This window comes from Polypterus senegalus, chromosome 13 (assembly GCF_016835505.1).
Source record: "Polypterus senegalus isolate Bchr_013 chromosome 13, ASM1683550v1, whole genome shotgun sequence".
Classification (NCBI taxonomy): Eukaryota; Metazoa; Chordata; class Cladistia; order Polypteriformes; family Polypteridae; genus Polypterus; species Polypterus senegalus.
The window spans coordinates 4,855,058-4,912,055 of NC_053166.1; the positions used below are offsets into that span (position 1 = coordinate 4,855,058).

A 56,998-nucleotide genomic window follows, 5' to 3' on the forward strand; every position below is an offset into this window, starting at 1 on the left:
TCCTTAATTAAACCCGTCATTCCCTGGCAGCACAGACTTCACTTCTGTCTCTTCAGATGTTGATGGACCCCCCCACTGTGTCCTGGGGTCACTAGCCACTGACAGGTAAGCTTGTCCACTGAAGGTAGGGGGCACCTGCCACCCTACTGGCACCCTGTCTTTCAAGCTGGAGTGACTCTGGTGATGGGTACACACTGGCAGTTGATAAAATGACAAATGAAGACCCCACAGACTTCAGTGATGAGGATTTTTATTACACTCTCAAACAGCGGCTGTGCCACCGAGCTCTGCTGGCAAAGTCAGCGTTGGCAGACCGGGGTCGACGAGGTCCCAGCTATCGCCGTCAGGCCCTCTGCGTGTCCCCCATAAAATGTGACATTCAGGCCAAGCTGCCACACGGCTGTGCTCGTCTAATCGGTGCAGAAGGAGACAAACAAATCGAGAGCCCACCTTGGTGTCTCGGCGCTGCTTGGCAAGGACTGGCACCAACTAGCACAACAACAAAGTGCCCACCCATGGGTTCTGAAAAGGAAATGTGACGACCTGGCGCTCCTCAGGGCGTAACGGAAGACAAGTTGAGGGGGGACATCCTGCGCACGGGCGTGTTGGTGGCCGACAAGGGTCCGTAGAGGAAGGGCAGCGACAGGTCAGTGGACGCCGGGTCGGCCTCGCCACGCACCTGAGAGATTTGGCGCAGCAGCGCCTTCCCCTCCTCGCGGGCCTAAGGAAGACAAAAAGAGACTCGGTCAGCTGGGAACGGCCCACCCAAGTGTCACCCCGGGCAGCCACAAAGAAAGAGAAACTGCCCAGCAGTGGCGGCCTTTAAAAATGTGGCACAGAATATTCTGGAACGGCACAGATGAACACTGCATGTGTGGGGACCTTTAGCTCCAGGTGGGCTTACTTTAGTCAGACTGGACAGAGACCCTATGGTGAGTGCCACGTCACCTGAAGGAGCCGGCCATCGAGTGACACACATGGCTGGTAACAGGGGGCACTCGGCCAGACGTCTTGATCAGGAGATGCCCTGGCACACTGAATCTTGAAGACCTCGAGCAAACATCAGCCAAACGTTGAAGGGTCACGTCTTGTAGACCACCCGTGACGGTCACACCTCCCTGCTCGTCGACTCCTCGATGGACAAACGTCAGTCCATTCAGACCCCCTAAAGTGAGGCATTATGGGGTACCTTGAGAACACGTTACTGGGCATGACTGCACCCGTGCAGTGCCACCCTGTTTAATGTACGTGTGACGTTCAGGACGGTGGCACCGGACCACTCACAAAGCGTGCTCTGGGGGTCCATGTGACCAGTGGGCTGCCCAAGAGATGCTGGCACAGTACGTTTCACCAAGGGGGTCATTACTGGATTCAAAAGGGGAAGAAATGACGTGGAGCTTCAAGGACAATAAGAAACCTTAAAGTGCCCACCAAGAGTTGGGCAACATGCAGGATTAATTACAATAACCAGGAAGGAGCTGGTTACGCTGGTGGTCACCCTGTTGTGTCTCTCCGTCACGGCCACCCGCCTGCTACTTTGACTTTTGTCACACCCACCATTACAGCTCAATGCCCTTCTCACAAGTCCACGTGAGGCGAGGACGACGGGCACAGCTCGGCCTCCAGTGTGACTGACTGTTGATGACGTGTGCTGTGCCATCTAGTGGATGAAATAAAATCACACCGTGAAAAGACAATGGCTTTCTGTCCCTTTGTGGTAACTCATCAATATTCACGAGGGGGCGGAGCCTCCACCAGAAAGCAGTAAAGGCAGCCGAAGAACAAACTGAAGTGGAATGGCGGGCGGCTCGACTGGAGTGACACGGACTGTGAATTCTGTCACGTGAAGGTCCCTGAGGTGCCACAGCGGCCACAGATGTTGTGTTCAGACTGGGGTGTCGGAGGAATTGTGCAAGTTGGCGAGCCTGGCGCGGAGCTGCGGTAAAACCTCGATTAGGGGTCAGCAGTGAGGCTGTGGCGGACCACAGAAGAGTGAATGAATGACGGCATGTGATGTGATATCAAGCAACGCGGAGGGGCCACCTAACCCCACCCGCCCCTTGCAGAACGTTAAGACGACAAGGAGACCGCCGGTGAACGTGATGAACGTGAACAGACTGGCGCCGCTTTCCATTTCGCCGCCATCAGCCTTTCTGGCGCTCGCCCCATTGAAGCAACACTCGAAGCGCTTTGGCCGTTTTGTAAACGTTTTAACGATTTTCGTTTTTTGTGCCGATTCCAATACCACACGAATGCCCACACGTTTATCGGCCCTAATTAGAACAAAAGAGAAAAGCGCCTTTAAAGCTGAAGGTGCGTGGACGACACTGTGGTGGGCTGCGCTGGCACCAGAGAGAGTTGTGCCAATGTGCGGGGCTCGCACTGCTAGCAGGAAGGCACCGGAGGGCAAACTGGTTTGGCTCATCGAGGCGTCACTGCGGTCCACAAGGCACAGGTTGATCGTGACAGTCACGTCCACCGTCCTGCTGGTGACATCGGGCTGCGTGTCGGTGACAGTCTCCTCTCCTGCCGTAGCCATGGCGACGTTTGTGACACAGGTTGACATCTGTTCATTTCTGACTAAGGCCTGTCGTGGAGGTGAAAGGTCGCACTCTGCCCCCTGTGCTGTTTGCCCATTCTTTGTTGTTGATATTTCTTGAACTGTATAGTGGGTGGCACGGTGGGGCAGTGGGTAGCTGCTGCCCCTCCCGGGTCCTCCCTGCGTGGAGTCTGCATGTTCTCTCCCCGGGGCTTTCCTCCCAAAGACATGCAGGTTGGGTGCCTTGGTGATCTTAAATTGTCCCCAGTGTGTGTGTGTGTCCTGTGGGGGGTTGTCACCAGCAGACCCCAAGTGACCCTGTAGTTCGAATATAGCGGGCTGGACGATGACCGACTGAACTGTAAAATGGCGGTGGTTCCTGGGACCCCCGGTGGGACTCATTCAGTGGGCCGTGAGCTCCTGTGACAGGATTTGGCTAAAAAGAGAAGAAGAAATCCACACCCATTCTCGCCATCTTAGGACGCACCACGGCGCTCTACGGGAATAACACAATAAGGTCACACTCGGTTTTAACGAGCGCGCGTCACGGGTCCACATCCTGGACGATACCTGCATTGTTAGCAGAGTTTGTCTTGATTGATTATTGATTGGCATTAATAAATCATCGTATCGACCCGTTATATAGCGCCTTTCACATTATCAGTCGATCGATCAATCAATGTGACTGTTAGCGTACAGGACACCAACCTCGGATGAGCTGCCGTTTTCTAGACGAGTTCACCAAAATCAAACTGAATAAAGTAAACGGAAATTCTGCTAGCAGACGACTCGTGTTGATCGTCGAGATCCGAAAACGCGTCGCTTTAAAAAGACGCTGCTGGCATATTGTACCCACATCGTTTGATGCCAACTGTGCCCGCAGTAGATTGGTGACACTTTCACAAGAGGCGAAGCGCGTGACGGTCGGTGGATTCCAAACGTATTTTGGTACGACAGCGCATCGTACTTCATGTGCTCATTATGGGCTACGGGGCTCGAGTCCAGTTTTTGTCAAATTCCCATTTCCTGGTCGGTGAGAACTTTCAGATCACGTCGGCCCGTCAAGCTCACCATAGCCGAGTTTCCCTGGATTTCTATCTGTTTATTAAAACGGACCAATCACTTACATGGGAATGATTTGATCCTACAGTAATTGTTTGACGAGTCCTTTGTTTTCTGATCAGCGGCTCGGACTCTCGCACGGCCTTTGAATTGTCGTTAATAAAACGAAATCAACAAAAGAGAGCGAAGCGTCGAAGTCAAACGACAAGAGCCGAGCTGTCCCGTCAAGGTGTGCGAGTGTGTGTGTGTGTGTGTGAAATGAGTGTGTGAGTGTGAGTGTGTGTGTAGTCAGGCGGACGACGAGGTGCCTCACCGATCAGGAGGGTCCGAGTTTGGGAAGCGCCGCTCCAGAAGGTTCCCCAAGAGTCGTCTTGCACTCTGACCTCGCCACTTCACGGCTTTCAACACCAAACGAACTCGAGTGAAGTCGGACCCCCAGTATGCCCCCGCCGTACTCACGTCGTTGTAGTCGCAGCACCTCTGCGCACAAATGAAGGCCTCGTTGTAGCGCTTGCTCTTGAAGTAGTACTGGCCCAGGTAGCGGAAAGCAGTGCTCAGCTCCAGGTGCTCCAGGATCTCCTACGAGAGAGACATGGCCACGTGAGTCAGGACGAGGGTGGGCGCGGCGCGGTGACAGTGCAGTCGCTCGCTCGCTCGCTCACCCCGCAGGAGAACACGTCCTGGATGTAGATGATGTAGCACTGAGTGGCCTGGTCAGACTCGTTCAGCTGCTCGTGGAGCCTTGAAAACAAACAGGAGGTGAGGTGAGGTGAGGCGTCTCAAACGCGGCTTCACACGTCACCTGAGCGTCGTCACAGGACTCACTTGGCCAGCTTCACCAGGGCCATCCTCTCCACGTCGCCCACAGAGTACGCCCTCCAGTAGCACTGCAATGGAAACAAACACACAAAAAGAGAGTGGGCATCACATGGCAAGACCAGGCATATGGGGGGCGAGGTGAAAGTAGGGAGACGCCCAGGTGCAAAGGCTTATGGGAAAGGAGTCCGGGGTCAGTTTAATACAAACACAAATGAGCGGACTAAGAGCATCAGCAGCACCAAGCCAGGCAGGGGGGCACCAGCCCACCGATAAACGTACAAAGGCAAAGCGTTGGACCAGAACACACAATGGAAGGTGTGCCACGGTGGACAGGTCAGTGTCTACCATCCATTGAGCGGGCAAACGCTGTTAAAGCGTTGGGGAATATAGCGCCTTGATGGACAAGTCAAGGGGGTTACGCTCAACCTTTAACACACACTGGTGCAGTTTTGCCCACTCTAGCACAGTAAAGACAAGATGGTGCCATCACAGGAGGGTGAGCAGGCCGGGCCAGGACTCCAAGACCCTGAAGGAGCCGAGCTTTTCGATTTAATCAAACGGGCATTAAGTGGTAACATGGCAGAGGTGGTCAAAGTAAATCAGGCAGTGCAACGGATCCCAGCTGCCCCTCTAAAATGACCCCTTCGACCAGAGCACAGGGACACGGGTGACAGCTTGGACTAAATGAACAATAAGCGTGGCAGACAGTGGTAGTCTGGGCCGCTTGGCGACGAGATTTTAGAGAATGGGACCAAACAGACCCCCAGAACGCTGCCGACTCGAGGTGGGATGGCAGCACCTTCAGTCAGGGGGCTGGCTGCACACCTCAGAGACTCCACGTGCTAAACAAGGACGTGTGTGACGCTCACTCGACTGAGCCCCGCCACTTTACAATCGGGTACGTCGTCAAGCCCAACCAGAGGTGCCGGAGACCCCACCCACACTACAACGGGTACAGAACACGGACCTTCAGACAACGTGTGACACTAGAGACAGGGGACCAGAGGGGCTCCCAAATCCGGACTCTGCACTTACTCAGAGTTATCCACATCACCTGCTCGATCGTCATGGCAGAACGGCGTGAATTCAGACATGTTGGTAGGCTGGCGAGCGTCGGCTTCTCCTTCAGGTCCACACTCACCATGTCAGGACTTTGGCCAGGCCACTCCAGAACTTCTCAGCGACCCCACTGTAGACGTGCTTTCGTAGTTGGGCTCGTCGTCCTGCTGCATCACGTCACGGACAGACGGCCGACGCTTCTCTGCAAGAACGTTGTGGTCAAGTGGACGATTCGTGGTCTTCACGGCCCCTCCATGTTTCATTGCAGGTCTGACATTCTTCTTGTCTAACGCAGAGCCCACTGGGTTTGAATTTTGACTCGTCTGTCTTTATTTCAAAAGGCTGGGAGTCACCCAGGTGTTTCTTGGCACTGGTGGTCCTCTTGGATGGCACACTTGCTCCTTTCCCATGAATCCCATTTTCCCTCAGACTGGAACACAGACCTCAGTGGAGGATCGAGACTGCTGAGGTCCTTCAGATGCTGTTCTGCGATCTTCTGCACTTTCACGAGTGTGCCCTGGGGGTCACTTCAGCAGGCCGGCCAGTTCCAAATGCCCCCCAAGTGTAGTATTTCCTTTGAGCGGGGCCTGCTGGTCTTGTAGAAACACTGTGGTGAGGACTTCACGCTCAACATGTGGGAGGACGAAGGGTCAAGGAGGGTTGGTCAGCCGTTTGAGGAAGGAACTAAAGGGGCAATTACCTCTTCACAAGGATACTAGAGGAGTTTCTAATTTAAAAACAGAATTGGTGTTGCCAGATGAACCACTCTGTATCAAGACCTGAAGCCGTTCACTGCCAACAGACGGGCACTGGGCACACTGGGAGTCAAACAACAACAACAACATTCAAAAAGTGGACCTCAAACGCACCTTTTTGGCCTCCGCCAGCTGGTTCAGCTTCTCATAGCATTCGCCCAGGGCCACCAGCATGCGAGAGTCATTGGGCCTGCAGACAAAGAGGGAAGGAAACACAACAGTTCTGAGAACGGAGAGCGAGGGGTCTACCTGAGGGGGGCCGCGATTGGCGTTTCTTTAATCGTGAAGTAAGGTCTCACTCTGTCCGGCAGCCCCCATTCACTACTGCTCCTGTTCTTGGGTCCCCATTCCCTTCAAGCAGTTGCTGAGCCCCTCAATCGGGCCTTTGACTGCTGCCCACATATCTGTACCCAGGGGGCTCTCTGAATGTCCCACCGTCCTCGCCTTTACAGTCACAGCTGTCACAGAGCACAGCCACTCTATGTGAAAGTCCAGGTGTCTGTCGGATGGTCCGGCGTTAACGTAACGTGCACAGGATGACCAAATCATCTCAAGAGCGGTGTACCGTATGTTGAAAACGGACAAGGGGGACGGAGGAGGAGGAGGAGGAGGAGGACCGCGGACCGTCAAGCCAGCTGGCCACTCAGTTAGCTCTCCTTTAATCTGTAAGCAGTGAGCTGTGAAGGTTAAGGCTTTGGACTTTAAATGCCGCTACTGTGTGACCATGAGCAAGTCATGTGACCTGCCTGCGCTCCAATTGGCTAGCCAAAAGAAATGGCGCCAACTGTATCATAAATGTTGCGTGTCACCTTGGATAACAGCGCCAACCAAACAAGTCTTCCATTCAGCCCAACATCCCTAACCAGTAAGCCTTTAGATGTGCACATCGCTGACCGACACTGACTGGGATCTGTGATGGCCGGTGGGATGTCTGCCCACGTGAACTGCTACTCGTACCTGAAAGACTTCGGGGCTCTGGCCCAGTTACGTCTCCTGCCGCTACAACTGCCAGGCATGCAAAACCAGCACAGCTCCAGTTATGTGCATCAGCCGACATGAAGCACGCCGATCAGGTACGCTCTACGTAATATTATGAAACGCGGCTCTTCAGACGTCACAACGTCCCATTACGTCGACGGTTTTAACAAACAAACCGATTCAACTTATGAAGCAGGAGGAGAGCGGCCTGGCGGCGTGGCGCTTAGCACTGCTGGCTGCCCAGTCACTCTCTGCACGCGGCCTGCACACCCTAAAGGTTGGCTAACTGACGCCATTTAAATCGTCTCAGTGCGGCAGAGTGCTGGAGTGTGCCATGCGTTGGCTCAGCAGAAGATGGCAGAATGGATGTCCAGTATAAACAGGTAAGCTCTGAAATGTCCACAACTCAGCAGACAACTACACGCTGCAGGTCTCTTCAAAAAAGGTTTGTTAAGTGGCAAAATTCAAAGTTTGATAAAAATATGAATAAATGAAAACACAGCCAGCGTGAAGGACATGCAAGAGGTACTTAAAATATCTACAACAACGGAGGCGACAAGAGAAAGGGTCCGTGCTGAATGCACCTCATAGACGAGCAAAGACAGAAGCCCACCTGAGCTGATGAGCCCTCCTGTAATAGTAAAGGCAGTAGAAGGGCATCTTCAGGATCTCGTACGTCTGACCCAGTCCGTACCACGCTCGGTAGTCGCGCTTGTTGACTTCAATCGCATGTCTGAAAAGGAAACGACACAAAGCGTCTTTGGGGCCGAGCGGTCAGTCATGCAGCAGCAGCAGCAGCAGCACAGCACTCGGCTGGACGTGGCCTACCTGTACGCCTGAATTGCAGCAGACGTGTTCTTCATCTCCATGTACTCGTGGCCCATTAGTGTCCAGGCACCTAAGCAACGTGGATTGAGCTTCAGCGCCCTCTGGAAATACAAAGCCGCCTTCTCGTGCTGAGACCGTAGACTGTAGTAGTTTCCTGAAAAAGCAGACAACAAAGTTGGAGAAAACGCCGACTTGAACTTCAGCCAGGAAGGGTCTCTACTGGTCAATCAGCACATTTTTCCAAAAGAAAGACGCAGAGGGCCGAGTGAGCAGACCTGGCCCCATAAAGAGAAGCACAGACCCGCTGGAAACAAGCTTGGCAGACCAGTCGTCCCATCACAGAAACAGCCCTGGTGAAACCAGTAAGACTAGAAGGAGGACAGCGACGACATGTGGTGAAAATGTAGAGGAAGTCACCCGTGTGACATGGAGTAACGACAACCAAGCCCACCTGAAAAGTGCAATGTCTGTACTGTGAGGGTAGCTGACAACTCAAGAGACGGAAAGTGAACGAGAAAAAGAAAGAAAAAAAAAAAAAGACCACCTCTCGTCCACCATTAGTAAGAGGAAGACACTGGAAAGGAGATGAGGAAGACTGAAGACAGCTTGGAGGAGCACCAGAGAAGGAAATGCCACTACAAAGAACGGATGGATGGATGACAGAGGATGTGAGGGACGAGTGAAACAGGAGAAGTGAGCACCGAGGCCTCAGCAGACCAAAAGCAACAACCATTCAACATGAAGACAATGTGAGGTACGACATGAGAAAGCAAAAGGACATGGCAAGAGGGTCTGATGTGACACAAAGGTGACAACACACCTGCTCCCTGTTAACACGGCCACCGACGCACGAAATGCATCAAGTCAAACCTCAAAGCTATGGGGCTCGATCCACTCCACCCTAGTAAGTACGTCGAACGAGACGAGAAATCATCGACATTAAAACAGTCGTCTACCACCTTCATTCTGCAGGGAGGGTTAAAGCGGACTTGGACAGGAGGGATGGTGTGACGCGCTCAAAGTGACCCTTTTATTAACCACTAGCAGAATACAAAGTCGTGTGTTAAAGAAGTCAGGAAAAAGAAAAATTAGAAAAAATAACGTAACCTGATTGTCAATGTCATTGTTCTGTGACCATTATGAGTGTCACTGTCATCGAGGATTTGATTCTCATGATGTCTTTCAATCAATCAAGTTCGTATTTGGAGGACGTGTTGCGTTCAAGTTACCTTCCGTGTTTGTCTGTTCTATCCCTGACCATCTCATCTTCGTTGTCGACCATTGTAAAGATAACAAGTTTCATTCATCGAAGTGTTCACTACGCAAATCGCTACTCGTGAATCTAAGATGTTTAACAGACATTCCCGGTAGTAAGTTGTGGATTTGCCTGAGAATATTTAGCGGCAGCGTGTCTATGAACGTAATTTAAAGTTAAGCTTTACACCTCGCTCTCCTACTGATATGTCTACAAAGGCTTGTTCAGATTCAGAGGGTTCTTCCTCTCTTACTGCATCAATAAGCAGCTCGTCTTCCTCTTTATGTGAGACGTCACACACTGCATGCACAGGTTTACCTTCCCCAGTCCTGGAGACTTTAGTGAAGTGCGTCAATTGACCACATCTTACAATGTCTCCCTTTAGCTGGACGTTGACTTTCTCCACCGTGTGCTTTGTTTCCGCAGTAGCTGCACTTCTGAATATGCGTGTATGCGTCACTCGCTTCAGATTCTATTGCTGCCGTCTCAATTGTGTAATGTGTGTTTTGTTCAGCGCTCTTTGGAGGTCTCGCTTGCTCTCTGCGTACGGCGTTCACAGTCTGTTCACGTGAGCCGCTCTGAGTACATGCATCGAAGGTTCTCAGCTGTGCTTGTGCTGTCTCGTGTGATGTCCACGGCTTTATTTAATGTTAGCTCAGACCCGACACTTAAGTTTCTCTTGCAGTTTCGCGGAGTTTGTGCCAAACACCACCCTGACCATCTCATCTTCATTTGCATGAGCACAGACCTTAACTCCGTTACAAAGTGATCAAAAGTCTCGTTTATACCCTGCGTCTTCTCACTAAACTTGTATCTCGCGAATATCGTATTCGTCTTAGGCACGGCAAGCGCCTCGTAGCGGCAGCGTGTCTACTGGATTACCGCTGATGGACGGCCTTATACGGGTAGGCGTGACGATGAGACGCACAACTCCACCTCACACGGCGACCGAGCTGCAGGCTATGGCCGTATATGTGTACATAAGAAGGTTCCAGTTATGACCGTCACATGTAGAATGAAACCTGCTTAACATTTGTAAGTAAGCTGTAAGGAATGAGCTGCCAAATTTCAGCCTTCTACCTACACGGGACGTTGGAGAATTAGTGACAAGTCAGTCAGTGAGTCGGTCAGTGAGGGCTTTGCCTTTTATTAGTATAGAAAAACAAGCAAGATGGAGGGAGGCATTGTTAAGAGAACATCAAATCCAAATCGACAGCTCTGAGGACTACGAGGGTCTGCCTTCATACCTGCCCGTCAGCCCACCTAAAAGTAATCCTCTTTTCTAGACCCTCTGCTCTCAAGCCAAAGCTCAAATTAACTTCCCAGCTCAGGAGTGGCCAACTTTTGCACCACGAACAGCAAACTAAACCTGCCTTTACTGGCCCTGTTAGACCAAACAACTGAATATAAATACTTAGGACCTTGACAATCTTAACTGGGAGACAAATACAAACAAATGACTCTCTAAAAACACAACCAGCGCTTATTCCTCCTCCATCAACTCAAACTATTTAAAGTAAAGTAGACAAGGAGCTCAAGTTGTCCTTTTATCGCAGTCTGTGGTCTTCACTTTCAGTTTCATGGCCTGGTCTAACAGTCTGACAAACCAAAACTCAAAAAAGCTCCAGCCGATTACGAAGTTAAAGTTATTGGGGCTGATGGAGATGATGTGACAAGTGTGTGTGTGTGAAGAAACTGGAAATCATCTCAACGGAGGACAGACATCCACTACACGGAGAACTAAAGTAAACCAGGAGAGTCGCGTCGCTTTGAAGACGCACACAAATCGCTCCTCAAACTCCTTTCTTCCTCCTGGTGCCCTACGACTTTTTAAGAAGAAATATCGGAGATAATGATGAACGTTTTGTAACCTTTTTTTTTTTTTGGTGTAAATGTGTATTATCTAACCGCCTTCCCTTAACCTTTCTTGTTTCTATTTGTCGGTTTTATTTCTTTCTGTCCGTTACTTGATGAGAACACAAATTGCATGTTTTCTTGTGTAAACCTGACTAAATAAAGAAACCCGAAAGCTCACAAGCCTGTGCGGCACTCCGTCTTCTCACTCCCTTGGAGAGTCGCTTATGTTTCCATATGGCCCTCTCGTGATGGATGGAGGGCTCCAGGCCACCTAAAAGACTTCACCCACCCCAGAATGGGCAGGTGGTTGGCAACAGCATCTGACCACCTCCATCCAGCCTGCAGCCTGCCTTTCATCAGCCCTCCGTGACGTCAAAGTCGCTCTTCTCAGCAGACCTGTCACCACCTGTTATGTTCAGACACTGCGTCACACTTTCACCTGTCTGAAGGGTACACAAACACAGAGGGTGGACCAATCCACTGTTGCCCCCGTATGCCCCTTCTCAAGTTATGAAAAGGGGCAAAACCAGAAAACGCAGGCCATGTGGCAACATACCAACGTAAAATAAACCTTCACTTGCAACCCACTGGGGACAGAAAGCATGGAGGTCTAAGAGAGCTTGACAAGAAAATACAATAAAGGGACCTCATGGGACACGAGGAGCAGGAAGATCAGAAAAATGTGTAAAAAATGGGAGCAAAAAAACACCAAAAATCACATTCTCAGAAACGATCAGGCTGATGGATCCTGGATATCAGAAGGATTTTTCCTTTAATGTGGACATTTTAGCATTTAGCTGACCGTGAGCATAATGGACAATGGGTTATTTATTTGCCTCCTCTTGTGCGTCAGAAAGTCCTAATGGGCTCTAAAGTTACGCCACGTGGCTCAGCACGCAGACAGATGCCAATAAACCAAGACCTTCCCGTCATTACACAGACACCCGACGGTCCTCGTGCCGGTTAAGCCATCATTACACCAAGGCCATCACTGAGTGGCACATTTCTCAAAGGCGTCAGGATGAGAGCAGCTTACCGATCACGCAGCAGGTCTCCACTCGGTATTTGTCAATGTCACACAGGTTATGGGCGAGGTAGCTCAGCTCCGGCTTCATGCTCTGCAGCAGAAATAGTAAAGACACATTCAGACACGCAGACTGGCAGGACAGCACAGTAAAGAAGTGACTGGACATGTGGCTCAGCGGCTGCCGCTCCCAGAATGCTATCCCTACATTCGACCACACCACCGCACACCACACCACACACTGGGCAGTGACCTGCTGTAAAGGAAGGCCTCCTCCATTGTGCCATAAATGGCCTCAGTGTCCCCAAGGTGGCCGTCCTTCACTTCTGTCAATAGCAGCTAAACCGTCGCTCATGGTGGGGTCACAGTTTACACTTTGTGATGCTTCAGATCGGGCGTTCTCAAGTAAAGCCCCTGTGCCCGCAGGCGCTCTTCCTAAACCAGTGGGTAGGTCTGACTTGCGACTCGTCAAGTCGTTTCATTAGCAGGACTTTCTTCTTTATTTTATTGTGCATTCAGAAACATTTGATAGCAGGATATTTACATTGAAAACTAAATTTACAAATGTGGCGATCCTAAATTGTCCCACGTGTGTGCCCTGCCCGGGGTTTGTTTCCTGCCTTGCACCCTGTGCTGGCTGGGATTGACTCCAGCAGACCCCCGTGAGCCTGTAGTTAGGATACAGCGGGCTGGATGCATATATAATAAGTGGCTTATTTTGACAGTTTCAAATACTTCACTTCCTTTTTCATTAATCTTTGTAATTCACCTCCTGAAGTGGAATTTGCTCCACAAGCAGTGCAGACATGGGTGCAACGGGCACCGACTGCTACAGGGCAGCAGCTGGCGAGGCTCTTTATACTCCTTTGTAATTGTAACGCTGCTGCTCTCATCAAGTCTGCCCTTTCTGTGTTTGGCATTGCTGCCACTTTAATTACGCCAGGCCTCCTGAGAGCCCTCCTGACCTTGGCACAGGACCTCGGAGTGGAATGGCGAGATTGGTGGCACCACTCGGTCACACTGCATCCCAATCACACTTCCTTACATTGTCATAAGTGGGGCTCAAGTGGATTTAAAATAAATAAATCCGTCTACATGCATAGTGCTTGGCGTTTTTATTTTGGACACGATTCCTCCGAGCTGCAAATCGAGTGCACAACATACACAGGAAATGGACTCAAATCTTTAACTCGCACGTTAGAAGTGTCTTCTATTACTCCACTGATCAATGGCACTGATCACTCACGTTCATTTACTTGGCTGACACCTTCATCCAAAGTGACGTCCAGCAGCTGAGGTACAGCCGGTTACGTTTCTTCTGCTTTTCCAATTGGAGAACAGGCAGGTCAAGTGAACTGCTCGGGGTCACACAGTGTCACTGGTGGGATCTGAACCCACAAGCTCAGGGTCGGACACTGCCTGGTGTTAACGAAATGTGAAGCGTGGCCTCTCCAGCTGTCCTAGCCAGGAAACACACTCCAAGTGTCCACTACCAAAGGCCACCAAAGTCACATTTGAAACCAATGTGCCAAACGCAGCATGCCGGCAGTGCCCAGGTATGCCCTGGTCGAATTTCGTTCTGCCCACGGCTACTAATGTCACTACATGAGACTTACAACTGCTTGGCTCAGAGTATCCCGCTACCGAATGTGACACAGCGTGCTGCGTTAGCCTCACCATCAGCACCCCATAAAGATTTAAGACATCCATTGTTTAAACAGCTTAATCCGGTTTGGGGATCGGAGGGGCCAGGCATCAAAGGGAGGTTCATAACGGGTGGCCCAGGACAGTGCGCCACTCCATATCACCCACGCCAAGTGAGCTTTAAAACTGCCCAAAAATCCAACATGCCTTTGTGGTGTGTGTGTGAAAAGCTGGACTGTCAGGAAGAAACCCATGTAGGAGGACAGGTGGGATTTAAAACCTAGAGACCCCAGGAATTGTAAGGCCACAGTGTGCCACCCTGCTCTAAAACCTCCAATGCAAAGCACCCACCTCACTCTGACAATCCAAAAAAAAAAGGAAATGTCCCATCTTACCCGCACATACAGGAGGTTGGAGAAAGTATCCATGTTTTCAATTCGGTAGGGATCCTGCTTTCGGAGCTCATTAAACATGGACAAGGCCTTATCGATATCTAGGAGTGAGAGATTAAGAAACCTTTAAAGCTTACCATGAAGACGTCATGGCACTAGAAGAGCACCGATTTAGACACCCTAAACATTGAACCTGCACTTGGCATTTTCCATGGGCACAGTTCTGGGTTTTGCCCTTCGCACGTCGCGGGTGGGCAGTTTATGGCCTGTGCTGCATTTCCCTCAGGATTCATTAAAGTAGTAAACGCTGCAGAATTGGAAGCACATGTCTTAACTCCTGAACTGGCTGCTGCCCCTCTAATACAGGCCACTTGTCAAGTTATCCTGATGGAAACACCGCAGCTCGGACATCACCCAACGCAGCACCTCGCTGGCCCACACATTAGCACGAGGCGTTTAGTGATTTCACCCCCGGACTAACCAAATCGTTCAACTCCTCATGCCCATCTGTACTCCAATCAAAGTTAAACTTTACATTTCACATCGACATGCATCAGCGAGTTTAGAATCGGGCACACCTCGGATGTTGTGGTAGGCGACAGCGATCTGAGAGATGATGTAGGTGCTTTTGGAGAAGCCGGCCTCAATCAGGCTCTGGTACTTCTGCAGGGCCTCTTCGATCATCTGCAGCTCCGTGTACATGTGAGCCAGAAAGAACTCCTTCACCCACGTGTCGGGCAGCGTCAGGGACTTGAGCTGTAAACAACCAATGGACGTGTAAAGCAGGCGGGTACGGTCAGCTCATTTAAAGTGCCCAGGGCAACAGGACTGCCAGTAGTACCATGTCTTTGTTGGTGATGAGGTTGCACAGTTCCAGCCAGGCCCCCCAGTGTAAAGGCAAGCAGTGAGTTGCTTCCACAAAGACATCAAGAGCTTCTTTGAAAAGATCCAGCTTCCTCAAAACGACGCCATATCTGAAACACAATGAAGCGTAAGAGAAACAAGAAGTGCAACATGCCATCGACTGAAGTGTACCTGCTTTTATGAAGTGGAGAGCAAGTATGTCACCAATAATACAGATGGCATCGGCTGCTAATGGCGCCAATTGGGCTCTCTGTAAAGAAGGTTTAGGTGACACAGATTCACTCGGGTCAACTGTAATCTGAGAATGTACCACCACTGCCACTTGACCCGTTAAATCCCAGGTCTAGGATCTTGGATTGTGGCTGCCAGACTCGTGTCAAGTCGAGACACAGTGAACGTTTTGTTTCCTGCTGATCTGAGAGTTAAATAACGCCACCTAAGGTTAGCGTAGTAAACAGCCAATGCTACTCTGGCCGCTGAACAGTCCACAAAAAAAAAAAAAAAAGAGAGGATCACTGTCAACATACAGGTAGAGGCCAAATCCATCCAGGTCCTTGGCTTTGTGCTTCTTGCTCAGCTCCACTCTGAGCTCCCGCAGAGACTCATTCTTCACTTGTCCTTTCTCCAGCGGCCCTGCACCACAAACAGACACAAGGAAACATCAGGGCAACCATCAGCAAGTGCTGCTCTACACGGCGTTCACCCCAACTACATCAGTCACATGACCAGGTTACCCTACAGCCTCGACTCCTCCTGTCCTTACCCTGCAAGGCCTTTAGCCTGCCTGCCTGCCAGCTACACAAGTGCAGCCATGACGTTAACGTCTCCCAGCAGCAGCCCTAAAAGCTGGAGGAGTGAGGGGGCAAACGTCTGGGTGTTTTTATTTTGTATTAACTACTTAGGACTGAAGGGACTCTTTATGGACTTCTCTACGAGGAGACCCCCATGGAAAACAAGTTAAAGGGGAAAAAGAGACAAGAGTCGTACCCAAGCTGTCCACAGTTTCATCGTCTTTCTTCTTTTCTCCAGACTGTAAGATGCAGAGCAGAGTAAAGATGAACACGAGAGTTTCTTTCAACACAACAGAAAGACAAAGAGCACTAAAAAGTTATAAAACACAACGGTGACGCATCTTTTATCTGCAGGAAAAAAAAGAAGAAAATACAATACAATAAAATAAAGGCTCTTCAAATGAGAACAGACAAAGCAACAACAACCTGAGCGCCTGAACTCAGCAGATACTCTTCAAGTACAGGCAATTAACACCCGAGGCTCATCTGAGAGACACCGAGGTTTGTTTGGATTGGAAGAGCTTACCTCGCAGCTCCGGCTGTGCAAATCTGTTTCACTTCAACAAAGTAACAGAATATATAATCAAGAGTTGGCAGAGCTTACACAAAGACACCAAACTTCAAAGTCAATCTAGACAAAGAAACACACACACACACACACCGGAGGGAACAAAACAAAGAAAACAAAAGAGGGTGGAACCAATAAAACCAAAACTAAAACACGACTTCTCCTTTGTAATGAAGTCTTGCCAGGTTTAAAAAGAAGCTTTCGACAGACCCTCAAATTGGACACAATGTGGACTGGGCTTCGTCCCCGTCAGTCTACGTACTCGTCACGCGATGTCGGCCGTTACAATCAATCAGGCCGTCCACCAAACTCGGAGCCACTGGAACACCAAGGCTGCCCGAGAAACATTTTTGTCCAAAATGACGTAAATTTGGTGTATTTGCAAAACACGAAGCCCAGTGATGCTGGAGCTTTCTGGATCTTTCCCTGGACCGTTTTAAGTGACAGATGTTGACACCGAGTGTCTGTCACATGTGGAGTCAGAGTGTCTGCAGTATGCGGCTGACCTCCACTCCTCATCGGAGGTGTTAACTGAAAGGTCCTTTTCCCACCATGCCTTAGGACCACGGAAGGGAAGATTCTTTGAGATGGTTTTAAATGTTATTGAGACTTTAAGACTGATCAGCGTTCCCTCCGGAATAGAAATGGCTGGGAGTGGAGGCAAATAGTGGAAACAATGATGATGTTGTCGACAAGTTCAATTTCAAGTTTAATCGTTCATAAGATGTGAATGTTTAGATCTCTCTATTAGAATAAAAACATCTTGGGACGACAAGCGGCTTTTTGGAAGGAAGTCCCGCAAGACGGTGACTTTTGCCAATGGGATTCTTTCAAGTCACGCTCTACTTACAACTATTTTCACACAAGACCACGGTCATCTCACCTCTCAGTCGTGTCACACTTCCTGCACTCTCAGCTCTTATACATTTTATCAGGCCAATAATTTCATACGTTCAAGATGACACGCCAACGACTAAGAGAAGAAGAAAGAGCACAGGGTCGAAAAAAGGCCCAAAAGCGCTGGAGAGACAAGAATTCAAAAAAGAACAACAATAATCGAAGTGAAAATCCGGAAAATAACTAAAGTATTAATCAGCCTGGACCGAGTGGAACTGAAAAACCTCACAGATCCAAGTGGGGATGGAAAAAAAAGACAAAGAGTAGAAGATAAAGTAGAACGTCGTAAAGAATTAAAAAACGTTGGAGCGAAACACATGCAGAGCAGGCTAGAGATTATGAAATTACGAAAACTGAAAAGTCTGAAAAAAATGACAGTAAAGATCACATCAGCATAAACAAACGGAAATTAATAGTCAGTGAAATAACAGCACAGCGAAAATAAAATCAAATATATGGACATATGACAGAAGTATGTAGATACTGTAAGGCTTTAAAGTTTACGTCGGAGACTTGTAGATCGGCGAATTCCTGTTGCCATCAGGGAAAAGTAGAGTTAAGAGCCAAGTCAGTTTATTTATTAGAGAGAAAGAAACGAAATCCACTCACAGGCAGTTATACACTGCGTTGTCACGAGGAGAGTCCAAACACGGAATCAAAATTCAATGCGATCTTGAAGAAAAGTTAATTCAAATATTGTTTTTACTGAAGTTTTAAAGTACAAGTGAAAAGAATGAATTTGTAACAACTCCCATGAAAATAACCACCTTTTAAAATTGTTAATCAGACCTGGGGGTTGGTGAGCAGAGCCCGCTAGTATACACACATACATATAAATATAAAAGTATAGATCTCTCTTTACTAGGCTGACCCGCCTTTTAAGTTGACCACTTCTTAAGGCAATTCAATGTGTCGATCAATTTGATATTTTATACAAACTCATTAATTTGGTTATATTGCATTTGAGCGGGATTACTTTAATACTCGTAGTTTCTGTTATTTTTGTGATGAAATTTAAACTTTTTTTCTCTATTGAGGTCGCCCTTTTGAACCCCCCTGATATTTACTACGCGGTGAGGCATTTGTACTCCATCAACATTAATTATTTCCAGAGACATCATTTTGTCTATTTTTCCAGCGCATCGCGCACAAAAGCAAGGGAACGATGGGAGCACCAGAACTCACATCATGTCGCTTCGTACCGCAAGCTGCAAGTAGTAAGTCTTTGATAAGCAGAATACCACTACGCTTTGCACTCACGGGACAGAAGGACAATCCCGACCGCTTTCATATAGTAAGACAGAAGAAGAAGATGTCGCACAGTCTGGAGTAGAAAATCATCTTTTACCTGGAAAAACAAAACTACAAATCCCATCAAGCATTGCAAAATGGTAGCACTCATCGCTTTATATATATATATCTATCTATATATCTATACATACACACACACACACACACAGATATACAGACAGACAGAGACCGCTCGCCCAAGTGTATTAATCCCAGACATTTTCCAGAGATTAAACACTGTGCAGGTCCGAGACGTCTAAAACAGGGGACAGCACAAATCTGAAGGAGAGTCCTTGAAGCCAAACTCACACCCTGGGGAGGCACAATGGCAGCCGATTTTCATTCCAGCTACTTTCTTAATTAGAAGCCAATTACCGATGCCCTATTAAGTTGAATGGACTTGCTTTTTAAGATTCAGAATCTTGAATGAATGCTCTTCTCCTTAACCAGCAGTCAGAACAAAGCAAGCCAAGAGATCACCAGCTAACTCAGGGGTCTCACATACACTTCCTGGAGGGCATCTGTTTTTGCTTCAAACAGTTTTCTACCGAGAAGCCAATTCTTGCGGCTAATTAAACACATTTCTCACTTCTATGGCCTCTTAGTTCTGCTACACCAGACATTGCTAAAGCTGTTGGCTTGCATTGCACCTCTTTATTGTTTAGCTGCTGGTTAAGAAAAAGATGAAACAGAATTCTGCTCCATTAGCAGCAATGATCTGGTTACTAATGAAGAAAGTGGCAGCACCAAGAACATGTAGCCGCTGTGACCCCCCAGAGATCAGTGTGACACCCCTGCTTTAGTTGTGTGGAAGAAGCCGCCATTCCAGTTCAATTGTTAAAAGCCAGCTGACTAATTATTAGAACGAGGCGTGTGGCACAAGTTAAACGGGCTCTTGGACAGCAACACTGGATTTCATGAATTACAATCGGGCCTAAACCTTCCTGAATGAGTGACGTGACTTGTTCACCATCCAATGCAGAAGCCCGGCGCACATCAAAGAGGTTTATGAGAGGCTCACTTACCAGATATCTGGAGTACATGTAAAGAAAATAAGCTTTCTGGCTTTTGCAGCCTCGCAAGAAATAGGCAGCACGATCGTACTCCTTGAGATCAAAGAAGGACTTGGCTAAGGTGTAGGCATCCAAGTCTTGGGCATCTTCCTAGCAGGAGAAAACACAACAGTTAGCTCCTTATCAGCACAACAGACAGGAAAGCTAAAATTGTAGCAAGGCAAGAACTGCACAAGAGAAGGAGAATCAATGCCATTGAAATTGATATTTATTTTTTTTTTTTTTTAAAGTTATTTCAATTTATTCTTGTTTTTTAGCTCAACCCTTTTAAATCCTGCAAATTGAGTGATATTCTCAATTCTATGGAATAATAAAGAGCTTGATGAGAGGCAGCAGTGCTCCACCGATAAAAGGCAGAGTGAGGACGGGTGTGAATTCAGCCACCCGTATGCCCACCGATTACTGTTTAGACTGGCACGCCTTCTCTTCTGTGCCATTATCCATAAACGGTCTTAGCTATGGCTACGCCCATTGAGACTCTGGTGCCAGGGGAAGGTCGAGTCTGGCATTTTGACTAAATTGTATTCATACAAGTACACCATCCTTCTACCTTCTAAGAAAAAGTCAAAGGACATTTGCTCTGCTAGTGACTTCACCTCACAAACACCTGCCACCATAAAGGTCACTTCCGGCTCCACTAGCACCCCATGTCACTACAGCAGAATTCACGGCCCGCTCTTCGGTGTCACAGAAGGCCGAGGCCTGCTGTCCGTCTCTGCAGTACGCAGTGCAAGATGGGAACTGAGCCTCCACAGCACGCCACCCATACAGGGGTCTGGCCAGTTAACCCAACACACAATCTGATTAAATGCCTACCAACTTGACTTTCTAACACTTGTTAGGGGCTGATTTTACACAAATGTTGGGCCATCACACCAAGTACCAGACACTCATGGAATACGTGACCAGGTAGCGTGGTGGAGAGTGGGGCCTCAGGGACCCTCAAATCCCGACATCATGTTGTTTTAGACCATCTAGGTGGATTGGATCGGCAAGCTTTGTTAGGCTCAATGGTGTGTTCTTAATAATAATACGTTTTATTTATGTAGCGCCTTCCATACACTCAAGGACACTTTACAATTCAATACACACATTAACAAGACAGTAGAAATGACAACACGACAATGAACAACACTCACTGAAGAGATGCGTTTTTAACAGGAGTTTGAAATGAAGAAGGCTGAAAGGACGAGCATTCCACATTTTAGGGCCATCACACTGAAGGCTCTGCCACCCAAAGTTACTCGGCTGTGTTCAGGTACAGCGAGTCACGTGGCATCCGATGGTCTTACTGATGTGTTATTCTAAAACGTCAGGCCTGTTATTTAACTGACTTTAACTTTTTATTTGTTTTATTATTACTGCTACTATAGGATTTTACTCAACTTGCCCTCTCTGTTATTTACCACACTGATTTCCTTCAAACTCTGCATGAGCGTCGATCTCTGGTGACAGTGCACGGTTTCATCAGTTCTGACCCGGGCCCTATATATATATATTGGGGCTTTTAGCCAACACACATGGATCTGAAAAATGTGCAGTGCTGGTCAAGTGGTTAGCATGTTGGACTTTCAATCAAATGGCAGGCCATTGTAGACAAATGGATTCATTGGTATTGAGGTTTTGGCCAATGATTTCAATAAGACATTTAAGCAGCACTGGTCAAGGGGTTAGCGTGTTGGAAGTTCAATTGAATGGCTGAAGGTTCGAGCCCAATGAACACAAACGTTTTTTTAATTTTACCAATTTTTCATCCGTTATATACAAATTGTGCGAAACACTCTTTTCAGTGATCTGCTGATATTGGCTCAGTGGACACGCGTCTCTAAGAAAGTTTGACTCTCCAGCAGACAAAGACACGCGTTACGTTTCACGGTGCTTAGGGTCTTCTGGAATGAGCCTGAATGAATGTCACAGTCAACTTTAAAATGGCAGGTTGGATTCCACTCTGTCACTACGTCATTTCTGCCAAATCACCGTCTCACCCAAGTGAAGGGCTGTGTGGCATTAGGGTGGCTAAAAACATAAAAAAAAAAAAGACGTAAGTGACAATTAAAAAATGCACTAAAAAAAAAAAAAAGCTTTTTTTCCTAGTACTAAGATTTTGACTGAACATAAAATGGTGGGGTGTTCATAAAAGAATGAATTGAATCCAATTAAAATGCAAAGATTCCTTAAATGATTAAAAAAATAAACGTATAATTTGAACATGTCGCCAGCTCTAGCCATGATCCTACGTTCTTCAGTGCACTTTTCCATGACGTGTCATTTTCTTTCCGTAGTTCAGCTGGTTAGAAATGTCCCTTTAACCAATCTAACCAGGTCCCCGTCTGTCATGAGGCCCACCCACACAGCTACTGTCACTCATGTCTGCCAGATTTAAAGACCACCACAGAAAAACCAAAGTCCTGACAAACACTCAAAGGACTGTGACGATGCGGGTTCTCTGTTTTGGGAGCTCTTGAACCCGACACTGTCAGTAATGTCACCGGATGAGCGAGGACACAATGAAGCAAGGAGAAGGTGCAAAAAGGTGCTTTCAGTAAAAGAATCCAAAAAAACAAACAGTGTCCACATACCGTGAATGGTGCAGCGCTCTCGACAGAATGTTATTAACTCAGTAACCTGATAAGACGATGAAGGTGAAGCAGTGGAGGTTACAACAGCTGGAAGCAGTCCTTTAAAACATCTGCTGGAAACTCCAATCCAGGCTTTGCACCAGGGAGTCACCCTACCTGCAGCGGACCTTCTCCTACTTCTGCTGGTCAGGTGGCTTCCTGATCCCTGGCCTGGCTTTGTTCTGCTCTCCCCAAACCGAGACTTGGCTTCCCCAGTGACCAGGGCGTCCACCTCCTGAGGCGACCCATCCTCCTTCCAGTCACTCTTGCTCCTCACTACCGACTGGCCAGGGTGGCGGCCAAACACCCCGCTAGGGCTCACTTCTCAGCCGCCTTCTGCTCTCGACAGCGAGCCTGTCTTCTCTTTCTCCCGCACCGGCTTTCTTCTCCCTTAACCTCCGTTCACCTTCCTTTTGTTCCACTGATCCGCACTTGCGCTCCTACTCTATATAATGGGGTCGGGCTCAGGTGTGGCGAATAGCCTTTCCCAGCTTCAATTATGGATGTGGACGATTCCTCACCTGTGCAGCTAAGCGGGGAAACGCCCGCCTCACATAGCGTTAAAGAGAACCGCGCCAGCCAGACTACCATGCTCGCTCTATTTAAAAACTGGGCTACTTCACCTGAGCCGTGGACCTGCTATACCACAAGAAGGTGCAAACTCCACACAGCTGGTGCGAAGGCTGGCTTTTGAACCGAGTGTCCTGGCGATGTGAGGGAGCTGGAGCACCAAGCCACCAGTCAGTTGCTGATGTTTGAAGGTCTTAATGCACACCGCTGGGATGGTTTAGCTCATGTGTTGCTGAGGCGCCCAGAAGTGTCACTTACATGTGAATCAAGTGAAAGTCAATGGATCAGTTGGACAGAAAATGTTGGGAATCTCCTGCATGTCCATGTAGTCTCACAGACTGGAGCTACAACCGGGGCTATGGACACAATCACATGGAATGGGCACTGCACTGCACTGCACTGCACATGGAGATGCATTTGCAAAACTTCAACACCATCTGGTAGATGGCAGCTGGAATAAGTAAGTAAGCACGTAAAGGAACACGAGGTGTGAATTCTCAGAAGACAAGGGTCCTCAGTTAAGGTGCCGTCAGTTAAATGAGCGCAGCGGAAGTGAAACGTACCAAAGTGCTTTTCCTTTTTTTTTTTTTAAACCAAGGTGTAGTATTATGGGCAGGCAGTGCAGAGTACAGTAGTGTAGTGTAGTGTAGTGTAGTAGTTAAGGCTTTGGCCTTCAAATTTTAAGGTCGAGGGCTCAGTCCCATTACGGACACCGTGTGCCACCGAGCAGGTCACTTCACTTGCCTGCACTCCAACTGGGAAAACACAAGAAATGGAACCAATGCGATCTCCAAAGTTTTAAAGACAGCTTGGGTAAGGGCACCCGTCGTATACCAATAAGAACTGTATTATTATTATTAGATCCTGGAGCCAGTTGCTCTTGAACTCCTGCCTTAGTTCAGTTCCTGCTCACTCTACTGACTTGGCATTTGTTGACGGCCATTTCAAAGCACAACCTTACAGGAAAGCGTACTCTAAACCTGGTAATTAGCTACGCCCCTCCTGAAGTGCCATACAGCTGTTATCACGCCGCCACAGGTCAACCAAGGGGTCATCGTCGATGTGGCGCTCAATACTTCCTGGCACTTCCAGCACACCCCTCGTTATTTGTGTGTAGTGCTTCACAGCACCAAACACTGCCCAGGGGTCCGGCACCCACCCACCTGCTTCTCCCCAGCTCATCGTTTATGTAAAAGTGCTTCACGCCAAGAGGCCAATGGAGCAGAATGGGTATCCAGGACAAAAGCCAATCTGCATCTAATAGTGCCAGCAGTCAGCAGCAGGTGGGGGGTTAGCTTACCCTTAAACATCGATGAAATGTCCGTCCTTAGCAGATACCTGGTGCCCTCAACGTACCATCCTGCCAAATTTCACCTTTTTAACTAAATGGGAAATCGTGCAGACAGTAGATCTGAAATTGACAGACAAGCAGCTCTGTGTGTTTCGCTCGTAGCTCAGTTGTCTTAATATCTCACTCATCCAGATGCTCTTTAAAGATGTTGAGGTTTCGGCTTTCAAGACATGACATTGTACCAACTTTATCGGGGACCCAATTCTACATAAACTGCTCAAAAAAACAAAAGCAACACTTTGAAAACACCTCAGATCTCCTGCTGGCTATCTCTATGGATATGGTGATGTGTGAGGAACTGAAAATGATCAACTGACAGAGGGACCCCCGAAAACCAAAGTGAAAAAAATGAAGCAGCGGCAGGCAGGCTCGTTCATTTTGCCCAAATTTCATTGCAGCAACACCAAATCATACCCTGTAGTTTGTATGCCCAAGCCATGCCTAACAATGTCCTAATGAGATGCCGAATGGTGCCCTGGGGGGTCTCCTCCCAGATCTGGACCAGGACATTACTGAGCATGTGTGGGTGGGGGTGGACCAATTAATGGGATCAACTCCTTCATCATCTCACCACAAGAGGCCGGGCATTGTTGTGCACCAGGAGGAACCAGCGTAGCGTCTGAAAATGGGTCCAAGGATTTCAACCCAATGGCAGTCAAGGTGCCCACTGGTGTCTAGCCTGTAGAGGTCTGTGCATCGCCTAATGGATGTGCCTCCCCAGACTGACCCTCACTGACCCACCACCACACCACTCATGCTGAACGACGTCACAGACAGCACAACGTTCTCCACGGCTTCTCCAGACCCTTTCACGACTGCCACATGTGCTCAGGGTAAACCTGCTCTCATCTGTGATAAGTACAGGGCGCCAATTCTGATATTCTATGGCAAATGCCAATCGAGCTCCACGGTGCCCACTAGAGGATATTGTCAGGCCTCCCTCATGAAGCCCGTTTCTGATCGTTTGGTCAGAGACATTCACACCAGTGGCCTGCCTGCCTACCTACCTGCTGGAGCTCATTTTGTAGGCTCTGCCAGTGCTCATCCTGTTCTTCCTTGCCCAAAGGAGTAGATACCTGCTGATGGGTTAAGGACCTTCTATGAGGGGCTCTGTCCAGCTCTCCTAGAGGAACTGCCTTTCCGTCTTCTGGAATCTCCTCCATGCCCTCGTGGCTGTGCTGGGAGACACAGCAAACCTTTCTGGCAAACCACGTATTGATGTGCCTGCCATCCTGGAGAAGTTGGACTTCCTGTGCCAGCTCTGTAGAGTCCAGGTATGGCCTCATGCTATCAGACTGGTACCAGATCAGGAGGGGAAAAATGTCAGTGGCGTCCCTCCAGCTCTTAAACCACTCACTCCCGTTTTGGGGGTCGTCTCCACCTCTAGTGCACCAAAGCAACTGAAACTGATCAACAAGCCCCTCTGCCACTTCACTGAGAGGATCGAGAGCCCAGAAGAGTCACGGACTTGATGCTACACTCTCATTGAAAAGGGTTCTTTTCATTTTTATGAGCAGTTTATTACAAAATACACAAATAACCGGCCCTGTAGAATCACCAAAGAAAGAAAGGATGACATTCACAGCCCATCATCTGGGATTTGATCTTAAAAGAGAGTAGAGCAGCGCACACACACACACACACACACACACACACACACTTCACTGGCGTCATAAAGGGAAAGAAAAACGTCCGAGAAGTCAATGCAGAAGGCACGGAGCTCACGCCAAAGTGGGCACAACCGGGTAAGGAAGATGAAACAGTGTGGAAGAATAATTTTAGGGTAACACAGCATTCGTCCATCCATCATCCAACCTGCTATATCCTAACCACAGGGTCATGGGGGTCTGCTGGAGCCAATCCCAGCCAACACAGGGCACAAGGCAGGAAACAAACCTCGGGCAGGGCGTCAGCCCACCGCAGGGCACACAAACACACAATTTAGGATCGCCAGTGCACCTGACCTGCATGTCTTTGGACTGTGGGAGGAAACCCATGCAGACATGAGGAGAACAAGCAAACTCCACGCAGGGAGGACCCGGGAAGTGAACCCTTAAGGGTCTCCTAACTGTGAGGCAGCAGCGCTACCCACTGCGCCACCGACACAGCATTCATCTTTAAGAAATAGCATAAAGGGCCGATAAATGTGGGAAATGAGATAAAGATAAGTGACACACAATAAGTACACTGAAATATAAGAATTGGTTTTGGAAAAATACTGAGATGGTCAAGTAAAGAAGAATGAATGAAGAAGAAGAAGAAGAAAGTACCAGAAGAAAGGCTGAAGTAATCTACAAAATGAACTGAAGGATGACTGAGAAATCAGCAAATGTCCGATAAACAACGAGAATGGACAGTCGTTATATGCACAGAAACTTCAAGGGTGGCGGCTCCTCTCAAACGGTATAAGAGCCACCAGAGTAGAATATAACAGACCTGAATTTTATATAAACCATTTGGGCGTAAGCCAACCCGATTGGCACTGTATGTAAAGTCACTTTATAAGATGAGCCTCCACCCTTCGTTTCTCTGACCATTGTGGCCAGGCTGCTCCTCCCTCATTAAAGCCATTCAAAGACCCAGCGAGCGGCTTTTCTCCTGCCCGACTACCGTTTGTCTCTTGCTTTAATAAGATGTCACATCTCGACCACAACAGACAGACAGACAGACAGACAGGCAGACATACATACCTCTGTGAACTGAGCCGGAGGAGGCAGCTTGCTCAAAGGTAGTGGCTCAAGACAGAAGGCCAGCTCGGATGCCCTAAAAGAGATAACATCAGACTTGAATTTACTGACCACCTTTCATTCAAAAGGGAGCACAAAACAGAATAAAAGATAAGTGAGAAGGATCTTTAGAAGACAAACACCCAGAGAGACTTAACTCTTTGAGGGCTGAATATTTTTTCCAAAAAACAGTTTCTGAAAAGCAATAGTGTCACACAGAAATCAACATAAAACGTCTGTTGCGGCATGCTGTGGCGGCCAGTTTACCAAGAATATGTGTCAGGCTTGCTGCCAGGCTGTCTTTGTGTGGCTGGGTCAAAGTCACAGTGCATCGCAATCTTGTTTCTACCTCTTATCACTAAGTGGCAGTCCTCCGTGATGAACATTGTCAGTACAACGATTAGCTGGGGACCAATCAGCTGAAGCTGGAACCTCACATTCATTTTTGATCACTTGTATCAAAATCTGAGTTCGACAAGTCATAGTCCAGTTCAGAGAGAATAGGCAAAATGGTGTCCACGGAGTGTTTTGCTTTACGCATTCACTTTGATCTCTTGCCAAATGTCAGTGCCATTTTTGCCGTTGTTTTTCGCCTTGCTACTCACACGAGTGCAGGAAATCTTGGTCATACCAATGAATCTAACTTTCCTTCTAGCAACTAGAGTCCAACTAAAACATAATGGTTGGTTTTGTCACAGTTTACAGTCGTTAACTTACCGAGTGACCGGCCAAACTCTCAAACACCGCCTAGAAATTGCAGTCACCCTAAAACAGCAGGACTGCATTTGTGTGCAACACACGATAGAAAATGTCTTTGGGGTTACTTGTGCTCAAATGAAATAGGACTTACAAAGTCCTCACTGTGCTTAACATCTTTAATTTGAAAGAACAATCAGGCTTACTGGGCCTGCCGAACAGAAACGACTTCATACACTGACATACTAAATAAATAATGACAAAGACAGAGCAGAGAGGGGACAAAAACCAGCAGGTCAAGTGGGCCAGCACCTCTTCACTCGCGTTTTCTTGCTTTCATTTCTGGTCCGAGTGGGACTGCACGGGTGTGACAATGTTACACGTCTCAAACAGAGTGACCTGCGGTGGGCACTCGCCAGGCACGGGGCCCCCCCCCGAGTTATAAACTGGGCACTCGAGCGGCCTAAAGCCGACCCCCTTAGGCCACCTACTACATGCAGAGTGGAGTGGCACACCACAGAAAGTGACAACAAGGACACTTTAATGATGGCAGGATTCACTTCCAAAGCTTTGCTGCCTGGCAACAAGACGACCAGGGGGTTCATGTGCTGGGTGCTCCCCGTGCCCGCGTCCAGAGATGTGTGGATTATGTGGACTGGCATGTGTGTTAACCCCAACAGGTCCGTGCTCTGCCCAGATGTTACTCCTGCTTCACACCCGATGTTTGCTAGGTTTGGCTCCAGCCTGCCTGTGGCTCTGCTCTGGACAAAGCAGGTTTAGAAAATGGATGGACAGAATTTCTTCTTCATTTTTAATAAAGACTTACATTACTAAGATGAGTTTTAAATGCTGTACTTTTGCAGACTAGGGTGTTGTCACTACATTCATAATGGCTAACACGGTACAAGTCAAGTAAAACGAGGCCTTTTATTGGCTAACTAAACAAGATTACAATATGCAGGCCTTTACATCTCACCTTGTTTAGTTAGCCAATAAAAGGCCTCGTTTTACTTGACATGTCAAGGATTTACTCTTTAAATTGTCCTCATCAAGTAAGGTGTAAAATCACAATGCGTAAATAATCAGTTATTGTGTTGCCTGAGAAACGAGGTTGATGGAAGACCATGAAAACGCCACATGCTGTCCCAACCTTCCGCACTCCTTGCTATTAAAGTCCAACCATCTCTCTCTTTGTGAATAACACGGGCGTCTTTTTACAAAAACGACCTGCATGGCGTCTCTCTCTCGGTACTCAATGAGATGTTCAGCTCTGAATGGTCACACAAGGAGCAGAGCCACACCAACAGAGACCGATGATCATCGCCTCGGGGGGCAAATGAAGACCCTCACAGCAACGTTTTAAACCTGCTGTTGTCATCTTTGCAGAAGGGGATGGAAACCGGACAGGACGGAGGAGCTGCGCGGCTCTACTTTGGTAACGTTTGGTAGCAGGAGGACATTGTGACCTGCCTCTAGGGCAGGGGTGTCGAACTCCAGGCCTGGAGGGCCGCAGTGGCTGCAGGTTTGAATTCTAACCCTTTTCCTAATCAGATTTCATTGGTCATTATCTCCTGTTCCCTTCATTTTAATAGCCCTGTTCTTAAGGATTCATTCCTCCGAATTGATTCCTTTCTTCATTAAATGACAGCCAAACAGAAATGAGGCGTGAAACGAGCCAACAGATGAGCAGCTAAATTGGCGCTTCAGACTCCAACCAGTTTCACAATGAGAAGCCGATTCTTCCTGTTAATTAAACTCCTTATTTAATTCCACGGCCTGTTGCTGCTCTCATTCTGCCACAGCAGACGTTTCCAGAACGGTTGATTTTTCTAAGACCACCCTCACGATGTTTTGGTGAGCTGAGAGATCAGCCTTACTGAGACCTCCGCCTTTCTTTATTTTCACATATTTTGTGACGGGCACAGGTGAAGCTGGTCATATGGATTCTTGTTTTGTGGCTCGTTATTGTTTGGCTGTCAGTAAATGTAAAGAATTACACACAGGAAGTGAAAATGTGAGGTCTGAATACACAATGGGCGGTGTGAACATCGAGAGTCCACCTTACGAGAAGGATTTAGGAGTCGCAGTGGACTCTAAGCTATCAACTGGCAGACAGTGTTGAGAAGCCATTAAAACAGCTCACAGAATATCAGGTTATATAGCGCCTTGATGCGTGCAGTACAAGTCACAGGAGGATCTGCTCAGGCTTTATAACACACTGGTGAGGCCTCATCTGGAGTCCTGGGTGCAGTTTGGGTCTCCATAAAAACACAGCAGCACACGAGAAGGTCCAGAGAAGAGCAACTGGGCCGATATCAGGACTACAGGGGTTGAGTGATGAAGGAAAGATTAAAAGAGCTGAACCTTTAGAGGAGATGAAGAGGAGACCTGACTGACTGAAGTGTTTAAAATGATGAAGGACATCAGTCCAGTGGACCAAGACTGTGACTTTAAAATGAGGTCATCAAGAACACGGGGACACAGTTGGAAACTTGTGAATTGTAAATTTCACACAAACATTAGGAAGTTTTTCTTTACACAAAGAACGATAGACACTTGGAATAAGCGACCAAGTAGTGTGGTGGACAGTAAGACGTTAGGGACTTTCAAAACTCGACTTGATGCTTTTCTGGAAGAAATAAGTGGATATTATTTGTTATTATTAAATAATAATATTTATTGTCTGTTTTTACCTGAATTTCTATCACTCTTTAACTTTTTTTTTTTTTTAAATCAGTATACTGCTGCTGGAGTATGTGAATTTCCCCTTGGGATTAATAAAGTATCTATCTATCTATCTGATAGGACTGGCGAGCTTGTTGCTCTGAATGGCCTGATCTCGTCCAGATTGTAACTAATGTGCATTTTCAGAAGTCAGCTAGGTCTACAGCAAGTCTAGGTACAGCAACACATAACATTAAGTGTCCACTGAATCCAATTAGTAAATGATTTAATTGCACACTTACACAACAGGTACAAATAAATGTTCCAAAACGGTTTCAGGCCTCAGTGTCTGAAGTGCTCGAATCTGTTGAAGGCCTAAAACTGTCCTGACTGCAGCGGGATACTTCTTGGAAAATGTGCTTCCTGGACATACAGATGAATATTTTTAAAATGCCAAAGTACAACTTCACTACACACACTTTTAGAATGGATTTCAACAGTACTTCTACATATTAACTTCAAAAAGCTGACAATTAGCCAGAATCAATGGATGGTCAATTACAAGTGTAACAGCCAAATCGCCATTCTGCCCTTACCCACTGCCATTGATTAATTGGCAGACCGCAATCTGCGATTCCACAAAGCTGTCTGTGAAAACTGGGAGGCTGAGGGTCCCTTAGTGTGGGCGGAGCATTGCTGCATGCGTTCTACCAGTCTGTGTTTACAAAGGTGCCATTTCACACAATGTTATGTGAGGGCAGTTACATGAGAAAAAGTGATTTAATAGGTAAATGTGGAACACTGGCAGTGCCCTTAGGCCTGGCATGGACTCTGAAGGCGGGCACAGAGTGACACCATGTGGAACCCCTTCAGCACAATCCAAGTGTTCCAGGGAGTGTCACTGGCGGGCTTTCTAACCAGCTGCCATCAGATTTTATCAAGTATCTTCATTTTAGACCTCAGGTCACTAAATAAAACCGATGATACCCACACGTCCTGTATGGCCGCCCCGTTCGGCTGCACGTATGTACGGCTGCTGATGTTGCTGTGTATTTGCTTCATTAACACTACAACTTCCTTTTGGGACCTGTGCAGTTTTTAACTAAAATGGAACACGAGGACAAAAGCTTTCATGATAGCAAATTCAACAGATAAACAACTTTAAATTGCACCGATCGCAAGTAAACACCTCCGAGCTGACGGGCATCGCCTGACTTCATGTAATTGCAGTTTTAATGCTGTCTGTTATGGTTTGGCACATCGATACAAAAAGACGTAAACGGCTCGAACTTAATGCTTCAAAATAAGAATACAACACATATGGACCTTCTCGTATCGAAAGTTTCTGTCGGCGTTTCAGCCCCACAGCCTTGCGGTGTTGTCGCTCTTCAGTCTCTTCTCTTTCTCGTCTCTTTCTCCTCGCATTATCAGCAGCCTTTCCATGCGTTTCCTTTGAACCGGGTGTGCAGAGCCTTTCACCTGCCATCTCCTCAGTCTCCCATTCTCTAAGCCGGCCCGACCAGCGTCTCCTACCTCAGCTCCTCACAGATTCCCGCTACTTCCCTAACAAGACGGGCACTCCTTGCTCGTTTGCCTTATTTCCGTGTGACTCCGTCCGGCCCGTTGTTAAACACACGCTCTCGCCACGGTCCCCGGCCTGTCCCACATCTTGGCACCTTACCATTTGCAGCTGTGCGTCAGTCCTCGCTCTCTGCACAGAACTACGATTCCACACAACTGCCGCTTGATCTCCACCAAGTCCATCTGCGCCGCCATGTCTGAAAACAGTCGCCTAGCCACTCAGCGCAGTGTCACAGCTCACGTGGAGGTAACTCTAATTGTTATTGGTTGTAGGTGACCAATTAGATTACAGCTTTGGGCCGGCGGGTAGTATAGACCCCGCCCACTTAAAGAGACCGCCAAACTTTAAGCCTGTGCTGCCTGAGGCCGCTGATGCGCACAATGACGTCCGACCGACAGACAGGAAGGGAGGGAGGGAAGGTAAGTTGGCTGGCAGAAGTTCAATTCGTCCTCAAAAAAAGTGAATTTCACTTCGGGAGCAGAAAGGGGTGAATTCACCTCGACATGCTTTGGTAGTTTAAACACTTCCGTAACATTTCATTAGGACACTACATATTAACATCATACCGAGCCAATGCTCAGACGGTACTGTCCGGTAGCGCGAGCGTTTTATTCTTTCTCTTATCATTATTATTATTGTCCTTTGTAATGTAGCATCGAGCGGATGGATGGATGGAGTTGGGGGCCTCCATCCGTCCCCCTCAAAAATGTAAAAGGTTCCTCTATTTCGTATTCGTATAATATCTCTATCTGTGCCCAGTTTGTCTGCTGCTGTAACCCCGAATATCAGCCGATCTGTCAGTCTTGGACTACTTGAAGAACATCTGACATGTCCACACCACTCGGACCGAGCCTGAAGTGGGCTGCCAGGCCGCAGCTCTAATGACCGCAGGTCTTTGCTGTTCATTCATGCAGTAACGCACAATTCTCATGTCGTCACAAATAAACATCATCAATTCTAAAGACCTCGTTATTATTATTTATTTAGTGCTCGGAGCGCTTTTAGCCACGCGATCATCCCTTCCAGGTTGTGCCCAGAAGCGCCTCTGGGGGTCTTTTCTGCCCACTGCTATCTGGCAATTCAATGCTTCCTCCTCCTGACGTCCCAGACTGAATGTTGATGCTGTTGAAGTTCACTTGTGTTCATTGTGCGACTTCTGCACAATATATATTTATTACGTATTCATTGATCTATTGCTTGATTGTATTATTTGTCGTGGTAGTCCCTATCTTTGTGTTCATTTTTCTGCTTCTGTATTAATCTGAATTTCCTACTTGCATTAATTGGATCATTACATCTCGCCTGAAGAAAGGGCCTGAGTTGCCTCGAAAGCTTGCATATTGTAATCTTTTTAGTTAGCCAATAAAAGGTGTCATTTTGCTTGGCTTTTCTCCACTTGGATTAATAAAGTTGATCTAATCTAATTTAGTAGATGTCTTTATCCAAGGCAAGTGTGGTCAAGTGAAGTACGACATGAGATCCAAAATAAATGTGGGGTGCCAAACGGGTTGCCCTGTGTAATAATGATGCCAGCAACAACAAAAATAGCACTTGGTGGCACAAAAGCTCTAGTGTGTCTCTTAAGCGGTCAGGCTCTAACCTGCACTGAGCCAACGTCAAAATGAAAAGCCACCTTCTGCAAATTTGTAGTCTTCCTACCTGTAGGGTGAAGTCACTTGTCTTCATTGGGTGTCTTCTTGGAGCTGTGAGCAGAGAAAGAGACAATCTTGTTAGTGACAGCACTACCCTCTAGTCCCGGGTTTGTATTGCTTGCCTCAGATGCACTCAAAAGGTGACCCTCTAAGTAACGTGTATGTGTGAGATTATAATTATAATATGCACAAGTTGGTTAGAAGGAGCAACCATCAAAAGCAACAGACAACAAGATAAAAGAGAGTAAGAGGGAGCAGCACAACTACTACTGTCCAGTTCTGCTGGCATCTAGACTAAGACACAGATCAGTATCCAGAAGTCCTGGGGCTTCATGTATAACGGCGTGCGTAGAATTCGCACTATAACATGACGTAAGCACAAAAACAGAAAAATCCAGATGCAGGAATCTGTGCACACTCCAACTTCCAAGTTCTTCTGCTCCATAAATCCTGGTGAGCGTGAAAACAAACGCACGTGCACGCGCCTTCTGTCCCGCCCCGTCTCCTCCCAGAGTTACGCCACTTTGAATATGCAAATCAATATAAATCGCCCTTAAGCTCAGTGTTCTGGGAAAAGACAACGGGGAAAAGCACGAGGGAAAACAGAAGAATTTCAGCGAATACCAAGTGGAGGCAAAGACAAACGTACTATTTGTGGGTTTAAACAGTGGATTAAACAAGAAAAGGAAGTTGATCGACTGACATAGCGTGTTGGAGAAACTCGAAAGCTCCAGTTCACAAATTTGCACAATGCTGGAAATAAAAAAGAAGTTGTCACGTATCAAAGTCACCGTGAAAAGGCGAGTCGTAGCCCACCTGCTGAGTGACGTATGAAAGCTTATTAGGAAAAAAAAAAAAAAAGGCACACAGTAGGAAAAAAGCATGAAATTTTAACTTTAATCACGAAATTTCCACTTCAATCACGTAGTTTATTTTGTCATTAAAGTAGAACATCGTAAACTTCATCTTAGAATCATTTAATTTACTAGTTTCTCAAATCCCATCGTAACTAAAGTCGCACGTTAAATACTTTGTTTTGTATTTGATCTTCTTTGTGCTCTCTGTGTGTAAATCACTACCTGATTCTGTTCTTTCTCTTCCTCCGACAGGACACAGAGTCCATGACATTCGTGATATCACAGCTCTCTGAAGAATTCAAATACTGAGATGACGTGATGTCATTTTCATGATGATTGGAGTTAAAGAGTGTTATTAAACATGAGAACACGATGGCGCAGTGATTGTTCACGTCTCACACAAGATGCTGTGCGACCTTCGATGAAATACTTTATTGTAGCAGTGCTGTCTCTTTCAAACGTACTAACCTGCAATTCCTGTCCTTCCTTTTACTTCTCCAAATACCCAATCGCCACACAATCAGCTCTGTAACAGACGTTATGCCATCTGTAGGCTTATAAGGACGATTCTTCAAAACTTTTAAGGAACATCAAAATATCTTCATAGTACGTGTTTAATTATTCCATCCGTCTGTCCTTCCAGTGTCGGGCCAGTCTCAGTAAATATACATCGCAAGGCAGGGACAATACGTGAACTAGCTGGCGCTGCGGCACCGTGTCCTCACATGTTTAATTATTAACAATACAGATTATTTAAATGAAGTTAAAGTTTTATCTGTGTAATATAATCAACATATTTTGCTGCATTTCATCTTAAAAATGATCTCGTCATCATATGTAAATACGCGCTTTATAAAGTGGTGCGGGTTGTGTAATATTATAACTGTATCTCAAGTTTACAGTGAGGTGATTGTACTTATAAGTCCTAACAGTTCTACAAGGAGCACCTGATTGAGTGCGTTTAGAGTTCTTGGGATGAAACTCTTTCTGAACCGCGAGGTCCGTACAGGAAAGGCTTTGAAACGTTTTGCCGTGGCTGAGACAGCGTGTCCTTAAAGCCGTATACCGATAATTCTCTTTCCGATCAGCTGCTGCTGTGATTCACACTCAGATACAGTGATATAAATACTCCGAGTCGTGCAGTGAGAGGAATATGGAAAAAGATGATCCGCTGTGACAACTCCTAACAGGAGCAGCTGAAAGAAGAAGAAGAAGAAGGTGCAGTGAGAGTAACAACGCTAAAGCAGTTCTGGTATTTGAATACTATGGCTGTTCCCTGGCCCATTATATTGTTACGAGTTCATTACAATCAGATGCATTACACTAATAAACAATATGCGGTTAGTTTCTGTGTATTTATAAAGCCGCGTCAGGAAAATAAAGAGTAACCGCACAGGAAGAGTAGCACTGCTTTGACGCTGGGTGCCGCCAGTCTGCAAAACCGAGTGGAGAACTTGCGTACTAAAGGAATGAGGTACCGTGGAAAAGTGCGTGGCTTTACGCCAAGTGTAGGTTTTATACATCGCGATTTGAACGTGGAAAAGTTCTTACACAACATTTCTGTGCGTACGCACCGTTCTTACGGGAGGCCCCTGGTCAGTTCAACAGCAGCTGTCCGGTAGCAGAGACACTGAGCAATTTCAAAAGATTTAATGAAAAGGTGCCTCTTAAAAAGACACCTAAACACCAGGAAATTGGGAGCAATTCAAAAAGACAAGCAGAGGTCATTCCACAGCCTTGGAGCAAACATGAAGGAGCAACGTCCAGGCTTGGTGTGTCCGGCAAAGGGAGAGACGGTCAGCAGGCAGGCAGAGGCAGAACAGAGACGTCTTGAAGGGACATACGGTGAGACCAAAGACTGGAGGTACTGAGGAGCAGAACCAATCAGAGAAAAGAACTTTCAAAGGACAGGAACAGGAAGCCAGTGGTGAGGCCGTGTGATAAGAGTGACATGAGGACCAGAGAAGACCAGTCAAGCTGCAATCTGGAGGAACTGGACAGGTCAGATAGCCCAGCTGAAAGAGAACCTGGGTCTGCACAAGGAAATATGTGGCATAATTAGTGAGGAAGGGAAAAATCCTCCAAAGATTATGAATGAAGAAAGCACGTGATTGGCTCATGAAGAAGTATTTTCAATTAATTAAAGTGAGGAGTCCAGAGTCGTGCTGAGATCCATAATCATGACTAATGGGTGACATCTCACACTGCAATGCTTAAAGCCAAATCTGAGGAAAGAGAATTCAAAGGCAAGTTGAACACGTCTGACTTTGAAAGATTACGTTTTAGGTGATGAGCGTTCATCCAGGATGGGGTGGCCAAGAGACAGCTGGAGCTCTGGGCTGAAGAAATCTTTTGCGTTGTAAGATGGAAGTTAGAGGAAGATGTGTGCATCATCAGCAGGAAGGTGGCAGGAGAAGCCATGAGAAGAAATAGCACTGCATAATGAGCCAATACACTGGGAGAGAACATGCTCATTGTTATAGGTAACGGTGTGACAAATGTCTAAAGTGACAAGTGTGACAATGTGAAACAACATCGTGTACTCAATAAATGGTGAAGGGACTCGGCTTCAGAGGCTGCCATACATGCTGTGTGCTTGAGGGTGCAGGCAGCCAGGAAGCTCAATCGATATGCAGTGTGTGTGTCCCTGGGAGCGTTGTCCTCATGTAACCCGCTTACTGTACATTTTATTTCTGTTTACTATTATTATTATTATTATGTTACTCTGTGTGCTTTTAATGCTTATTATACAGTCTTGCCTTAGTTTCTGTTGTTAAATCGTATCGCCCTGTCAGTCTGGGTTGTGCCAGAGATTTTCTGGCACTGGGGGGCAAAGCTCCCAGTTTAGTACTGATTGGTTTAAAGTTCATCTCTGTCACGTGTACAGAATACGGTGACATTCTCAGTTGCATGTGCTAATCAACATGCAACACGTCACCACTCTCCAGCACCATCATCGGTAAGTAGAAGAGCCTTTATTGTACCAAATGCAGTGTAAGAGAATTGAATTGTAACGTTATAACGATAAAGAGTTGGGGTACTAGCCTGGTAACCCCATATACTTGAATGGCAAGAAAATGGAGGAAAAAAAACCACGCAATAATTACAAATTGGTCTTTTCAGACTTGAGTTCAGGAAAGAACTGGCAAACATGGCGGAGCTTCCGGTTTTCAGGAAAAGGTGGGCCCAAGTGGATGGACACCAGAAGTGACATCAGTGGTGTTCTAGCTGTCAATCAGCCAGTCTGCAGAGGGAGGAGGAGAGAAGGGCATCAGGGCACACAGTCACTAGAGCCCTTCAGGTGCCCCGTATGCGCGCGCACACACACACACACACACACACACACGACAGCAGTATTCCCTTCAAGTTCTACTGGAATTAAGAACGGCGGGGCACCTGGACGAAGAGAGAGACACAGAGTACATGCCAAGGTTATTATAGTTTTTATTTCTAGATTTTTTTCTGATGTTACTTGGAAATTCAGTTTAGTTTTAGTTTTCCTCATTGTATATTTTGAGTTTTAATTTTAGTTATTATTTCACAAAGATATTTCTATTTAATTTTTATATCTATTAGTTTTGGTTTTAGTGGTTGTCCATCCATCCATCCATCCATTATCCAACCCACTATATCCTAACTACAGGGTCACGGGGGGTCTGCTGGAACCAATCCCGGCCAACACAGGGCGCAAGGCAGGAACAAACCCCGGGCAGGGCGCCAGCCCACCGCAGGTTTTAGTAATTATGGTCTGGTTAAAGAGCTACGATGGAGTTTAGTTTTGTGTCACAGTCAGACAGAATTGTACCCTCAACACGTTAGGATGCGAGTTTAAAAGCTAACTACATCACATCGTTTACTATGGACTGTATAGGAACAATTTTCTAGAATCGTTTTAAAAAAATATTTTCTCTGTCATTTGTGCTGAACAAATGTGCGCTGATTGTTGGCACTTTTTGATCTTTTTTTTGCCCAGAATAGGTCAATTTGTAATGAAATTTAGGTGAATTTGAAGGTCTGAGTGTTTTTTTTTACTCTAAATGTCATATCTCACTCCAAGACAATGTGCTTCTAATGAATGCCTTCAATATTCCATTCAAAAATCTCCCATCCTGGGTTTCGTTGTTCTCCTGTGCAAAGTGGCAGGTGAATTATTGTCAACAAAGCGCGGGCACCTGAGAAATAAACTGAAATGTTACTCACTTGTGATTCTTCTGTCCATACGGTGAAGATTTTGTGGAGCAGCACATTCCGACTTCACGAGTGTGAATTACATCTTGATATACGAGAAGCACAAAGAAAGGCGGCACAGTAAATTGCTTTCTATTTCACACGCTTCACCCGCCCTCCGTCACCCACCGCCATTCACTGGATTCATAGACGCGGGCAGCTCGTGGTGGATGAGTTTCGGTTTTAGAGTTCAAAGTTTCAAGGGTTAAAGACTAACAGCAAGAATATTCATTCAAAAATAAAAACTACAAATATTTGGAGTATGTTGTTATTTTATTTCAGTTGGTCTTTCCAGCTACTTTAATAGTTTTGTTTAGTTTTAGTTTTTCATTTGGGCTTTGTTAATTACAGTGGTACCTTGGTATACGTACGCTTTGGAATAAGTCCAACTTGATATACGTCCTGTGTGGACGCGAAAAATTTTGCTTGGCATACGACTCGTGTGCTACCCTTGTTTACCTCTCTCGAGACAAAGCCACGACTGCCCACAAGCATCAGTGCGCCAGTTACTAGCATTCAGTGAACAACCCGCGCTATAACTCTCTGTGAATTTTCACGTGTGTGGTATAGCGTGTCCACAGCCCCTGTCAAAGGCCAGTATTAAAATAAATAATCGCCGTGTTCGCGGATGGATGAGGGGGAGTGGTGGTTGTGTTGCTGAAGCGGTTCTCTGGGTGATTCACAATATGGACGTTTCTCACCTAAGTGCACAGGTGAAAGACCATCCGCATTCGTGACTGTTCCTGGGGCTGATTATCTTGATCTAGAAGGGGAGGAAAAGAAAGAATGGATGGGAGGTTGTGAGAGAGAGAGAGAGACTGAGAGAGAGAGAGAGACCGAGAGAGAGAGAGAGCGCGAGCGCGTGCGTTGCAGCTGAACAGGGAGCCTGGGTGTTGGGCCGACACCCGGGGAATAGTAGTAGTGGTCACTCCCGCTGAGTGATCATGGAGCGGGATTGACCGGAAGGAAGATGACTCTTGTGGACGAAGGTTCAAACAAGTAGCAGGCAGACACCAATTCTAATAAGCAGAATCTTTTATTTCTGACTTCTTGGTGAGCAGAGTGGCTTTTCCTTACAGAGAGAAAATGCAAGCAAGGCCCCCGACAAGGGGGGTTCAGCTGCATTTATAACAAAATCTTCAAAGAGAATGGTTAGAAAAAAAATAGAGCAGTTTCACTCCAAGGTCACAGGACATTCTTTACAAAATTTTGCTGATTAGTCTTATATTTGAAAATGAAGCTTATCAGAAAACTTGTCATATGTTTGGCATCTTACTTGGACAATAACCAGACACTGCTTGAGACAAGCCGGGAAGTGGCTGAGAGCTGCAGTCCACAGCTGGACGCACACTTCTGTTAATAATAATACCATGGCACACAGAGAACGTGCAGATTTTCATACAGAAGCTAGCAATAGATTTTAAATTCCATTCCACACTCTTCGCGTAGGGCAGCGGGAGTCGGGACTTGGGCGAGTGTTTTTCCCCAGTGTAGGCGCCCTGGTCGTTGTGGATCCCAAGTCGCCGTCAGGGGGAGCCTACCGGTGCCAGGGATCGGAGAGGTGAACTGAACAGCTGACGTAGGCAGAGTGAAGGTCAGGTGCAAGTAGGGAAGCAGGGGGGCCGCCTGGTTCTTCTTCTTCTTCTTCTTTTTTTTTTTTTTTAAAGAATGCGTCCTGCTGTATTTTAACCTCGTTGTTTTTAAGAAGACTTCTTTTTATTGTTTTTAGCCTCCACGTTTCACTTCTGATTTTATGGATTATGTGTTGGAACTTTGGAGACCGCACTTTAATTTGAACACCTTGTTTTGTTGATTGTTTTAATAAAAGCACTTTGCACTTTTTCACCATCCCGTGCTTTGTTGTGCCTCATTACCGACGGTGTAGGGTTCAAGGGCTCCCCGCCAGCAGATGGGCGCCTACAGCAAACCCGCATCGTCACAACGTGATTTTGTGTTTTTTCACGTAAATTTGAATTGATTGTTGAGAAGTATGAAGGTGGCATGCGTATCCGGGACTTGGCTGCTGCATACCGTATGCCCAGAACGACGGTATCTATGACGTTATTAAAAAGTAAAGTGAGGTTAATTTTGCTTTTGTATTTATGTATTTTAGTATTAAGCAGTGTTTAACTTATTTTATACAACCCCATCAATGTATAATATGCCAATAGCAAGAGGATTTTTTTTTCGTGGGAACGGATTAATCATTTTCCCTTTATTTCTTATGGAAAAAATTCATTTGGTATACGTCCTGTTTGGTAGAAGTCCAAGGATCAGGATGTAGGATTACGGACTAAGGACGTATACCACCGAGGTACCACCGTATTTTATTTCAGTTTATGAAAATGTTTTTTCAGTTTTGATTTTGGTTTTCGTTGACTATAATAATTATCCTTGGTACATGCCAAGCACTACAGCACCGTGCCAATGTTCTCCCGTGCTTAATGGGCGTTTAATACAACAATCACTTAAGCTGTTAATTGTGCCGTGCCTGCTTTGTGTCACTGTGGTTGTTTGTCACCGTGTGGCTTTGAGGCAGCACTGTAAGCAGGAGGACTTTTTTGAGCCTCCCCCCATTTGTAGAAGTAACGCTCTCGGCTGGACAAAGACAGACGCCAAGACGTACTTTTCTTTGAAGTCGCCGCTGCAGCCTGAGGGTTGTCCTAATTCATGTGGTGGTGCTTTTAAATGTGATGCACCCCTGACACAAGATTATCGGTAGCGATGTGCCATTTTGGCTTTTGGCCCCTTGACCTGACTCTACCAATGGAGTCCGTAGTTTGCATCCCCCTGTTCCTTGTTGGGATGCCTTTGCTGTGAGACACCATCAGCGAGGCTCCCCTCGGGCAATGCCTGCCATTTTCTACGCTCGGTGCCTACACAAGCAAGCTCTGTGTCCAGCCATAATGGCGTAGTGTGTGTCACAAGTGTCACGTATTCAGCTGTGTGACAGCTTACCGCACTTAGCCCAGCAGAGATTGACAGGCTGTGCAGGAATGAATGGCCTCTTCTCATCGGGACAAAGTGATACGTGACTGATAATCACAGTTCATAGGTCGCTGTCAGCTTTAGGTTCTCCTGCGCTCAGCACTGCAGCCTCATGGGTCTCAGGTCCTGGGCTCGGGTGTTGACCCGGTGACACACGGCATTCGCTTCCACTGCCCAAAGACATGCAGTTTAGGGGGGCTGGTGGCGGTGAATGAGCCCTGCTGCACGACTCTGTGCTTTGTGACGGATGCAGCAGGGGTTGGCACAGAGTTAGCTGGGTTTGAGAATGGTGTGGCACACAGTGTGCGTGTTGAGCTGGAAGTGCTGAGATTGTTAGAAAAATGGGCATTTTATTTGGACCTAAAAAGTCGAGGAGAGAGAGATGATGCCAAGGCCGGTTATAAAGGAGTGGAAGGACATTGAGAGAGAATATTTAGAATGAAGGCGCTTCAGCCTCTCCAAACAAATAACAAAAGGACGGCACGAATACAGTAGGACTATAAGAAGCGTGTCACTTTGTTTTAAATAAGGACGTGTTAAGCTAACCAAAGAAATGCGAGCCAATGAGCTGTAAGAGTGTATTCTTGTAAGACAAGTGTACTAAAGTAACTTTTAAGGTAGCTTTAGATATGGGAAGATCAATTACTGTATTATGTGTGAAATGTAAGCTATAATAAGAATGTGCTGTGCATTAACTGACAGTATAACATGAATCCTTTTATAAGCTGAATGAAAAGATTCTTAAAGTTGAACTGCCATACTTCCTCTGTTTGTTTAGTAACAAACTGGTATAAAACTGGGCTAACGTCCTTCTCTCGAGGGCTGCCCGTAGCAAACTGACAAGACCGGTGCTGCAGCCTCGGCCACCAAGAATAAAGAAATTGCTTTTTACTTTTATTGGCGTCCGCCTCCTGTTGTTCCCGACTTTCAGTGACCACAACATACAGCGTGAGCCGTGTGGAAATGAAGGTTCGTTAACAATTAGGAAGCCATGAGAGCGTTTCATGAGAGATCTGGACATTCGTCATTGGGTCCAAAGAAACGACTGGACATGCAGTACTCGTAAAAGAGCCACCATCACTTGGCATCCACCTCTCCTTCCTGTCAGTCCAGGCAGTGCGTGGCTTTGGACGGACACCTCCTGCCATTACGTGGTGAATCGGAGCCTCTGCTCCCATGAATGTGTTTCTCTCTGTGCCTTCTCTGTCTCTGCTCCTGATAAAGTGAAGCAGAATTAAAAGTCAAACTCATTTTTAACTTTGTCTTCTGGAGCTCCAGTCCCGTTTTAGGAGTGTGGTCGTCGGCTGCAGCTAGGAGCAAGTAGACTATTTGGTAAGACATGTACACCTCCTGCAAAATACAGCAGGGAGCGCCAGCTCCATGGATGGGTCAGACTCCGCGCTGATAATCACTCGGCCTCAAAGCCACAATGGCAACCAAAATCAAAGACGTCCCAAATGAGTCATTTTATACGTGGCTTGTATTAAAGAATTGTGCTCTGCCGAGAGACTCCCAGTAAGGTTGGCAGGGTGAATGAGGCTGTACCAGTCGGGTGCCCACCTCTAGCTGAGGTGCTCTCAGGGGCACTGCCTGTTGCCTTGTGGTGTCCTCCAGTGGCTGTGGAGTTCTCAAATGAGTCAATAAGCGAGTCAAGTGGTAAGCAGCCATTCGAGGAGCTTGCGGGCAGTCAGGAGAGAAAGGGGGCAAGTCAAGAGACGATTGGGCACGTCCACTGGTCGAGAGGGAACTGAGTAAGATAAAGGGCAAGTAGGCCAGATGAGGGCTCGTCAAGAGAGGAAAGAGCAAGTCAGGAGGTCAGGAGGGGACCGAGTCCGTCTGCATGCCAGGGGACGAGTGTCGTGTTAGCCAGGATTCCTGCCCTGACTGGGCTCCAAAGTCATCTTTTATGTCTGGCACATTAATATTACTTTTGTTTATTGTCTGCTTTGTTTTCTATGTCTGTGCTATGTTGCATGTGTTTTATGGGTGGTGGGACCACCTGCCAATCACCACCAGGAACTGCCCCCCCGCTCTGCAAACCCAAAGGGTCTTCCACAGTAGTTCTTCTGTCAGGTCAGATCATGCCCTGGTACAGCGTGTCACCGCAGCCACCACATGAAGAAACACATTGGGTTCTCAGTGGGCAACCGCCTAGGCACACACGCGGTCCAGTCCCACCCTCAGAAGTGACCTCTCTCTGCCGCAGCCAGGTGTTATGTGGGCATCCCCTTGGCCTGGTCCAACGATTAGGATCACCCTCGGGTAATCGCGCCACATGGTCGTAGTGCCATAACTGATGTTCCCTCACAATGCAGGTCATGTGCCTCATTTGGGACCCCACGAGCAACACAAAGTCAAACCAGCGGCCCCCAAGGATTCTCCGGAGAGACACAGGAGTCCAGTCCATGTCTCACGAACGGAGAGCACCAGGACTGGCACAACGCATTGCCGCACCCTCCACACAACAAAACAGCTCGAGATCCCGGTTGGCAATAGGGCAGACAATCCCATCCCCCAGAAATGACCCTCTATCTGCCGCAGCCAGGCGTTACGTGGACGTCCCCTTGGCCTGGTCCAGCCTCTCGGGTCCTCAACAATGAGGATCACCCTCGGGTAATGGTGCCACGTGGCTATAATGCCATAACTGACGCTCCCTCACAGTGCAGGTCATGTGCCTCATTCAGGTCAAAGTCAAAGCAGTGGCACCCAGGAGGGACACACATGAAGGAGTCCAGTCTTTGTCACAGGTCACCAGATAGCATCCATGTCTGACAAACAGGAAGCACCAGAACTCTAAAGGCTTGGACCTTCGTCCTTTTGCCAGGCTGATCTTTTGATTTGGTATGTGTGCCAGTTTCCTGCCGTCTCATCGTTTCCTGTCAGCTTTGATAAGCTGAGGTCACAGATGCTTTGGCCAAATGACGTGCATGATTTTGTTTTGTGTCGCCCCTCTTCTCGCCCTGATGGTGTGTGTCACTGTCCATATCTTGTCCTAGGGCTGCGTGTCTGTACCTTCCCTCTCCATCATGGTGTAGCGATGTGTGGCCGTGCCATTGCTGGCATAGAGAATGACCCAAAGTGTTTCATGGAGTTGTCTGAGGCCGTGCCACTGTGTCTTCCCTGTCGCTGTCTGTTAGCATGGCCATCTTTCACGCCCCATGCCCACGCCTTCATTCTCTGTTTGTGCCCAGCATGCGGTTGTTTTCCTGTCACTTGAGGTTCACTGCCGCAGTGAGAAGGAGTTGTTGCCCAATTTCAGGCCTGCTGTGGGCCAGTAATCCAAATCAGGAGTTACTGAGGGTACGGAAAGTATTCAGACCCCCTTCAATTGTTCACTCTTTGTTATATTGCAGCCGTTTGCTAAACTCATTTAAATTAATTTTTTTCCTCATTAATGTACACACAGCACCCCATATTGACAGACAAAAAAAAAGAATTTTTGAAATTGTTGCAGATTTATTAAAAAAGAAAAACTGAAATCTCACCTGGTCCTAAGTATTCAGACCCTTTGAACCCTCAGTATTTAGTAGAAGCCCCCTTTTGAGCTCATACAGCCAGGAGTCTTCTTGGGAAAGATGCAACAACCTGGATTTGGGGATCCTCTGCCATTCCTCCTTGCAGATCCTCTCCAGTTCTGTCAGGTTGGATGGTAAACGTTGGTGGACGGCCATTTTGAGGTCTCTCCAGAGATGCTCAATTGGGTTTAAGTCAGGGCTCTGGCTGGGCCATTCAAGAACAGTCCCAGAGTTGTTGTGAAGCCACTCCTTCGTTATTTTAGCTGTGTGCTTAGAGTTATTGGACAAGTGATGAGCAGTGCCTGATTGTCTCCACACATACCACTTACTGTATAATTAAGGCCAGAAAGTTCTATCTTGGAGTTTGCTAAAAGACACCTGAAGGACTCTGAGATGGTGAGAAATAAGATTCTCTGATCTGATGAGACCAAGATAGAACTTTTTGGCCTTAATTCTAAGTGTTATGTGTGGAGACAACCAGGCACTGCTCATCACTGCTCCTGGCTGTATGAGCTCAAAAGGGGGCTTCTACTAAATACTGAGGGTTCAAAGGGTCTGAATACTTAGGACCAGGTGAGATTTCAGTTTTTCTCTTTTAATAAATCTGCAACAAATCTGCAGTGACCGAAAGAACGAGATCGCCAATACAAGCGGCTGAAATGAGTTTCCTCCGCAGGGTGTCTGGGCTTTCCCTTAAAGATCGGGTGAGAAGCTCAGAGTAGAGCCGCTGCTCCTCCGCATCGAGACGAGTCACATGAGGTGGCTCGGGCATCTGATCAGGATGCCTCCTGGACGCCTCCCTGGTGAGGTGTTCCAGGCACGTCCAACCGGGAGGAGGCCCCGGGGAAGACCCAGGACACGCTGGAGGGACTATGTCTCCCGGCTGGCCTGGGAACGCCTTGGGATTCTCCCGGAAGAGCTGGAAGAAGTGGCCGGGGAGAGGGAAGTCTGGGCCTCTCTGCTCAAGCTGTTGCCCCCGTGACCCGACCTCGGATAAGCGGAAGAGGATGGATGAAGGATAGATGGTCAATATGGGGTGCTGTGTGTACATTAATGAGGAAAAAAAATAATTGAAATGATTTTAGCAAATGGCTGCAATATAACAAAGGGGGGTCTGAATACTTTCCGTACCCACTGTACGTATGTGGAGTGTGTCGTGGCATACGCTGTCGGCTGAGAACAAGGGCGAGCTTCAAAGGTCAGTGGTGTGGCAGACAGATAGCCCTTAGCGTTTTATACAAATCGATAAAGTCTTCTTTACTAAATGTTCTTTGCAGACTTCTGCAGTGGGATGGCGCCCTGCATGGGGTTTGTTCCTGCCTTGCACCCTACGCTGCCTGGGATTGGCTCCAGCAGACCCCCATGACCCTGTGTTAGGATATAGCGGGTTGGAAACTGACTGACTGACTTTGCAGGCTTGCTTCTCATGCCAATGGTTTCTTATGGTTTTCATTTCCCTTGAGAGGGATTTTGGTCTATAATGGGACATTTAAAATGACCTGAACTTTAAAAGCCTGTTCCCAGTTTTAGGTGCCAGGACAGACCTGAAGCCCGCCTGTGGAGTTGGGAGGTCAGGCTGCCTATGGTGTGGCCTATCCTAGGCAGGCTAGGGAAGGTCTGGTTTAGTGGAGAGGCCTCTCATGTTCGAACATTAGAAGAGTTTGGACGAGGAGAGGCCATTCAGCCCACCGAGGCTCACCAGTCCTGTCTGCCTAATTCTTCTTAAATAACATCACGCTGAGTGAGTTTTGGAGGTCCCTAAAGTCCTACTGCCCACCACACTACTTGGTCTCTTATTCCACGTGTCTGTGCTTCTCTTCCTAAGGTTTGTGGCAAATTTTCCCCTAACCTGTTTTCCAACGGCGTCCCCCTGGTGATCTTGACGAATTTTCATTTTGAAATGACCGTCTACAGCGTGCGCTGCTCGGACGTAGCAATGGAGACTCATCAGGAGATAAACGGGGAAGTCAAAGTGCAATCAGACAAGTCGCAGCTAAAGGTTGCACTTCAAGATGTAGTCGAGTAAGTCTCGGTGAGGACCCAAGGAGCGTTTGTGGAGCTCTCAGATAATCTTGCTTTGGCACCGTAAACCTGCCTGGTCACAGATCTCTGGGAAGAAGGAACTTGCATCACGTTTGTCCTGGCAGAGCCCACGACTGGCACAGCAGAGTAATGAAAACAAGAAGCAGGAATGCAAAATGGCAGGGAAAAGCATGCCATGCCACGTAGTAGTAGAGGTGGGTGGAAATTAAACGCACCTCACTGTCTTTAAGAGAACGTAACATTTCAGAAGCAGGCTGTTTATGTGAGTTCACAGCGTGCCAAGCACACAGAGCACAGGGATTACGCCCGGCTCTCTCATACCTGCAGCTTGTCTGCCAGCTGTGCCATGCTGATGTACCTCTGCCACCAGAGTGCAGCTTCACCCTTCGTTCCCGGCAGCAGGCTGCCATCTTCCTCCACCCGGAGTGCAGTCCCTCGCTCTGTTAGCTGTCACGTGCCGCACTTTCCTTCTGTCCTTGGCTCTTCTGTATTTAAGGTGGAGCACCAAAGACTGTGGCCTGGTGCTCAGATTGTGCCCTCTGGGACTCTAAGGCAAATGTCATCTGCTAAATCAGTGCTGTGATGCCAACCCTGCCCACTCTTCACAATGTCATTTTGGAAAGGCCAAAACTAATAAAGTTCTTCCTGACAAGGAATTCTCTTTGGTTTGTTTCCTTTCTTCACCCATTGAAACCAGTATGCCAGTTCAGTTTTAGTCGCCATGCAGTTGATCCAAACATTCATTTACTTGTTGAATCAACAACTCCGCTGTGAGATTTTTCAGGTAAGTCAGAGAGACCCTTCGAGGTGAGGCCGTTATACTTACCAGTCACGACGTCTTACTGGTGACGTAGTGCAGGTGAGAACTTCACTGGACTCTGAGCAGGTGACAGCAGTGTCCCCGTGACTTCATCCAGCCTATCAGATCTCTCTGCCCGTGTCCAAGCACATGGAGCGCACACACTCCACTTGTCCTGTTGGCGCTGCCTACCCCAGCAGCACGGGGCCACGCAGAAGACAGGGAGCCCCCTGAAAACAGAATATTGGCAAGATGTGTTTATCAACGTATTGCGGAAGGTCAGCCTCGACACAGACAGACGCCGAGACAGCCAATGTCCAAAACACACATTCTCCGCACAGTGCGCCAATCACTCACAGTCTCTTTTCCTGCCACCTCCACTCCTCTCTCGCATACTCCGTCCTCTTCCACCCGACTCCGGCTCCCCGAATGGAGTGAGGTGGCACCTTTTATGGCACACACCTCCTGGTGCGGTGGAAGTGCTGCAGTCCATGGCTTGGGAACCATCCAGGTGCCCCCTGGCGCTGGCCACGGACCCCGACAGGGTTGAGCTTGCCAGCTCTGTATCCGTGTCCCGCATCCTATCCAGGGGTGCTGCCCTCTGGCACACAAGGGAAGATATGGTCCCTTTCTCGAGGCGTCCCAGTTAGACGAGGTCCCTGGTCGTCTGCCACAGTATGTTATGTAAAAGTGGACGCTCCAAACCAAAGCTGGTCTCACAGGTCAGCGCCCGGGTGTTTGTTGGCGTTTTCTGCTCTTGAGTCGTCTGTTTTTAGGCCTCATCTCTGATATTAAACCCTTATTAGGTGTGCAGGTTTTGTGAAGTGAACCTCCAGGATTCAAGTGCTGTTTGCTGTTTATGAACTTTCCAGAAGGGCCTACAAGTAGTCTGCTGTGGCCCATTTGGACAGACATGTTGAGACAGGAGTTTCTGAGGCCCAGCGCTGTGCCAGCGGGTGATCAGATGTCAATGTACTTCTTGACTGGTGCTCTACCCTTAAGAGGGGCAAGTGCAGCAGACAGCAGTCAGGATCGCCTCAGGAGTCACCCGAGGTATTTGTCATCCGGCATTCAGACATAACTCTGTAATAATGCTCAGTTTCCACCTTCCAATTGCCCAGCTTTTGCGTCCAATGCCAAGACGAGTCTGTCACGCATCACCCAAACACGCCACCCCATTTTGATTTGCTAAAATCAATTTATGGCTTAAGACATAATCTCATCTGCCAGCACGCAGAGCCTCATGCTAATGCCTCAAAACCAAAGCCGTCTCGAAGGCTGTCACGTCTCCCGAGTATGCGGACCGCGTGCAGCTGGGCCCTGGTGTCCCCATGAGCAGCACTGCAATGTCACCTTGGGCCACAAGGGAGCAGTGTGGCCTGCTCAGCAGCCGCAGTCTCGAAGACACTGAGAGATAACAAGACAGAGCCTGTCATGGAGGGTCCAGGTCTGCAAGCAGCCCCCGAGAGCCATGTGCCAGTCTGGAATAGAGGGCACTACCACAAGTGATTTCTGTCAGTCACTAGTAGGTAACTAAGTACAAATATGTGTCAGAGATTACAATGGCGGTACATGAACATACAATGGGTGGGATTACACTCTTCTTGTAATTCAGGGGGTCTCTGCTTTGGTTGGAGCAGCTCCCCTGAGCACTGCATTGCAGACGTTCCTGTATCTGCCCGTTCTGCCCTCTTGTATTTCTTTTGTGTTTTCCACCGAGTCTCTTATTTTGGTGTTTATATCCAAAAGTTTTCAGGAATGAATAAACGTCCTAGAAAGTGCAGTAAACAGAATGAAATCCGTATTTGGTGTGCCCACCCCCTAAGGTCCTCGCGTTCCTCTTGTCCTCCCACCACAGCTCCAGTGCAGACTTTGGCTGGCTCAGTGAAGTGGCGATCAGGGCTCTGTGGCCGGCCGTGCCCTCTGCTGGGTTTGGGGAGTGGCATTGGGACTGATGGTACTGCACGATGGATAAGAACTTCTCAGCACTGATGGGGCCATCAGCTTGGATCAAATCACCAACATCACCCTAAACCTGCAGGGAACCTCCCATGTCCTTCAGTGTCCCCTCCAGGAATTCGTCCATCTGCCACTCCAGTCTTTGGGTGGACAAACCGCCTTCTCTTAGAGATACAAATCAGTCTGGGGCACGTGCTGCCAGTTTCCTGCACCCTGGTGCTTTGTGTTTTTGTGAGTCCATTTACACCCTTTTGGTCACAACTCTACCATGAAGACCACTTTTGGTGAGACGTCTCCAGACTGTAGATAGATGATTTCTGCCGGTTCTCCGCTGATGGCAGTGCTGGACGTTGACATTTCAGAGGGAAGTCAGCTCCATGTAGTTCTCTCCCGCTTGCTGCGGCTGACCGGTGCATTTCCAGTCCTCAGCCCGTTCTCCAGGAGAGGTAACACCTGTCTGCTTGGCAGAGACCTTGGTGATGCAGGGTGACCACCTTGTGTCATGTCACTGTGCTCCGTTTTGCCATGCTGTAACATTACCCAGCACGTTTGTGATGCCCGTCCCCTGCCCAGTTTTATATCTTGTCATGTCCGCTCGTCACTTTGTGTTCAGCCTACTCCTGAGCTTACAGACCATCAGCGCTGGCGTATTTGTCCACAAAGGGCTCGCGTGTTTCAGCTACGATGTGCTCCATTCCTCCCTGCGTTTCTTTCTTTTTTCTTGCACTTCTTCACAGATGTTTGGAGCTGTAAAACCTGCTCCTTCCCACCGACACGCTAACCCTGAGGACATCAAGTCGTTTTGTGAACTTCCTAAAGTACAGAAGAGCTCTTTCAATTTTCGGCTCGTTGTCCTTTATGTCATCAACACTTGTCTTGTCTTGATGTTGCTGTGGTAGGCGGCTCGTTCACCGCTGGAGTCAGGAGTTTCCATCCACTTTATTTGTGACCCCTCCACAGAGTCTAGCACCTCGATTAAGATGGCGACTTTGTGCAGCGCAAATGTTCACCGAGCTCAGAGAAGAAGTGAGATGGCAGAAGAGGATGAAGTGAGATAGTCAGAGAGATGAAGAAAGTAGAGAGGAGTACAAGGAGATAAGGCGCACGGTGAAGAGAGAGGTGGCGAAGGCTAAAGTAAAGGCGTATGAGGAGTTGTACGAGAGGCTGGACACTAAGGAGGGAGAAAAGGACCGGTGGGCTACAGAGAGGGGCCGAGCTGGGAAAGACGAGCAGTAGGTTAGGGTGATAGAAATAGAAACGCACTCACAAGATGGAAAGAGGACTGTGAGATCGAGAGAGAGAAGATAGCGAGTCAGGAAGTGCAACGGAGGAAGTAAGGAGAGCAATGAAGAGGATGAAGAATGGAAAGGCCGTTGGTCCAGATGACATACCTGTGAAGTGTTTAGGAGAGACGGCAGTGGAGTTTTTAATGGAATCTTGAAAAGCGAGAGGATGATGAGGAGTGGAGAAGAAGTGGACTGGTGGGCCGATATTGAAGAATAAGGGGGACGTGCAGGACTGCAGTAACTACAGGGGGATAAAATTGATGAGCCACAGCATGAAGTTATGGGAAAGAGTAATTAAGAAGTGAGGTGATGACCAGTGAGCAGCAGGATGGTTTCATGCCAGCAAAGACCACCACAGACGGAATGTTTGCTCCAAGGGTCTTGATGGAGAAGTAGAGAGAAGGCCAGAAGGAGTCGCATTGCATCTTTGTGGACCTGGAGAAAGCGATGATGACAGGGTGACTGAGAGGAGCTGTGGTATTGAATGAGGAAGTCGGGAGTGGCAGAGAAGTATGTAAGAGTGGCACAGGATATGAAGTGTGACCGTGGTGAGGAGTGCGGTGGGAGTGACGGAGGTGGGATTGCATCAGGGATCGGCGATGGTGATGGACAGGCTGACAGACGAGATCAGACAGGAGTCCCCGTGGACTGTGATGTTTGCTGATGACATTGTGATCTGCACATCGAGGAGACCCTGGCAAGGACGGGAGTTTTACTGAGCAGTCAGCGTGGGCTCAGAAGAGAGACGTTGCGTTTTACTGACCGGCAACAAAAGGATCCGACCAGAGTGGAGCAGATGAGATTAGTGATGTGGACTTTCAGAAAGGATTTGATGAGGTGCCACCTGAGAGGGTGGGCATCAGACTAAAAGGAGTGGCACTTCAGGGTGTGGAGTGTCGATTGGCTCAGACACATGAAAGGTGATGGTGTGAGGAACCTCATCAGGACTGAAGTGTTAAGGTGAGGTTGTTCTGCTCCTTAATCACGGCACTGCAGAATGGAGGCCCGTGGCGTGTTGACTGGCACATGCCACAGTGTTTTCATTTAAAACTGCAGACATCGGTCTCTGTTTTCGCCACACTACTTTTGAAATCGCTCGCCAGAGTCGTATACATCCGACGACGCAGCCTCAGCATTGTAATGTGGACGGGCAAACACGCAGACTGTAATCGCCCTCGGATTTGTTTGTGCTTTTTCCGTAGCCCTTCCCCGATTGGGTTCTGCACCTGACAACATCGCATTCCCTGATTGGCCACCGCCCTAAAACCCATTCCAGCAGAGCGGACGCAGAGGAGTTGATTCTTTGTGTGCTGAGCCGCGTCCAGCCTGACCGCCGCATACGAGCCACACGTGAGTATTTGACAAGTCGCTCCAGTTTTGAGGTAAGTCCCGTGGCCGGTGGCGTCACATCCCGCTGAGCGTAAGCTAACGGCTACGGCATTTCCATTTTTGGTCCTTTCAGTGAAGGTGGAGATACTTTAGAAAGTGATGTGATAAAGCTGGCATCATTTAGAGGTCTCCTCCATTAACAAACACCATTTAAATGTGAGAGTTTCAGTGGACTTGTGACAGCAAGGATCCCATAGTAAGGGTTAGGGTTAGGGCCTCATACTTGTGTAACGATGAAGAACGGGAGGCTGGGCATTGCCCTCCAACAGACCCGGTCTGGCAGTCCTGACCCCTCAAAGACCACCTTGTTCTCAGGGGTGACAGCAGACGTGTTCGCTTGACGTGAGTCTCTGAAATGGTGACATCTGCTTGCACTCAGTCGTGCCCTGTGACCCTTTCACAGAATGGCCAGATGTGTTTGTTGGTGGTCCATGTGTTTGATTATCTGAGGGTGGCATTGAAATGAGGGACTGCTAGGGGGCCGTTCCAGTTTGGGGTCCTTGTAACTACAGCAGGCCTGAGCTGAACCTGGAGGTCATTTGTGCTCTTGGTCTGAAGTGACACTAGGGGGGGCTCAGAGGTGCCTCAGTCTGATTACGTTGGGTGGGAGGTCACGAGAAAGGAGAATGCCAGGTGACAATGGCAGTGTGATGACGGAGCCCACAGTGACGCACTAAGCTGGTGTGGCACTTTGCCCCTAAAATAAGACGTTTATGTGCAGGTGTAGCCAGTTCTGGTTTTGAAAAGTGTCCTCGGCTGGGTGACGCTCCTCGCTGTCTCTGCACTCGGACAGGATGACCGTTTAGGTGGACGCCTGTCTAATTAAAGTCAAGTCACTGCCCAGCTGGCCCGTCTTGGTGGCCATTCGTATGGTGACAGGTCAGCTGTGAGTGACGGGGAGCCGAGCTCAGAAGCGGGAGGAGATGACGTCGAGCAATTTGCAAATACAAAAGCCAAGAAGGTAATGAGGTGATCACAATAATCAGACAAACCCAAATGGACGGAGGGGCTTATTAAAACCTCTGGGGACTCCGTCTAGGACGGCCGCCTGCCGCGACGCGGGTTCAGTTCCTGGCCGGGCCTTTTATGTCTGCGTGGACTCGGCACGTTGGCGTGGCTTTCTCCTCACCTCCCTCCAAAGTGACCCTTCAGGGCACAAAGTGGATTCCCATAAAGATTGCAGGCGTTTGATTATCCGAGTGCACCTCAGTGACCTGGAGGCCATGGAATGATGTGTGCAGAACAAATGACTAATAAACGCAGTCACCTATAAGTCACGGTCACCCCAGCTGACGTGCTTCTCCTCAGATGACACCATGAGATCCCCACTTACATTTCTTGTAACTGAAGCCTGGCGGAGGCTGGCACGCCGGTCACTCCCAGTCCTGAGGTCATTAAATCAGCACGCCGTGGTGTGAACACTCGGATTAATCAGCGTTAAAAGCCCCTCGCGTGAGCGCTGCGGCCATTGATTGATCGGCTGTCCCTGCAGACATCTGCCGCGGCCCGCTTTTGTTGTCTGCCCTGATGATTTACTCGCGTCTCATCTCCACTTTACGCACTCGCCGAGTTTGGTCTCGTCTCACTCGTGTAATCGCGCTCGGGACACCGGAGGCTGCCGGCCGTGGAGCCACTCGGGCCGTCCCCTCAGAGTTTAATGCCTGACAGCTGGACGTGTCTTTTGTTTCCCCTCGTTGCATTTCCTCGTGCCTGCGTCTGACATTCAGGGCCCTCCGTGCAGCATGTCACATGAGGGTCTGGGATGGGTCCCGGCAGCTTATTGTGTTTTTAGCACTGCAAATGACATCTGTGTCACCCCTGTGGATTGCCCATCGGGGTCCACACTCTCTCTAAATGACTTCCTGTGACGCTCCGTGTCAAAGCTGGTCAAGGAGCATCCCAAGTTATTTAGGAGAGGCGCCGCCAAAGGGATTTCAGGATTAGAATCTAATGTGGGGCACCAGATTTCTTCTCATCCTCTCCTCTGTCACAGAAGGCAGGCAAACTGCCCCATGGTGCCCACAGTGCTGCCAGCCTACATAGAGGACGTGGTCATCTTCTCCAGCGCCTTAGCGTTCTCCTGTCTGCCCATCAACCCCAACAAGTGTTACTTTGGTGTCCGGGCCGGGATGGTCAAGCCTCAGTACTCAAAGGAGGCAGTCACTTAAGAGGGGCCGCAGATCAAGCCCCCCTCGGTGCAGGGCAGGTGGTAGGGACTCGCACGCCTGGCTGGCACTGCTACCTAAAGATGGCCCATAGCTCCGCTCACGTGCTTGCCACCCTCTGTCCTCTCTGGATCTTTTATCCTCCAGAATGTCGTGACTGGCACAGGCTTGGGCGCCATGTTAAGCAGAGGACCCCGTCATGTGCCTAAGCTGGAAACTGCTATGCAGCCCACCTGAAACAGCACCTGTCACAAGTTCACCCTGGCGACAGACCTCACACCCCTGCGGCGGACGCCAATCCCAGAACGGCCCAGTGGTTTCTGGCCTTACGGCCACTCAAGTTCAAAGTAGCTCACCACAAGGGCACCCTGCATGCCAATGCTGACCCACCCAGGTTAACCAAATGTGCCCGTCACTAGGATGTGAAGAGGGCTGGGCAGAACATGCCAACTCCACACAGGATACCCAGTATTGCTAGCCGTGGTGCCACCCTAACGCAACCCTTCCCTGCTTCTTATTTCTGTTCTCTTTTTGATCAATTATTGAATAGCAAGGGGCTCTTTAATTGGCGCCCACTTTCCATTCTGTTTATCTTTCACCCCCAATGCCCGTCTTGACTTTCGGGTTTGCTTTCTCGTCTTTTAAGTTTCTGATTTGCTGGTTTAACGTTTTTTGTATGAAGGAGTCTGCTGAAGGAAGACCAATGCTGTGAACAGAAAGCTTATGCCCGCGTGTTCATTTTGTGTCCAGTGGGGGGCACTCCTAGCTAAGCCTTGTCACTGCTGCATGTCACACGTGTCTTAATTGCCTCGGCTGCTCCAAGCTGGCACACTCTTCAGAAATGAAGGGGCACTCCGGTCCAGGCTGACGTCCAGACTCTCAGTTTCTGCCTGAATTTCGAAGTTCAGCGTTTGCCTGAGGACTCCCCTGGTCAAACCCACCGCCATTTCCTTCTACGCGGACAGTGGATTGTGTTGCATGTTGAGGAGCACATCCAGGTGAGAAGTTCACCGTGCCTGAATGTGTGACAATAAGGACCCCATAGGCGCACTGTGACCTCTAACCACACTCACACCTCAGCCTGCCAGCAGCATGCAGGGCACAACATACGTGGGCAGGTCAACGCAGTGCGTCTGGCTTTGGGGAGATGGGCGATGAGCTTGATGGGCACACTGTCCTCCTCTCTTAAGGACCCGAGCTCCACGTGTCCAAACCTGCAAGAAACGCTGCAGCGTGGCGGCACCTCCGAAAGGGAGTGGGGCGAGTGACCAGCGAAGTGCTGAGTCGGGCATCGCACCTAACTGGGCATAGTGCCCTTCAGAGCTCCATCCCACTTATCACTCCTATTGTTCTCTGTACTACTCAAGCTGTGCTTGGCTGTGGCGGGTGGCAGAGCGGGTGAGACACTAGATTGTAACTCATCCGGCTGCCCACCGCATCGTGGCGCAGAACACAAAGCTGGCATTGTGCTGAAACTCTGAAATCCCTTGGGGTTAGGCTTGGAATGAAAGTGGCTATATAAAGGAGAAGACCCCCCAACCCCACCACAGGTCCACTGTGTGACCATACAGAGTCTGCTAACCTGACAGAGCTGAGAATGAGGGCGCGAAGTACATTGGTGCCCAGAATGAAACGGGAGAGCGCCAGTTCAGCCTTGAGCGCTCATTTCTTTGCCAAGTGAGTCCTCGGGCTGCCAGAGCTGAACTGTCCAGCGTGTGGGAGAGATGGCGAAAGGCGCTATATGAAAGTGAAGGTTACATGAATGAGTCCTCAAACCTGCCAGGGCTGACGCTGTAAAAAGATGGGGTCCAGTATGAAAGGCGCTATATGAAACGGGAGATGAGAGACCTCCACCACGCTGTCCTGCCAGAGCAGCTCTCGTCAAACTGTGGAGGTCAGAGTGAAAGGCACTATATGAACCGGATGAATGCCAGCTCAGGCCCCCCTGCGTCTTCCTTGGGTTGGCACTGTGATTGTACAGAATGAAAGGCGCTATACAGCACTGATGATTTCAAATCTGGCCTCCTCCATCCCACCGCTGATTCTCTGTGCAATCCACACCTGACTTTGGACAACCGTAAAGCAATCACGCCGTCACTGTAGAACGGTTTGGGAACGAAAGGCGCTATATCAGACCACCTGCCATGGACCACCTTGTAAAATACGAGTCACTGAGGTGCGTTACGTGTAAAGCGTTTCAGCTATGAAAGGGGCGG

At 48.2% G+C, this 56,998-nt stretch overlaps 1 protein-coding gene across 1 annotated transcript; it reads right to left on the reverse strand.

The window, feature by feature from the left end:
- Positions 1-233: 233 nt before the first annotated feature.
- cdc23 (CDC23 (cell division cycle 23, yeast, homolog)) lies at positions 234-32,120 on the reverse strand. Its single transcript, XM_039773811.1, has 16 exons — positions 32,002-32,120; positions 26,925-26,997; positions 19,648-19,785; positions 16,064-16,106; positions 15,604-15,709; positions 15,054-15,186; positions 14,791-14,968; positions 14,216-14,313; positions 12,189-12,270; positions 8,041-8,194; positions 7,826-7,945; positions 6,349-6,424; positions 4,427-4,488; positions 4,264-4,342; positions 4,061-4,180; positions 234-721 (listed from the first exon to the last, which is right to left on the reverse strand). The coding sequence occupies exons 1-16, from the start codon at positions 32,094-32,096 to the stop codon at positions 554-556; spliced, it is 1,725 nt and encodes a 574-aa protein (XP_039629745.1). The 5' UTR covers positions 32,097-32,120; the 3' UTR covers positions 234-553.
- Between the last annotated feature and the right edge of the window lie 24,878 nt (positions 32,121-56,998).

Excerpts from the sequence above, each read along its gene's own strand:
- cdc23 (XM_039773811.1), bottom strand. The coding sequence starts at position 32,096 with ATGGCGGCGCAGATGGACTTGGTGGAGATCAAGCGGCAGTTGTGTGGA. Across the intron at positions 14,314-14,790 it reads CGCCTACCACAACATCCGAG|ATATCGATAAGGCCTTGTCC; the intron begins GTGTGCCCGATT and ends TCTCACTCCTAG. Across the intron at positions 8,195-12,188 it reads GGAGACCTGCTGCGTGATCG|GAAACTACTACAGTCTACGG; the intron begins GTAAGCTGCTCT and ends CTGCTTTTTCAG.